At 40.9% G+C, this 72,089-nt stretch overlaps 1 protein-coding gene across 1 annotated transcript; it reads right to left on the bottom strand.

Moving 5' to 3' along the window:
• Positions 1 to 30,583: 30,583 nt before the first annotated feature.
• On the bottom strand, positions 30,584 to 50,353 carry SLC30A8 (solute carrier family 30 member 8; the record flags this gene model as incomplete). Its single annotated transcript, XM_082299212.1, has 8 exons — positions 30,584 to 30,729; positions 31,748 to 31,882; positions 34,105 to 34,210; positions 34,608 to 34,797; positions 35,313 to 35,466; positions 39,102 to 39,240; positions 43,115 to 43,319; positions 50,274 to 50,353. 8 exons carry the CDS (start codon positions 50,351 to 50,353, stop codon positions 30,584 to 30,586), a joined length of 1,155 nt encoding a protein of 384 aa, XP_082155338.1.
• Positions 50,354 to 72,089: the final 21,736 nt, after the last annotated feature.

The following is a 72,089-nucleotide window of genomic DNA, read 5'->3' as shown; positions in this document are numbered from 1 at the left end:
CTTCAGTATATGATTTTTTCTTGACTCATTTTTGAAGTCTCCAGTCCCCTCTCCAGTTTCTTACTATAATTCTGATTATATTTTTTTCTATATTTGTTTCCCTGTATAGTGCTGAATTTATTTTCTACTTTGTTGAATTGGAAATACAAGTTCTAAAATAGATAACAGAACTGAACGAAAATGGGATGTATTTTACTTCTATTTTTTCTGTAATAATAGCTTGCTCTTTAATCTCCATCTTATTTATTTTATTGGATTTTGTTGTTGCTACTGGCATTGCTAATAATAAGCTTCGCTCTTATAACTGATGGTCTTTGTCTCACTGTCATGGTTTAAGCCCAGAGGGCAATTAAATACCATGCAGCCTCTTGCCCACTCCCCTCACAGTGGGATGGGGGAGAGAAACAGAAGGGTAAAGTGAAAAATCTCATAGGTTGAGACAAAGACAATTTAATAGATAAAGCAAAAGCAAAACAAGGAATTTGTTCACCACTTCCCATGGGCAGGCAGGTATTCAGCCAACACTATCACTCTGAATGTCCCACGCAGGGGGGATGCGCTCCAGGGATGGGGCACTGACAACTTCTCTCAGCAACCTATTCCAGCGCTTCAGCACCCTCACTGTAAAGAGTTTCTTCCTAACATCTAACCTAAATCTGCCCTCTTTCAGTTTGAAACCATTGCCCCTTGTCCTGTCACTGTCTGCCCACACAAAAAGTCCCTCTTCTCCTTTTTATAAGCCCCTTTAGGTACTGTAAGGCTGCAATGAGGTCTCCCCAAAGCCTTCTCTTCTCTGGGCTGAGCACAGCTCCCTCAGCTTGTCTTTGTAGGAGAGGTCCTCACCTTGTCTCCTGGTTTGGGAGCCATGTGCTGACTTCTGCATGTGCCTTTCTGTACTTCTTTGGGCCTGATGGTCCTCTGTGTCTCCCCTTCAGCCCACTCTGTGAGTTGTCAGGATTTACTCACAGTCCTTTTCCAGCTGGGTGACCTGTGAAGTTGCTCTTTGCTGCATGCTAGGATTGGATGAGCTGCTGATCTCTGGGTGTCTTCAAAACATGATCAGACATTTCCATACATTCCCCATTCACACCAGTCACAACATTCCTATTACTCTTCTCTACACATTCTGCATGTGTTTTTTATGCACTGAACACTTCCAGTGGTGGTCACATCTAAAAATGTATCAGGATGCCTCTTCTCTTCCCAGGGGAATAAATCAAATGGCGCTAGCAAATTTCAGACAGTTTAATTTAAGAAAAGATATATTTCCAGAAGTGGAGATAAAGGGAAAATTAATAAATTTTCTTCATGTCACAAAATAAATTCAGGTCTAGACTTAGAATGGATTGTATTTGACAACAGAAAAATACCATCTTTACTGTCTGACTCAAAAGCTAACAAGAATTCTGGATGGGGGGGAAAAAAAAAGCAAATTGCTCTTTGACAGCAGTTTCTGTGTTGCTGTAAACTGGCAGTATTACAAAGAAAGCCATTTAGAAATGGGCATCCACTTTCAACAAGATATTTAGTTTGGATCCAGTACAAGTAGGTCCTTTCTGTCACTCTCATGTGCCTGTAGCTTCTGCAATGAGTGAGAGGATCCTAAACTTGCTTTATGCTATCAATTGGAGTTATCATTTGTGTTATTTCTAGAGAATGTCACGTTTCCCTGAGGAGTCTGTGACCACACAGGTAAAGTAAATATGTTCAGGATTATTCTCCAGTACTGAGGCTAACTGCTATGCTGTCACCTGCACTTGTCAGTCCCAGGACAGGTTAGCCATGTGCAGATTGCCCATGGGAAGTCTGCTTGGCCGTGCTAACTTTTGCATTTTGCCTGGGAAATATTAAGAAGGCAGCTAACTGGGTTTGGGCAAAATCATGCCAGAGATTTGTTTTAAGAGTTTACCACTATAAATGAATGAGTTATCATTCCCAGGACCTTTGGCACAGCCTCATTTGTCAGTATAGACATCAGCAGTGTGGACTCAGTTCTTTAAAAAAGTAAACATATCTTAGCATTTAGTGTCAGAGAAGGGGGAAGATGTTCACTGCACTGTGTCCAGGTGTATTGTGGGTAGAGGGTTTTTCTTTTTTTCCTTCTCCATGTCTGCTTTAGTCATATTATCTCCAGAGTGGATATGACACTATTTAATCATCCTTCTAACTTTCTTCCAGGAGATTACATTATTATTATTTAGGTAATAATTAGATTTTCTCTAACATTAGATCAAATCCAATATTAGTAGATATAACATTGATTTTAATAAGAAAGTATTTCTATTTCATATATAGAATGAGCTAATTAGTAGATAAGATCATAAAGTCAATACCCTTGAGCCCATTCCTCAGATTTGATTGAATACTAATTGTAGAACTGCCATTTGCACATGAAAATTAATAGCAGGTTTAACCTTGCATGTTTCATAAAACATAAAGCTTTTCTTAATTTTTTCCTGCTTCTTTTCCTTCCAGCCTGATTCCTAGCTGCAGGCAGTTAATCTCTATTCTACAGCCTTCATCATTTAGAAGAGAAACAAGTGGATCTGAGATTTTTCAGACCTGTACTTGACAAATAATTCTTTCTCCCAGTGATAGTATGAAAAGTGTTTTAAGAGTGATTTGGAGACAGGTGATGCTTTGCCTGGTATTGGGGGGGGGGGGGGGGAAGCTTTTCTTTCCTTTTTCCTCCTTTCATTCATTTGGTCTTTTTAAACTTCCACTCCTCCTGAATCACAAACTGGGAGCATTACTGTACTTATTCATCCTCTTCTCCCAGTGCCTCGAACAGATGGATGTGTTTCTTGACAGAGAAAATCCTTGTTTCATGGTAGTTTTCCTCCAAAACTCAGAGCACCAGCAACAAGGAATAAAGTCCTTGCAATTGCTAGGTTCAATGATGGGAGCAACAGACGCCACATGTGTGGCAATCAGAATGGTGCTAGAAAATGAGACTGGATATAGAGAGAAAATCGGTGCAATCTCCTCAAGCAGTGTGAGCTGCTAGATATGAAGTAACTAATGCAGTTGCCAAGATACCAGGATCAGGTCATGACTCATACAGCAGAGAGCCATATTAAGAAATACCTTTAAAAATAACTGCAATTTGAAGGCTGATGAAATTTTTAATTTTAATAACAAACCAACTGTTCTGCTTGTTATTTACCCCATATGATTTGCTAAAAGACTTCAGCTTTCTGTCAGAATAAAGCAGAATTAATTATAAAGTTATCTCTTAAGTCAGTTCACAACAGCCATCTGTGAATAGAAGACTGAGATCCCACAAGAAGACTCAGGTGTCTGGATACTTCCAGTGGAATCCAGCACCTTCCTATTGATTCCCAGACATCTGGTAAGATTTTTATACATGCATACAGATATATAACATGATAGACGTTTTTTCTGCAGACCAAGTTCATTTGTACAAGAGGTACAAGAGAAAAATAGCACTTTAATCATGCTGAAATTAAAGATACATCTTGCTGGTCAAGGACTTCTAAATAATATGACAATTCAGTGATCACATACTGGGGAGCAGATCTGCAGCTGCAGCAGAGCTCTGCTCAGCAACTTCTTGTGCTAGCTAGGCATTAACCAGCTCGAGCACCTGCTGTGCTGAGTTCAGGGATTAATGGCCTTTTGGGATGGTTTCTTGTTTTGGATGCAGGATGGATGGTGGGTATGGTGACCATCCTGCAGGCCACGCAGTGGAAGTTCCTGTGGCGCAGCTCTATTGCCTCAGTAGAACGAGTAGCTGCCCTGATTTTGTAAAGCAGCTCCTCAATTGTGTGGACACTGCCTGGTGAGGAGGTGCCAGGTGTGGGCAAACATCATCACAACTGCCTGCATCATTTACAAATGAGGCTTTCAGGCAGCCATGCTCATCCCATGGCCAGTGGTGAGAGAGAAGCACTGGAGGAGGCTGAGCCCTACCCTGTCTCTTGGGCTGTTGTCATCGGAGGGGAGGGATGAGATGATGCTCCTGGCCTTGGACCCCCCCCCCCAGCCCACTGGTTGTAGGGGAGTGTTGTGGGGAGCTGTTTGTGTACTTTCCACTTGGCATCTTATGCTGAGCAGTTCTGGAGACACAGTAGAGGATTAGGTGGTCTGTTTGCTTCTACTTGCTCTTAGAGTTTCATTTACTTATGAATTGCCTCTGGAATTTCTATCTGTTTCCACTGATTTTATATGGCACTGAAGAGGTTAGCTTAGACTAGATACCTTATTTTTAAAGTCAAATTATTTTAATTCTTACTTAAAATCTTAACCTTTCTATTCTGGGAATAGCAAACATACAAAAGGTTTTCACTCCTTAACCTGCAAGTAAATCTATAACATCATTGGGACTCAGCATGCATTTAAAGGTTCATTACTGCCTTAATAACTGAAATGATACTGAACCATTTTGGCAATTATAACACAACCGTGCATGAACAGAATATTTTTCACTGCACTATGGTGTACACTACAGTGCGCTTGCAAAGTAAACCTGCGAATACTTCCTACTTAGCCTTTCTCATCTCTGAAATTTGTAATTAGTTCAATCAGGGACTTTTCTGTTTACTTGAACTGGCTTTGATTTGAACAGTAGTTAAGATAGCATTATGCAAATTCATGGCAGATGTGCAGAAAATTATTTTTCTGCTGTTAATATATTTGTCCAACCCCTTTCCTACAATTCCTAAAAAAGATCTATTTTCTTTTTCAACATTACTTTCCCCTTCCCAGCCCCATAAATACATTTGAAAAGAGGGAGAAAATTCACTTGTAGCTAGGGAAATAATTTCCTCTTCCCTACCCTTCAAAACACCTGAAATACCGGCCTGCCAACTCCCTTTAAGAGTTCCCTGAGATGGAACCCTACTGCTCAAAGCTGTACACAGAAGAGTGGAAACTCCTGCAATCTGGTTGTCAGAGACCTGTACTGTTTCTGAAGTTACTGCAGGAATGTTGCATCATGAAAAGAAACGTCATGTCCTATTGAGAGGTAGAACAAAATGCCTAAATACTGAGTTAGCACTCAAAAAGAGTAGGTCGGAAACTTCTTCATATGATGAGTTTAGGGAGATGGTCTTCATGGATTTATATTCAGTTCATACTTCTACTACTTAGAAAAATTTCACATAATCACAGAATATGCTGATTTGGAAGGGACCCTCAAGAATCATCCTGGCCCTGCACAGCACCATCCCAAAGAGTCACATCACGCACCTGGGAGTGTTGTCCAAATGCTTCTTTAGCTCTGTCAGGTGTGGTCCTGTGATGCCTTCCCTGGGGAGCCTGTTCCAGTGCCCAAACACCCTCTGGATGAAGAACTTTTTTTAATACCCAACATAAACCTCCCCTGACACAACTTCAAGCCATTTCCTCGGGTCCTGTCACTGGTCACCATAGAGAAGAGATCAGTGCCTGCCCCTCCTCTTCCCCTCATGAGGAACTTGTGGTCTGCAATGAGGTCTGTTCTCAGTCTCCTCTTCTCCAGGCTGAACAGACCAAGTGACCTCAGCTGCTCCTCATACGGCTTCCCCTCAAGGCCCTTCACCATCCTCATTACCCTCCGACACTCTCTAATAGCTTTATGCCTTTCTTATGTTGTGGCACCCAAAACTGTACCCATGACTTGAGGTGAGGCCACCCCAGTGCAGAGCAGAGAGGGACAATCCCCCTCTCTTGCCTGGCTGGTGATGCTGTGCCTGATGCCCCCCAGGACAGGGTTGGCCCTCCTGGCTGCCAGGGCACTGCTGACTCATGTTCAACTCACCATTGACCAGGACCCCCAGGTCCCTTTCCATGGCACTGCTCCAGCCTCTCATTCCCCAGTCTGTCTGTACATCCAGGGTTGCCAGTCAATGGGAATTAATGCTCAACTATTGCTATTAATTGGATGGTTTAATTCTTTAGCCATTTTTTAAATCAATTCCCATATGTCTGGGTAATGAAATGCCATTCTGCCAAGCAAAGCAGTTGTTATACTGCAATGCAGTGGAGGAAAAATACAATGTGCTGGTGTAAGGAAAATTTGTCTGGCTTCACCTTCCTCTTCACTCAAAGTTCTGAAAATATTGTACGACAGCTCCAATAAAGCTCCATTATTATAATGCAGATACAATACCTCCAGAGGTGTTCTCATTCTGGTGTTATAAGTATTAATACATGTGTAATAGTTGGAAATCTTGGAAAAAGAAAAATAATTGAACTTGAATGTCAGCATAATTTCCTTCTGTTGCATTTCTCCTCTATGCAAATGCGTGTGTTTACACAAGCTGTTCCTTGTGCACTACAGAAAATGCGTCTGCAAGATAATATTTTCCCCTGGTCTATTTTTGCAAGAGTCCTGAGCAGATTCTTTCTGATGTCTCCTTTTTTTTTTAGAAAAATAGCTTTCTAGTGCAAGAGAAACATTCATGGAAAACATCTGCTTTCCCTCAAAGCCTGTTTTTTTGTCAGGAAATGAAATCCACACTCGAAACTCTTTAATCCAGAACTCCAAACTTCATCTGATTTATGCTGGCATATATTTACACAAAGTTGGTGTGCGTAGGTTTAAGACACTGCATAAGCACTCAATATTAACACGTTCCATGGAACTACCAGCCTCATTCCTGTTTATTCATGATGTATGGGAATGAGGCATCTTTGCAGCTTCTGTCATTATAACCCTCAATTGTTGCTTTCTGCCATACCTTCTTGCTATTTTCTTGCTGTCATCTGTAGTCAACAGTCCATCCATCACAGTTGCTTTGATGATTGCCAGAGCCCTTGCACCAAGACCACACTGTCAGTTTGACATCCTGTGTACGGAATAACCTTCCCACTGCAGTAGGGATTTCTAGCAGCTCAAGTGCCAATGAGACAGGCTATTCTTTGCCGATAATAAGCACGCAGATGAAAAACACCTCCTGTCTTTCCTGGGTTTACTTTTGTTTGTTTGTTTGTTTGTTTGTTTTATTACTGTCTGCTTTGATTTGTGGTTTTGGTCATTCTGAGTTCTCTCCTGTCCTCGTGTTGCTGCTGTGACACAACCTTTTATCCAGGAATATCTTTTGGAAGAAGTGAACGCGATTTTATTTGTGCTGGTAAGCAAATAAAACCACAGTTAGCAGGAATGCATTGTGCTGTCTGTATTAGGTCTGATTTCTCAGTAAATACCAGTGAAATGGTGCTTTGAATGCTAACTCTCCTCAATTTTCTTTGTTTTGCATCAAAGCAGTTTTAAATAGCATGTTTAAACAATATGTTTGCTTTCATCTTTTTGCATGTAAACCCCACACATAAACACACACCTGTATGTATAAAAGTATTAAATTATATTCATAAAGCAGGATAAAGCAAGTCAGATTCAAGGCATGACCAGACCTGACACAGAGATAACCATGCTATATCCCCTGGCATGGTTTAGCTTTGGAAGTGGCTGTGTGTCCTTCCCTTGCATTGCTGGGAATTCCTCAGTGAAGGAATGCTATGAACACCATCTCTCTACCATGTCTGTACAGCTTGGCAAACAGACTTTGAAGGTTTCCATTTTAATTACTCACAATTAGTGCACTTATGTCTTTCATTACATTCTTTTATTTAAAATTAAACAAAAAAACCCAAGCCACAAAAACAAACCACAGAGAAATTTTAAGAAGTTTTATTTTGGTATAAAATGTTTTCCTTTTTAAATTTACCTCAATGCATATTTGTGCTTTTGAAAGTCTTATCTTAAACAGCTTTTGTTTGGTACTCAGAGCCTTCTACTATTAAATTGATTAATTGGTCAGTCCCACAGCATGGGAATAAAACTTCCTAGAACACAGGATCTTGCAAAAGATCTGTTTGAAGAGCATCTTCCCATGTTGCATATTTGTTGTATTTTTCATTGATGTAATCCAAGATTTCTCAGGCAACAAAACACTCCTGTTTTGATGTTAGGGGAATGATGTTGCCAGAAAGGATTTGAATATTCCCCACTGGAGCAGAGGTTTTCCTGATGCAGTCAGCATGATGCACACACACCAACAAGGAAATTTACCATTTTTCTTTCTTCAGAGGAATCAGCTAATGCGTGTAAAAAGTGAGGAAGCTTGAACATGTGCTCAGAGATGATAAAAATAAAAGTTATACTGGGATAAGGCTTTGCTTTCTACATTCTGTTATCAAAAATTATAAGTAATCAGGAGACAGTCACTCTTCTTGTAGTTATAGTATTGGCCTGCATCATCACTAGTAGAGCAAATACCTGCTCAGCTTATAGTTTTCCAGGTATACCTGCAAATGGAAAGGCAAGCCCTCCAATAATAGAAAGTGTTAAGGAAACTAATAAGCAGCTTCCATACAATCTTGTAGACAGTATTTGACACAGCAGAAAGATGAAATAGTCTCCAGAACTGGAGAAAAAGTATTTTGGAAAGGAGATTCAATTCAAATGTTGAAAGACACTGAGTTGTACAAAGTGCTAATGAATATAATTTGATGCAACTATCAGAAAGGAAAATTACATTCAATATCTCCATGGCAGAAAGTGCACCAGAAATAGAGGGAAAACTGCAATTCATTACTGGAAAAAATGAGCAGGCTTTTATTCCTGAAGGTGTTTGATTCCTGACCTGCCAGTACATGGTCTGCCTGTGCCCATGGCAGAAATTTATCCATTCCTCTCAGTAAGTTTATGACTAATTCTGCCATTACCTGGCCAGGTAAATTCCAATTTTGGTAAATATGTGTCATTCAAATTTGTGAAACTGACCAAAAAAAAAAAAAAAAAAAAAAGGCAGCAATAAAGTTAAACATGAATATCCAGAATCATAGCTGTCAGTTTGCAGTAAACATAAATGTCAGTCTCTTCCAGTCCTCATTTTAATCTGGTGTGTCCAATATTAGCTAAATCATCAGTTGTTTTGTGAAGAAGATTTAAAGGCATGCAAAACACTCCCAAAAGGGAAGTGTTACACTGCCCTGGAGCAAAGATCTGTACAGGTGAAAAGGGTAGGAGCAGGGACAGAAGTAATGAGATGAGGACAACCTTCCCCACCACAGCAGAACGACCACTCATTCTGGTCTGGCTTTGTGTGTAAGCAGCACTGCCTGACTACCAGAAGAAGGAAACTGCAAGAAGAGAGAAGAAATCAATTCAGAAGAAGGCAAATGGGTATCTCTTATGCAATTGCTAGATTCTTTTTAATATAGCTTTTGCATTAGATGCCCCATGGGCCAAGGATACACTGCCAGCTTGGAAGAGAAATTGCCCTGAGAAGAACCAAAAGGACAGAAGGGCTACACCTTTTGTCAAAGAAGACAAGGAGACTTTATTATTGCCTATCCCCAAAGTAATGCTGAAGCTAGAAATACTGAGATTGAGCTCACATGACTGAATTAAAGGTTAGATTTACTATATTTACCATCTGATTTCTGGGCCTGTAGTAAAAAGGCATTTTTGTTACACTCTCAGATTTTCTGATGACCATTAGGGTTGGACCTTGTGGCTGCCTTTTTTTCTTTCAAAAAAATTGCCTGAGATTGGCACTGAGTCACCCATTTCCAGAGATAAATCATAAACTATTGCAAAAATCAATGAGATGCTGACAGTTGTCAGCATCAGGTATGCTAAAAAGTGGCAGTAATCTGACTTTGGCTCTGCAGAAATAATTTAAAGTGCAATTTCAAAGCAAATTGGACTGGGACCATGCAAGGATTCTGTCAGATTCATGTTCTCATTTCCCTATGGGCCTCTCCCTCTTCCCAGCTGGCTGCATTTCTTTTCTACTGGTCACAGGATTTTTAGAATAGTTTGAAGAAGAATATTTTCTTTTATCAGCGAGATTTCTTGCCAAGTGTTTTTTGCTGAGGAATTTTTGCAATCTAACGGTTTCTCTGTGTCTACAGAAGTTATCTTGCAAAGGAAGATATTTTATTTCATGCAAACACTACCATAGGCTTTGGAGTTTAGACTTAATTTGGTATCTAGTAATCCAGTAATAAAGACATTGCATGTCATCTAGAGCAGAAGGCTGCCCCAACAGAGGAATACTTTTTCCTACTCTCATTATTTGCCAGATAAGGGCCAGTGTCTATTTTCAGTGATGTTTTTCTAACCCCAAACCAGTTTCTCTGAAGTGAAATGCAGTGGTGTGCTGAAGGGAAGGAAAGCATTTCAACTCACTTCACATTCGTCTATTAATCTCTTATTTATACATTTATTTGCTTTATTCTTGTTGAATGCTGGTCAGCGTGGCTGTGGCCCTTGCAGAGCCCCGAGGATGTGCTGCAGCAGGAGTTTCAGCTGAGCCCCAAGGTCCAGCTCTGCTCTGACAGCGACACCGGCTGAGCTCCTGTCCCTGGCTGCTGCACAGGGGTCAGTCAAAGGGCATGGCAGAGACAAAAGGTTTATTAAAGTTTAAACAACATGCTTGCTGTGAAGATATCTTTAATTTGTTCTGACATCTCCATTGTCAGCTGGAGTGACAAAGTGTTCATCACTCACCTCCTTTCTGTAGAGCTGAGGGACGTGGAACTCTGAAAGGGTTTAGCTGGGGCATCCGGTCAAAAAGAGATGCTGAATTTCATGATATTACAGCAAATGTTAACAAACAGGCAGGGCAAGGGTTGCCAAGAGAAAATTTAAAGGACACCAAGACAGCTTCTCTACTGATGTCCTCAAGGTGCCCTTCTCAGGGAAACTTTGTGGCATGTGGTGAGAGACTCCAAGCAAGAATATGTTTTGGACCTACCAGGCTCTCGAAAAGGCAACCAGGTCCCTAATATTCACTGAAACCTGTGGCTCCAAGGATCACAAACTGAATTCTCAGCACTAGGAAAATAGTCGACTGACTGCAATTGTGACAACATAAAACAATTTTGGTTTTTTTCCCGTCCTTTTTATGCTTCCTCAAATTCTGAGTTACCTTTGTGTGACCTCATTCTCATACAGCTCCTTAACAAGAGGTTTCCTGAGGCATTCAAACATATTCATTAAGCTTTCTGAGGAAGAAATATAAAACTGAATGTCGTCAGTATGCCCTTTAGGCCATACCTCCTCTGAACTGAAATGAGCATTTGTAAAAGAAAAATTAATCTGCCTCCTCATTCAAGCTCAGGGGCTAAAGAGGAATTTTCCTACTTTACCCTCGAGGCTTTCTCTTTTCCAGGCTTTGCAAGCTAGTACCACACCAATCCTAGCCCCAAAGTTTTTGCTACATCAATGCAAAGACATCTAAGGACTAACAGGAGTTTCCTTGTCTCTAGCAAAAGGTGTTTCTTGCTCTCAGTCATACAAAGCAGCTGGCAAAAATGTGTATCTTCAGTAGATGGCCATCCAAATGCAGATGTCAGAGACTGGGACTTTTAAGGCAGAGATCTTCGTTATGGGCTTTTCTCCTGTTTCTTGCTAAGTGCCAGCAGTGAAACTACAGCCTTAAATTGATTGATATTTTGCCATCACCTTGAGGAGGAAAATAAAGATTTCACCTGCAGAATTTGAGACTTTTCTTCTCTGCTAATGTGTGCAGAGAGGGCAGGGGAGGCTTCCTGGGGAACCAAAGTGAAGAAAGTTTTTCTTTAAAAAAACCCCCACTTTGGTTTATAGAGCTAATTTAATCTTCTGTTTGATACCCTTGCCATGGAAAGGACAAAGCAGTGACTACTCTCTGTTTGATATTGCTAGGTTAGAGCTGAAATATTTTTTTATTAGAAGTAAGTGACTTTAGGGAAGGATTTTTATAGTGATAACAAGGCACATGCCAGTTCTTTGGGATGTCTTACAAGTAGATCAGACCAATCGGATAATCTTGGATCTTGACCCTTGTAATTTGGTATTTTAAGAGTTAAAGACTTTAATACTTATTCTGTTATAATAAATAACTAATATTTTGTATCACATCACAGTTACTGTATGAGTATTTTAAATGACCTTTTAATTCTGTTCATTAAGACTCTGGGCATATTTGACTGTAACTTATTGAGGTCAATAAATGCTTAATGTGTTAACTTCTCAGTCTAATTTTATGTGACACCTTACTGAGTCAGCAAAAGGAATGGAGGACAGATTGGGATGTGCAATGATATCTGAGAGATATTTATATACAACAGCTATGGATTTGTGGCAGGTTTGCCAGGGTTATTAAACTATTTTCACATTGCTAAGTCCTCTAAACACCTATCCATAAAATGAAGAAAGGGCCATTTTGCAATTCAAATACAGATTTCTATAGATCAGGATTTATTTTCTATCCATACTATAGATTTTAACTGTGACTGGGCAAATCACTTGTTCTCCCTGCCTCTCATTTCTCTGTATTCTGAAGTAGGGATAATAACTCCTTAAAGGTGAGAATGAGTATGTCAGTGTTCATGTGGCACTCACACTGTTATTCAGCTCAGGTTCCTACCTCTGCCTTCAGCTAAGACAGAGTTGATCAAATTGTATTTTGCCCATATTTTGTTTGAAAGTGAATTTCTTGCTCTTGTAATTTTTACACAGTCATAGATGGTGATTGGCCTGAGACTGTTCACAAAATGCTCAGTCTGTAGCCCAACAGACTTGAAGACCTTTATTCAACTTGACTGTGGTGTGGAGTCTCTTCTTTCCCAAATAATTAAGGCAGATTCTATTGCATTTCAGAAGCTGAAGACCTTCTGGGTTCTCAGCATTGCCACATAGTCACAAGTAGGACTTCATGTCATCAGTGTAAAAGGCATAGTTGTAAAGAAAACAAGACCCTGGATTTGTTGTTTTTTCTTCAATGTAAATTATACATTGGTAATGACTTACATAATTCAGCCTGGCCAACAGCATGCCAGAGCATGGGTATCTGCTTATCTGCACAGCAGTTAGCCAAGGTAGTCAGCAAACATGACACAGTTATGCTTTGTTATCAATGAAGACTGAGTCATCTTCCTGAGCATTCCAAATGCCCAAAATTTTGCCATTGAAAAGATTATCAGAAAGCCTTTTTATAATTGTGGTGTGTTATATATCAACCACTGGTGAGCACATGCTGTGGTTCTCTGCTACGGCCATTGTGGGCTCATCTGTTTCCCCTTTACACAGTCATCTTCATGATCTTATGCATCTGGCACAGGAGTTGTTTAGTGCCACTACATCACGGGCTGTGGAAGAGATCAAAGAAGGTCATACTTGTGGCCTTCTCTCCTTTTCTTTTTCCATACTTGATAAATGGCTCCTATAGGTTGCTTCTTTTTCCTTCTCCAATGGACATGTTCCAAAAGGCATTTGGGTAAGATCAGCAAAATTTCTCTATGGTGCCAAGGTCACAAACCCCCACCACATGATAACTACATGATTTTGCCCCAGCAAAACCATAGATTTTCCACATGCCATTGCATATCAGTGATTAGATGCAGTGATAAAGTAAACAATATTTTGTTAAGTGCTCTGCTTTTAAAATCACAGAAAGCATCCAAGGCAGAGGAAACATGCTACTCTGATCCTGCAAACAAAGTAATTTATGTTTTCTCTCCATCACAGATGCGAAGCCACGCTGGTTACTCATGGAGTCAGCCCTCATGCTACCTGAGGTATTAGCAGTTAAAATCTCTATACTCTGAACTGAAGGGATTTCTCTTAATGCTAGGAAAAAGAAAAGCTCCAAAATAGCAAAAGTCATACTGAATCCATCAGCCTGCCTTTGAATACAAGTCACAGAAAATTCCCAATAGATGTGGGATCAGTGCAGAGAGCAGCACTGGAATTATGGAATATAGCTGGCAAATTATTAAAAAATGAAAAATTGGAACCATTTCTGACTGCTTTATCGCAGATGAAACTATCTTTTCTATTGGAGAAACAAACTATCTTAAAATAAAAATGAAGATTAAAAAAAGAAATTTTGGGCAAGAAATGGCTACAATTCTTTTTGGTCATGTCAATAATACTTCATCCTGAAATGGGAACCATGATTGATAACTGTTTGTTACTGGTGGCTTAAATTTTTTAATTAGAATAAAAATCCCTTTTTTTTTCCATAAAGGGAAACAGAGACCTTACAGCTGTCCTGGGGCGCTTCTGTGGTATAGAGTGGCTCAGGGGAAGTCTTTAAAAGTGCCCTTGAAAAATTAAAGAAAAAATGTATTTTCGTAGACAGGGTTTTTTACATCAAAGGGGACAAAGAGCATGTTGAAACTCTCCAGATTTACAGAATGCAGCGTAAAAGAAACAGTTGTGAAAACCAAATATGAACTAACAAGCACAGTTTACCAAGGGTGAACCAGATGTTTGGTCAGTTCCAGCTTGTGCCAAGACTCTCAAAGAGGCGATCCCTGCATTCTTTTGGGTTTCAAAAGCAATAAAAGGAGGGCTAAGGATCATCTCTATCCTTTATTATGTGAGGGGAAACATGGTGACAAAGGATGAGTAAAAGGCTAAGTTATTTAATGCCTTCTTTGCTTCAGTCTTTAACATTAAGACTGGTTGTTCTCCAGGTGAGCAGACCCCTGAGCTGGAAGACAGAGAAGATGTCATAATGCAAGGTGAAATGGCCAGTGACCTGCTGCACCACTTAGACACACACAGGTTCATGGGGCTGGATGGGATTCACCTGATGGTCCTGAAGGAGGTGGCAGAAGAGCTTGCAAAGCCCTCTCCATCATTTATCATCAGTCCTGGCTAACTGGGGAAGTCACAGTTGACTGGAAATTAGCAAATGTGACACCCATCTACAAAAAGGGTTAGAAGGAGGATCCAGGGAACTACAGGCTGTCTGATCTTGACGCTGGGAAAGGTTGTGGAGCAAATTGTCTTGAGTGCCATCACACAGCACATGCAGGACAACCAGAGGATCAGGCCCAGTCAGCATGGGTTTGGAAAGGCAGGTCCTGTTTGTCCAACCTGATCTCCTTCTATAACAAGGTGACTCTCCTGGTGAATCAGGGAAAAGCTATGGATGTGTTTACCTGGACTTCAGTAAAGCCTTTGATACCATTTCCCACAACATTATCTTGGAGAAACTGTCTGCTCATGGCTTGGACAGGTGAACAGTTTGCTGGGTAAAAAACTGGCTGGATGGCTGGCCCCAGACTGTGGTGGGGAATGGAGCTAAATTCAGTTGGCAGCTGCGCCCTGAATATTCCCAGGGCTCAGTACCGGGACCAGTTCTGTTCCATACCTTTATCAGTGATATGAGCAAGGGCATGAAGTGCCACTTCAGAAAGTTTGCAGCCAACACCAAGCTTGGTGGAGTGTTGAAATCTGCCAGAGAGTGGGAAGGTCTACAAAGGGACAGGCTGGATCAACGGGACAAGGCCAATGGTATGAGGTTCAACAAGGCCTAGTGCTGGGTCCTGAACTTGTACCACAACAACCCCATGCAGTGCTACAGGCTGGGGAACAGTGGCTGCGAAGGTGCCATTGGAAAAGGACCTGGTGGTGCTGGTCAACAGTGACTGAGCATGAGCCAGTGTGTGCCCAGGTGGCCAAGAAGACTGGTAGTGTCCTGGCTTGTATCAGAAAGAGTGTGGCCAGCAGGACTAGGGCAGTGGTTTCCTCCCTGTATTCAGCACTGATGAGGCCACACCTCAAATCCTTGGTTCAGTTTTAGACCCTTTACTACAAGAAGGCCATTGAGGGGCTGGAGCGTGTCCAGAGAAGGGCAACGGAGATGGTGAAGGGTCTGGAGCACAAGTTTGATGAGGAGCAGCTGAGGGAGCTGGGGGTGTTTAGCCTGGAAAAAAGGAGGCTCAGGGGAGACCTTATCACTCTCTACAACTCCTGGAAAGGAGGCTGTAGCCAGCAGGGTCAGGCTCTTCTGCCAGGTAACAAGGGACAGGAAAGGAGGATATTACCTTAAGCTGCACCTGGGAAGGTTTAGATTGGATATTAGGAAAAATTTCTTCATGGAAAGGCTTATCAAGCATTGGAACAATTACCATCCCTGGAGGTATTTAAAAGATGTGCAGATGTAGCACTTAGGAACAAGGTTTAGTGGTGGACCAGGCAGTGACAGGCTAAGGGTTGGACCCAAGGATCTTAAAGGTCTTTTCCAACCAATTCTATGATTCTGAAGCTGTAACATATAACAGTGACCTTGCTACTTGCATGTAAGCTGCATGTTGATGAAATTGCTAACAGTAATAGTGAGAAAAGTCAAAACAGCTTCTTCTGAACAAGTACCCTTCAAAATCAGCCTTTGCCTTACAAAAACCTTCTCAACTTCACCAGGTCTCCTCTAGTCTTTTCAGTAAATTTGTGACTGGAAAAGGCTCTGCCTTCATCTGTGAAGAGTTTGCTTCAGTTAAGCTTGGAAAAATAAAGATAATGAAGCACTTTGTGTGTGTTATGTCCCCTGAGGGAGAAGGGCTGATGCACATAAGAGGATTAGAGAAACAACTTCAGTGAATTGATGTAGATTGCATTCATCTTTATATTAAACTTTATATGAAGGCCTCAATTTCAGCTTCCAATGAGAATTCATGGGTAAGGTTGGTGCTTCTTTTAAGTCTGTACTCCAGACTGACTCATCTTAACCTGTTAAGATCTTAGTGCTAAGATAGGCATGTCCTGATATAAGACTAAGGAAAGATTTGATACAGGTTCCCAAAGTTCCTACTGAGATTTCATTATTCTTTTACGGCTGATTCCTTTGATCAAAGTCTTGTTTGTGATTATGATTTCTGACTCCTCAGTACAAGAAAGGCATTTACAGACTGGAGCAAGTCAGTGAACAGGACACCAACATGGTCAGGGGCTGAAGCAAATGACTAGGAGAAAAGGCAGAGGACTGGATTTTTTTCAGCCTGGAGAAGAGATAGTTCAGGGAGATCTTATTGCTACCTAAAACTGCTAATGGGAGGGTGCAGAGAAGACACAGACTCTTCTCAGAGCTGTGTGCAGCGACAGGATCAGAGGGCAACAGACTCAATATGAAATTTGGGAAATTCCTCTTTGATAGAAGGAAAACTTTTATCGTGACAGTGACAGTGATCAAATACTGAAATAAGTGGCCATGAGAGGAGTGGAATATCTATCCTTAGAGAGATCTAAAACTCAGCTGGAGATGAGCAGCCTACTCTAATTAGGCCTGTATTGAACTGTATGTTGAACGGGGTGACCTCCACAAGTCCCCTCCAACAAGATTTATTATTCTGGGTGTTTAAGAGTCAGGAAAACAGGGTGTTTTCACTGGCTGATTCAAAGGCTTTTGATTTCCGTACTTGGAGATTCTCTCTTTCTGAAGTGCTGGCAGAGTGAAAACCCAATGGGAAGGTGGTACACCTTGCTGCCAGCTTCTCTTACACTGGGTAGTAGCATGACCTGCTTGGATCTTCACAGTCCTGAGCAATAACCAGACCACCTTCAGGCAGAAGGAAGGGACTGAATGACAGCACCATGGGTGACAGCTAAATTCACACTTGGAGCATAAAAGCTTTGTTCGTTTTGCGTGCTATGCCCCGTAAGGGTTTTTATTCCAGTGGAAGGACAAGGTCTTTGGAAATCTTGTAAAATGTTACATGTTTCAGCTGCAACTGATGGTTCAGACTCTTAGGAGGACAAGAGTAGGTGATTAAGGCCATATGGTGTAACTATAATAAAATAAAAAGATATAAAACTCTGCTATGATGAAGCCTACTTCTTCTGAAGTCTGAGGAAAGAAAGTCAAATGAGGTAAATGGAAGTAGATTAGACCTGAGAGCATTTCACCTTGATTTTCCCTAAGAACTAAGCATTACTCTGTTTTTCAGATTAATCTTGGTCCTTCATCTCACTCCACACTGGCATGCTTGCAGCTCAAGGAAATATTTATATAGTAGAATAATTCGCAGCACACTTTTCCCTCCTTTATGAACCTACTTCTTTTTTTTCCTTTTCTCCACATTCCCCATACACATTCACCAACCCAAACTGTGCTTGTTACATAAGCTGTCAAGTTATCTATATAATGTTGTGTTAGGGATTTAGCTAGAGAAACAAATTCCCTTGGTGCGTGAGTAAGATTAGAACAGCATATGTATGTGATGGATTTGTGGACTGAAAACTCATTTAATTTAGGTTGATTATGAGGGCAAGGTTAAATATGAACGATATTAGCAGAAGTATAAGCATGACTCTTCCACACCCCATGAACTTTAAAATCTCTGCAAATCTGTGTTTGGTGCAGCAACATCACATTAAAATTGGCATGTCCTTCCTCATTAGTTTCTATTTCTTCCCTTAAGCAACTAAAATTTCTAAATACTTCAGCAATCAGCTTTCTAGCCCTACTTACTTTTCTCAAAGCCAAATCTTCTGGACACCCTCACAAGAAGAGTTAATGTGCACTTTTTGAAAGACTAGTGAGAGCAAGACAAAAGCCCTCACTGATGTTGCAGCTTGGTGTCAGTGATACCATTGCCACAGAGACACATTGAAACTTTCCCCTGAGTGCCCCAAGCTCTGCTGTCTAGGCTGGAAATGGCAAAAACAAATGCCCGTGCAAGAGGCTATGAAGCAGCAGTGAGTCTGAAGCTCACTGAAAATGCTCTCAAGTCCCTGTCTACTCTTTCTGCCTTTGGAGCAGTCAGAAAATTTAAGCCAAGGACAGGCTTAATGTCATGTATCTGCCATGAAATTTATTGCCCACAGCCATCCCCAGCCCAAAGGTGTCCTGAGCATCAAGAGGCCACTTGTGTTAGCTGTGAATGGGGCATGTATGACTGGGTGAAACACACTTCCCATCCAAATGTCAGGTCTATATAGGAGAGCAGTGTAATTGAGGCTGCCACGCTGTATTTCATGGTGTTTTCAGATGCAGAAACAGGTCAGTTGGGGTGGTCTCCTAAGCCCAAATTCCCCATAAGTCTGCTGATGAACTGACTAAACTTAGAGAAAAGTCTGGATTTGATTTCACTGTAAAAAGAAGAAGGTTTGGATAGTAATTTTAAATAGATACTTCTACATAACCAGAATCAATCCACTCTGGTGGTTGTTGCTACTTCTGACTTTCTGCAGATATTTACTTCTAAATAGAAAGATACATTTCTCTGTTAGAGAGCAACATGACCACTGACATGGACTTCAAACCTCTTCCATATTCCACTACAAGAAAAGTGAGTAAATAAATCAGTGCTTATGACCTGTGGTTGTCCATTGCCTTTCTTGTGTGTGCTCTTGTTAACGATTGACAGAATGATTGAAAAACATGTAGCAAGCAAACTGAGACTTGAAGTCTTCTCTTTGCAAATCTTCTTCTCCAGGTTTCTGTGGGAGCTAGACTGCATTGTGCTGTTTAGCTGTTGGAATAAAAGCCTTTCAACCTAAAAGCCTTTGCACTTTCAACCCCACCAGTCAGAGGAGTCAACAAAGTTGACAAGACTACAGTTTTACATCTGTTATAACTCTTTTTATCTTCTGCTTTTGTGGTACAAGGATGTCCTGGGTTGCACTGTATTCTATTACCATCCCCATGAGCTGTTGAAACCAGGTGGGGCAGTGCCTCATCCCCCCAGACTATCTTTCTGTTAATGACCCATCAATGCCCTGCCACATGACTCATTACCCCATTGTGAGACGCTCCACCCAGAGGCAGGAACCAAGCATCCCATCCTGGATATAATCTGAGATTCCAAACACCAGAAACAACCTTTCCACTGGTGTCCTAGAGGACAGGAGCTACATAGCCACCACTGGACCTTCTGAGGAAGAGCAAACCTCTCTACAGGATCACTGCTTCAACAGAACCACATCCACCACTTCAGGAGGACTGCAGCCACCATTTTATCAGACTGCTACCACCACCCTGACTAACAGGGTGTCAGGTTGTATCCTGACTCTGTCAGTTTGAACCAGTGTTTTCTGCCTTTATATTTTTTCAATTTCCCTATTAAATTGTTATTCTGACTTGGTGCCTCCCACTGGTTTGTTTTCAAAGTACTACAAAGGAATTGTTTGCAAACTGGAGTTGAACACTGGCAGCCCCCAAAATTTCTAGCCCCAATATGCTAACGGCTTTATTTCATTATCTGAGTTCTGTGATGGCAGAGATTTCAATCTCTGTTACTTGTCAGAAAGTTTGGTCACCTGCAAAGGGGGGAAATACATGGTGCCTACTTCAGTGTGGATTTACTGTTATTTCATGTCACAAAGTGCTGTGTTTTGAAATATAACCTGTTGGTCCTGGCTTAAAGGCCAGATTCACATGTATTTATGCTACAGATTATGTCTAGGTAAAGCAGCTTTTTTAAAGTAGAGAACAAATAATTGGTGACTACTTGTCTCGGTTTTGAAAGGCAGGTGTCTGCTAAGGAAGGCAGAAGCCCCCCTTGAAATGGCAGATATAACCTCTTTTCCCTCCAAGTTATTATATTTGAAATCAAGGGCCTTTAGGCAAAGATGTGGGAAATAGGAATAACAGTTCTTTACTATATATATATATATGTATATGTATATAACCAGTCAAACAAAACAACAACAACTCTGGCAGTACCAGCAAACAATCCCAAACCCAGTCCCAGCCTTCTCGGCTGTCGGGCCCTTTCCCCTCGGGTGCAGTTCCGCTCGCAGCCGGCAGGGGCGCTGGCGGCTCCCGGTGAGCAGGGCAGGTGCGATGGTTCCCCCGCGGCTGCAGGGGGCGCTCCGGAGCGAGCTCGGGGAGCACGCGGCACTGGCGGCCTGGGATCCCGGGAAGGGATGGGACAAAGGCTTCACAAACCCCTGGGCAGCCGATCCCGGACTCTCAGGAACAGCAGGCTGGAACGGCAGGATAGAACGGCAGGCTGGCTGGAACGGCAGGCTGGAACGGCAGGCTAGAACGGCAGGCTGGAGCGGCAGGGACGAACGCAAATCCCGGGTGGCAGGCGAGATGTATCCAGATGGGAGAACCCCACGGGTGCCCAGGCAGGCAGGGCGAGCAGGGCTACAGCGTAGCGAAAGCTCGAAGCAGCAGCGGGGCAGGGCAGCCACAGCTCGGTCTCCAGCAGGGCAGGGAAAGCGGCTTTTGGGGTCCCGGCGTTGTTTCCAGCAGGAAGAGAAGAACGGCCAAAAAGAAAGAACCAGCAGCTCCTTTCTCTGCAGCTTCTCTCTCCGGACGCTCAGAGCGAACTGACCCCACACCCAGGTGCAGACAAAGGAGTAGCCAGGCCCGCCCCACTCCCCTTTTTGTCTTTCTTAAGTACAGCTATTTGTCCCCTAGCAACATGCATATGGGAGAAAATTCCTTTAACAGGAAAAAAACTAAGACTAAACTAAAACCCCAACACTACTATAGCTAGTAAGTGGGGCAAGTGTTAAGCGTCAACGGAGCAAAGACTGCACTGAAACAACAGCCTGTCTTCTGGCATCAGTAGGTGCAAGTGATGGAAGTTCCTTCAAGTTCTGTTGCACACCTGGGAGACGCTAAAGGCAAGAGAAAGCTCTGCCTGACATCTCAGGTAATGGCAATTGCAAGACAAGATTTTCCAGGCTGCTTCTGCCTGAACACTAACAGGTAGCTTGAGACATAACTTGAAGCTTCAGCATCATCAAAAATGAAGCTACAAAAACACGACTGAGCAACCAAAGACCTAGAATCCAATGCTCCTCGTCAGTATGTTTTCTCCGTGTTACTAGCAGTGCTAGTTCCTGCTGTGAACTGGTCAAAGCCTTAAAAAATATTGAAATCTCAACAGCTACGCAAGATATTAGCATATAAATCATAGCACATGGGCCATGACATTTTGAGGTTTTTCTGGTCAGCCTTATAATCCAGTAGGAATATGAGAAATCAAGTACTTATGAGCAGAGCCTTTTGACAGCAACCATTGTTGAATATCCATGATTTTGAGTATTACAACAAAATTTAGAGACACAGCCTTTTTTGGGGGTGGGGGTGCAGGGTGGTGTTTGTTTGGGGGGGGGGGGGGTTGTTTGTTTGTTGTTTTTGTTTAAGAAATAAGAGAAATATTAGGTTGGGATTTCTCAGTTTGTCAAAGGGTTTCTAAACCCCAGAGAATTAAAGGCAGAGGTGTTGCTGAAATGCAAATTTTTTTCCTTATAATTTGTTTTCATATAACAAAACAAAGCTACAATTTGAGCTAAAATTGCAGGTAAAAATTATCCCTACTTTATTTAACCAAAGATGTCTCCTCTGGTACCAGCAACATTATAATCCTGTTTATTCTCCAGTGACTTTGGTTTGCGAATATAACACAGAGGGAAAATTCCACATTTTTATTCCTTAAACAAAGAAGATAAAACCCCAGACTTCTTCACTTTTGCAAATCTTCTTTGAAATAGCTCAATGTATTCAAATCGTTTAATGGTTCAAACTGAGAACAAACACATACCCAGTTACTCTGTTGAACAAACATGAAAAACACAGAGCTACAGTGATAAGGTAAGGTTTCTGAGGCACTTTGTACTTACCAGAGCTAAAGCCTCTCTTACCTGATGGACTCCTAACCAGCTTTGACTTTTCATTGACTTTCCTCACCTTTAATTTAAGACTGCATTGACTTTTCCTGTCACCTTAATCCATTTCTCACATTAAATTGCTGCACAGCTAGCTATAATGCTCCTCTGTATTGATTATATTCTTTCCTCTCAATAATGTTTTGTTACATACATTGAAAAATAATCCAAGAAGGTTCCTAGTGCTTTGCTGGTTTTTAGTAGTTAATAATCCACCTTTTTTTCAATTTTTTTTTTTTTTTTTTTAGTGTTTCATTGCTCACTTAACCCAGGTCAGTGTTTCAGAGAAGGGAAAGCTGTAAACAAGGTGTGGTGCAGTGTCTATACAGAATGTATTTGATCCCTGGGGTTGGCCATAAATGACAGCTGCTTAAGAATAAATCTTTACCAGGTCCCGGCAGTGGCTTTCCAAGACACCAAAATCTTCTTCCCATGGCTGATGCACAAATGATGTCCAAGCTGGGTCACCACAGAAGGAGTGGGTGACCAGGAAGAATGAAAGCTGTCTCAGCCTTGGGACTTCCCAAATATATAACCTACCAACAGGGAAACACAACACTCCTGGGGATTTGAAGTTCATGCTTAAGACACTCAGAGGACCCTCCACTACTGAGCAGCTACAGATGAGCTCCTCAGGGATGCAGTAATGCTAGAGAAGTGAGACCTGCCCTTGTGTCAGGTTTGCACAGACCGTGCCTGCAAAGCCAGGACTAATTTCTTCCATGTCCTTGCCCTAAAATGGTGGCAATATTTCCTTTATGCATGGGTTTTTTCATATAGGTTTTTAAACCAAAGTAGGACATTACCTTCATTACAATAACCCAAGCCTGATTAATAGGCATTTATTTCTTATGAAAGAACTGGAATTACAGAAGTGAAAAGGTGAAACAAAATATAGTATTCTGCAGGCAACTACCAAATGGAATAACACTGTGTTAGCTGAGGCTTAAAATACTCTCTGGAAACTTAAATTTGCCTGAAGAATTACACAAGGAAAGATAAAATCTTTTTTTCCAGCCCCAGGATTTAAGCCTGAATTTATTGTTCCGTGACAGGGTGTCTCCTCTCACCATTCAGTGGATCATAAAAATAAAACTTAATTTTTCTAGTAAAGAAAGTGACTCATGCTTTCAACCCAGGCTCAGTGATGTGCCTGGCTGGGTAGGTCTTCAATGCTTTTTTTGGTAGAGAAAGGATGGGACATATCCATGATAAATATAAAATGGTTTTTATATTTTTTGCAGGAAGAAAAGTACTGTGTTCATTGCTGTCTGTATCCTTGACTGTATTGTCACTATCCAGGCTCATTCCCTTTCTTGGACATTATGGAGGGGATGTAACATAGGGCTCATGGAGAACAAATCTCTCCTCCTGTAAATCTGCAGACTCTCCCAGGGCAAAAAGGCACACCCTTGGTTGTCCTCAAAGTCAGCCTGCTTAGGTGGACACATTGCTAAAAAATAAAATACAAAGTAATATGATGTGATGTGTTCCAATACACCTTCCTTGGCACCTTTAAAAGAAGCTTTTGGTTTGTTGGTTTTTTTCCTCCTTGTGTCTTGTGTTTGGTATCCCTTTTTTTGTTAATGATGTTAAGTCCTCTCTGACTTTCCTTTCTTCTTTCCCATAATATTAAAGTATGTAGCTGTCTAATGCAACCCAGTCCATACAGGTAAGTGCTGACTTATGTGTCTGTTCCTGGGCAGCATGCTCAGAGAAAGCTGGTTTATATAACAGCTTCCACCACAGACCCTGGATATGACCTCACAAAAATCACTCAGATTTCCCTCAGCGTGTTCCCTGTCCTGTCCCTGGTCTCTCCAGCCCTGGTAGAGCAGAGCCCATCTCTGACCACAAAAACCTGAGCTGTGCCTGCTACACACTCTACACGCTAGGAGAATACAAATTAATGGCATTAAACTACTATTGAAAAGCCTTATTGACTCACGTCTTTTGTACAATATTGAAGTCTATATGGCTCTTAAGCCTCTCTGTCACAGTTAATACCAGCTTTCAGTCATATCTTTGCAATTGAAACTCAGCAGGGGACTAATGGATGACCAGCTATTTTCTGCTAATACACCATAGAAATGAGTGTGCCTGATCAATTCTTGAAAACACTCACACTGCAGAAAGTACTCAGAGAAACTCGAAACTATTCTTCTTAAGAGAACATTTTTTGTGCTCCCTGGTTCTGCATTTAATTCTCTAAGTGTAGTTGAAAGGGCAGAGGCAGTTGTTAAATTTCATTTCACATTCACACTCTTCTCCTGTCGGTACTCCTGTGGAATTGTTGCTGCTGCTCATGCATATTGAGGGACAATGGGCCCCTTTGCAGGCAGAGTGCATCTCTGCAGCTCATTCCCAGCCATTTCCCAGGTGCTTGGTACCGTGATAGCATTGCAGCCCATGGGGTTTCCCATTTATACACTTATAACTATTTTTTTCCATCCTACAAAGGATCTGCTTTTGCAAAAACCATCTGTATGGTAGAGAGGGGCTGGATGCAATGTCCTTATAAGCTCATCAGCTGTTTATGCTGCTCCTTCAAAGTGCACCACATCCTTCAAAGCACAGCATGTCTTTCAAAGCACTGCTAATGCTTGCCTGTCAGCAAATGAGAAAGCAGGGCAAGAGCCAAAAGTTAAAGACCCAGGTTGCAGGTTGCTGCTGGGAAGCACACTGTTTCCAAGCATTTTAATTTCAGAACTACTGCCTAGACCAGGAGCTAGCCCAGAGTGCCTTGTGCCTCTTTGTGGATTAGCAGGTTGTGCCATGATTAATGAATTCCTGCTCTTTCTTATTTAGACAGAAGGTACATGAACTGTTCCAGTCAGCTTCAGTTTCCAAGAAAAAAATTAGTACAGAATATAATGACACAGTAGGAAAAAAGAAGTCAGTGCTTCACCAAAGCCTGCATGATGGTTCTGCCCTCGTAGCCATAGCATGCGAGGAGTCACATGGCATGTGTCCCAGCAGGACACCTTTCATTGTATGCCATGGCAGCTTCTGTGCTGTGCGTTAGGAGAGACAGCACAGCTGGCAGAGCATGCGGTGGTGCAGTTTGGGAGGCAAAGCTACAGAGCCCTGCTGTTAGACTGCAAGCTGTAGGGTAAAATGTCTCTGCTGCCACCAGGAACATTTCACAATACAACCCTTCTAGCTTCCGTTCATTCATTTCTTTCCATCCTTTTTTTTCAAAAATCGAAAGTCAAACCCTGAGACTGTAGCGAAAAGCAGACATGTCTCTCATCGACATAACACCTGGGATGGAAAATTCTGAATGTGCACCAGTAACCATGTTAAAAACCCTCTGTTGTGCTTCCGTTCCAGACACTGTTCTCACCGGGCTGCTATCCAAAACTTCCTTTGCTGTAGTGCACTCTTGCTAGACACTGACTGTCTGACACAAAGTCCAAACAGAGAGAAGTCAAAGGAGGCAGTTAAACAACTGGAAGTCTGTAATTTCTTTCTTGCTTAAACTGTGTGTAAAGTGAGAAAGGATTTTATTTTTCTTAGCTGAAAGAGATTATCAGAAAGCTCAAGAACATGAAAGAGTACCTTAAGCTGGAGACAGTTCTGATAATTTTCTGGCTATGAAAGTTCTAAATAACTGTAGTACAAAGTAAATATATAGCAGTGCTGGACACGAGTTAATATGTGATTTCTGGAATGGCTGTTGGTCTTTGTTTTTATTAAGTTCCTGTTATGAAAAAAGATGGGTCATTATGCCACATTTTCAACAAACACGGAGCAAAAGGCAGTTTCTTTCTGAGTAGCTTTTATCTAACCACAGGTTGAAGAGGAATGGGAAGAGCTGCAAGCAGAAAGGATATGTTGGCATTGAAATTTGAATAGGTGGGCAATAGAGGCATCGATGAAAAAAGACAAATGGGGAAAAATAGAAGAGCAAAGAAGAAGGGAACAATAGCCAAAAGGAATGAAAAAGGAAGGAGAACACATCTGCTGTGGCTGGGGTGAAGGTACTGGGGAATGTGTGTTGGGGCATGCTAGCTTTTAAAGCAGAGGAGAAAACGCTCCGAGACAAAATTGATAAAACCTCTTAACAATGGAAAGAGACATATTGCAGACCTGCACAGTTCTTGTTCCTTAGCCCACCACTGGCTGCCATGGGCAGGAATATCTGTTTGCCTTCCTCTGGAGATGATGAATTACTTTTGTGATTTCTCACACTAAGTGGGAAATATAATCCTTGATTTCATATGCAGTTCTCATAATAACATCTCAGGAGATCACAGAACTATGTCTATGACTTTAGTTACAGTAAGAAACTATTCTATTGGTGTTAATAACAGATTTGTGTCTTAACTGTTCCCAGCTGGAATAATTATAAATACTTCTGTCGGTGCTTGGTGGTCATCTCAGCACACTATTGGCACTTAAGCTCTTTGTCAATTAATTTGCTGAATGAGGAAAGTTTAGCTTTGCATTTGCCTATTTCATGATTTCTACTCAAAAAAGTCTTGAGTTTCTACCAACTCCTTATCCTTGTGGAAAGTGAAAAAGAGACACTGCTTTTAGGGGACTAGAGAAATACATAATTTACAAGCTGCATAATATCTACTTCAAAATTTAGAGGAAAATGAGTACATACATGTTCACAGAATTTCAGTATGGGTTATCCAGTAAAGTCTGTACTTGCCCACATGAACTGAACTCCATCAAAAAACAATCAAGCATGGAAAACAGACCACTTACATGAGAAATACTTTTCCTTTTCACAGTGGTTCCAAGACTAATTTAGAGATAGCAATTTTTGGTCAGTTTTATTGTAGTTATTCTTCTGACAATCAAAAGGATGTAAAGTTAATAAAAGCAGACAAGCCTAGAAATTGTCTCTGACCTCTGCATATCGCAGTAGCATTTCTGCAGAAATCCTCCCCAGTCAGTCAGACAGTACTCTGAAGACAACCTTGTACCAAGATAATATCCCTGAGGATCAGACTTAGACAGGAATGAAGAACAAACATATATTTTACATTCATATGCGTAGCTCCTTATAGCAATATTTATAACTACAAGTAAATATTTTCTCTAAATTCATCTTCAATCTATCATATTTAGGTTAAATTGCCTTAGGTCTCTAGCTTTCGCTAAAGATATGTGGTTAAATTCTTTTTGTTTGAAATACATTTGCTGCTGCTAACAAACCCAGACTTCTCCTCTGCCTCCCTGATCCTGCCCTGACCTTTACTACTCACATACCCAGGTTACATTACTGTGGATGGAAGCTGCTGCCTCAACTCCTTCTTAAAACATTTTTACAACTTGCCCTTCTCTCCTTTTCATTGCCGATCATTATTTTGGATTAACTCCTTCTTTCCTCACATTTTTATATTTCACTGCTCCTCTTTTCAAATAATAATGACAACTAATGATAACTAGTTATCAAATAATGATAATTTCCAAACATAATGAAACACTTTCCCACTTTCAATTAATTTGCATGATAGCCTTAGCAGTCCTGGTACTGAGTTCTGAATTTTTTTTTCCAGTCCCTCTTCTGCTGCTTCCATCCAGCTTTTTCACAGCTCTACTATTGAACATAACTTTCTTAGTAGACAATATCGCCTGTTTAAATTCTTTCCAAAATCTACTCTTGCTCTTAAAATTCTGGTCTTTTTCCCTACCTCAACCTTAATCTCAGAACTGAATTTGTGTCCTATATGGATGTTTCTGTCACCCATGCACTATCTTTTACATTGCCCTTGACCATAAAACTCTTCGGAATTCCCTATTATATTCAGGTCTGTGTCCTCATTTTGTTCCAAACACTTGGAAAGACATTTTCTTTCATATAATGGCCACACTATTAACTTGTCCTCTCTAAGTAATGAAAAGAATACTCAGGTTGCCTGACAAGCACAGCTGAGTTGCCTTTGGTAGGAGGCAACTAGGCTAAATTATACCAGCAGAGAAACTGGCTGAAATACAAGTTAACTTCTTCATTTAGAATTTCTTACTGTGCTTTGATTTATTTGTGTCTTATCTTCTGGAGTTTCAGCTGTGAAGGGCAAGAATTGTCTTTATTGCTGTACTGAATATCACTGCTATGGCCTCAGCTCTTTCAAGCTGGTAAGTAATGAGATACTCATGAAATTCCTAGCGGGTGTTTTGTTTTAATACCTCATCTGATTTCAGTGGGAGGTTTACCTGACTAAGATCTTCCACTAAGCAGAATAATTTCTTGTTCCCCCTACCAGGTAACAAATGCCAGCTTAATACATCAATCCATCATCACATAATTATGTATTATCTGTAGTCAAAAGCCCAAATAAAAAATTCTAATCTCCTTAGAATGATAAAGGAGAAAACTAATGTGAACCTATTGCTAATAAAACTGAATTCCCTAAAAAGCAAGGCCTATTTATACCTTAATAACACAATGGTCCTTCCATTACTGTTTCTGGAAACTCAGTACCACTTGGTATCATATAATTTATTTTGTTCTAACAAACTTGTTAGTAAAGTGAGCCCCAAAGCTGTTGGAGAGAGAATTGTGGAGTGGGAAAACATTACGCCTAGTTCTGCATGGTAAGCACTGTTACAGCCAGGGGCGGAATTGAAGTTCTTTGGAGCAATGGAGCATGCATTTTGAAGTGCAACCCCTGCTTTTGCTATCAGGCGAGAGTTTAATTCAGTTGGTTGGACAAAAATAGAGGGATTGCAGCAAGACCTGACTCTTTGTTGTCAGTTCTGCTGTAAGCATTGCCAAGTTTGTAAAAGAGGAAGATTTAACACATTGTCCTAGTTCTGGCCAGGACAGAGTTAATTTTTGTAGTAGCCAGGATGGGGCATGGCCAAGACCTGGAGGTTATTCTATACCACCTCCGGTCATTTCCCAGGGATGGGGAAAGGGTCCCTTTGGGGTCATGTAGTGTGGCAGCACAGTGGGGTACTGCCACAGGTGAGCACTCATGTGAATTGTTCATCTCTTGTACACTCTGTCATTGGTACTGCTGCTGTTCCTGTTCATTCTCTTATTTCATTGCTGTTTCCAGTAAATTGTTCTTATCCCAACCTATTATCTTTACCTTTTGTGCCTCAGCGGAGGTGGAGGGGGAATGTGGGAGTGAGCAAGCAGCATGTGGTTTGGAGTGATTTTGTGGGAACACTCGGGGAAACCATGACTCAGATCTTGTTAGGAAACATGGGAATTAGTTACCTGAAGGAGAAGCATGTCACTTCCCTTTAAAGTGAATGGCTGTGTGATATGCCAAAGGCTTTTTCCAATTACCTGATGTAACTTCAGGGAAGTAGTGTCACTAGGTAACACCCCACAGGCGTGAACTCTGAGCTATGACATCAGACAGGATGTTCACAATGGGTCCCAGTCTTTCCTTGCCCTGATTATTTTTTCATTTTCTAAGAGCACCTGGACTATTTTATTGCCATGACTTAGTGGTACCTTGTGATATGGACACACAGAAATCCACCTCAAATCTTCTCTCGTAACTTATCATGGTGCAGCACTATTCGAGTTATGGGTTGTCTTAATAGTACAGAATACTGCCCATGCCTGGCAAGAAAGAGTTTGCCTGAAGGCTGGCTGAAAAATAAATAGGGTTAGCTAAAACAAAGAGCTATTTGCCAAATATGAACGGAATGAATTCTCTTGTGATCCATGCAGAAGAGTATGGTACATATCTGATACTTCCCTTACTAGGCAGGAAGAAGAGTGTCTGCCAAAAGGCAGGGAAAGCACATGCTACCATCACTTTCCTTCCCAGATTTCTTCAACTCTTTGGTAATTTAAATTTTCTCTTTCATCCTGAGTGAGTGTTGAGCTTTAATAACACCAAACTCACATTTCATTATACCTGTGATAATTTGTCTGTTGGTAATTTGAAGGTTGATTGGTTTTTGTTACCTGTAATTACAGACAGGCACTCTAAATGTTGCTTTACTGCCGATCTTCTGGTCTAGTCAAGAATAATTTAGATATTCCTCTTGTAATTGAAAGAAACTGCTGATGGACAGGCAATCCGGCCGATGGACAGGCAATCTGGCTGATGGCTGGATCTACTACATGTTCTCTCATGGTAGATGATACCAACAAAGAAAGGCCCGTGCTCTGCCTGCAATGGCAGTGCTTGTTATTTCAGTTAATTACCATTTGTTGTTAATCAATTACATTCAACCAGCACATATAGTCTCCATTGACCTGTAAGAGGGGATAAATTTATTTGGCATAGCACACAGCTCCCTTTAATCCCTGGGCTCTTGGCAGAAGACACAGTCTGTTTTCTGATCCTGTCCTGATTCAATCTGAATGGTGATGGAGTGGAAGCTGTGGTGCTCAAACAAGACTTGGGTAATATCTCTCAAAATCTTCTGGCTGTCTGTTGTGTCTGCTACAGATAGTAAGCAGAAAATAATCAAAACACATACATTTTGACAATACTTTAAAGAAGTATTGTATACATCTAATATAGACATTGATATCTAATATAGACATTGATATTGAATATAGATGTTGTATACTTCTAGGATAGACAGAAACTTGGAACAGGAAGTTTGTTTGAAAAGTGTTTCTTGTCCTTTTTATCCTCCTTTCAGGAACCTCCATGTCAGCAAAATTTGTTCATTCAAATGTGGTTGGAATATGCAATTTTGGCAAGAGTTAAGTTAAAAGTAATCACCATAGAAATTCAGTTTGGCTGAAGACCGGAGGAAAGCAGAAATACTTAATAAAGATTAGTTCATCCAGTCAGGGAGTAGCAGCAGTGCCAAGTGATTTGGGTGGCTGATAGACCCTCTGTTTTTGGAGGACTTCACCTCTAGCACTGTCCTTGGTCAAACACAGGTGGCTTTTTTTTTTTTTCTTAATACATAAAAAGCAGACGGACAAGTAAGAAAATTGACCTGGGTAGTGGACAGTTTGTCAACTGGGATAAGAACAACAATTTAAAATAATATTTTAAAAGATGAACTGGAGCTACTTCTAAACTCCATCTATTTTAAAAGATTGTTTTACTGCGGGAGATACATCAGGAATGCAGATTTGCCCTGTAAGTTTTTCTTGTAGAGACCAACAGTTTTCAAGTTTGACAAAATTGTGAGAAAAATCCAGTTTGAGTCTAATTCTTTTAATTTATTAAAAATAGCTTGCCATTTATTTCTTTGCCCCACAGCCTCTGCAGCTTTCAAGTTTTGGGCTAAGGAGAGGTCCCTGTTGTTTAGTCAAGGTTTCTGGGAGGAGGATCTGAGAGCTTTATTTGTTATTATTGTTGGTTTTATTTTCCCAACAAAATGATGACAATTTTTTTGACAAGTAACAGATACATAGTCAGTTTAATCTGAATCAAGAAAGACTGACCTTTACTAGACAACAGCTGGATAGTTACTCCCTGCTTATAGAAATTTACTGACCTGTGGCAATGTGAGCAGAGAGAGCAGTTTGATTCATTGTCAGAGACCAAAGATGAAGGTTGTGAACGGACTCCACTTTTTCAACTGCTAAAATTCTTGCTTTTATGGCATCATAATCAAATCCTTTTGATGTTCCTGAAAAGGAGAAATTGATGGGTGTCCTGGGGTGCAGGGTATTCCATTACCATCCTCATGAGCTGTTGAAATCAAGTGGGGCAGGTGTTTCCTTGCCTCCTCCACCCAGACTATCTTTCTGTTAATGGCCCATCATTGTCCTGCCACCTGACTCAGAGATAACTCCCTCCAGACCATCTTCTGTTAATGAGCCTAATCAACACTTGGCCTCATGACTCATTACCCCATTGTGAGATGCTCCACCCAGAGGGAGGAACCAAGCATCCCATCGTGGATATAATCTGAGATTCTGAACACCAGAGATAACCCTTTCCACTGGATTTCCAGAGGACAGGAGCTACACAGCCACCACTGGATTTTCTGAGGAAGAGCAGACCCTTTTTTCTACAGGATCACTGCTTCAGAGGACTGTAGCCACCATTCTACCAGACTGCTACCACCACCCACAACAGGGACTCAGGTTGTATCTTGACTCTGTCAGTTTGAACCAGTGTTTTCTTTTACTTTTTTTCCTTTTCTTTAATTTCCCTATTAAATTGTTATTCTGACTTGGTGCCTCCCACTGGTTTGTTTTCAAACTAGTACAATGGGAAAACGATACTTTTAAGGGATAAGAATGATGATCCATAGAGGAAAATGAATCATGAACTTTTACTCACTTAGATGTATCATTTTTATAAAAGTATTCGATGCTTTGGAAAGCCCATCTATTTCAGAGTTCATTGTGCTATTGAATCCTATCCCTTGTTTTAAACTTCTCCATGGAAGGTTGAGACTCAAGCATGTTTTAGGGAACAATATGGTGTCCAGTTTACATATGGTAGTGAGCTATTTAGCCAGATCATGTCCTGGCCTTGAACCAACATCTTTCATAAGTGCATCTCTATGCCTATGTGAACAGCTATACTCATAATCCACTTGGATGAGTAAACTGAAACAGCAGCTCCAGCTTCCAATCCCTTTTCAGAAAATTCTGGGCAGAATATGCTACTTAGGAGATAGGAAAATCCCCAGAGAGCTGCTCAGGAGGACAGTGGGCTTGTTGCAGAGGGGAGTAGAGCACTGATGACTTTGGCATGTCAGCACTGTTTACAGAAGCTGGGAGTCACTGCTTTGACAAAGAAACTCCTGAGTGTCAAGGGTTGCTCCCCCTTCCTGGTAGTTTGATTTTTTTTTTTCCAGTAATCAAGAGATCTGATATTTTGGCAACCAAAATACAGTTAGTTGCCACACTCTTGTCTAGGTATACTTCTACATGGAAGTATCTCTATCTCAATCACTGAAGGCAAAAAAACCCTAGAATGAGACTATTGTAACAATATTGGATATTTTATTTCTTGAAACAGCAGTAGGTGCAAATGAAAGAGAGAAGAAGTAGCCACTCAGGCAGTCACACTGAGTAGCCATTCAAAACCTGCACTGTTAGAGCTACTTTCCCCTTTAATCCTCATGCCTCCATAGCTGAGAAAGAGTTTGCATTACATTATTCAATGTGAGGAAGGCAAAAACATGCATCTGTGACTGTTCAAGTCATTTGGCCTTGCAAAACAAATATTCAGGCCCACATCTGACAGGATTAAATATTGCTAAGCCTGGCTCTTCTTGCTGCTGCTGTGCTGAGAATTCTCTATTCCCATGCACTTGAACACAACTGGAAAGCTCCAATAGCTTGTTTTTCTGGACTGGTGCAACTGAAAATCCTGTAAACTTCTGTTTCTTGCACTCAGCCTATTTCACAGACACAGTTCAAAGCACAGTCAAAGCACTTTTTCTTGGCAAAGACATGTATTTCACACGGGTAAAGGAAATACACAATGAACAATGTGAGTAGGCATCTCATATGCCAAAGGGGTGATAGAAAGAAATGCTACACATATGATAAACAAAAGAAACTCAGAGCTCATTAGCAAAACACTAGTACACTTATTTTTACAAAAACTGGCATATGTGTAAACCTAATTTAATGGTAGAAAACTGTTTTGATTAAAATTGAAAGTAGGTTTAAAGTACAATCAGAGTCGTGAGAATATCAGAAACTGATTCAGAAATGTGCTATTATACTTTTTTTTTAGCATATATAATCATTATGGAGAAAGAAACAGAAAAAATCATAATGTAAGTGTATTGATTCTGGACTTTTTTTTTAGCATATATAATCATTATGGAGAAAGAAACAGAAAAAATCATAATGTAAGTGTATTGATTCTGGAATCAGGTCTTACCTTCCATTAAGACAGTCAAGATATCCCTTAAAATCGGGACGGTAGTTGCCAAAACACAGATGGAAAACACAAATGTGCAGATTGGGTCGGCTATTCTGTACTGTGGCTAGAAAAATATGAAAACACCACTTTGTTAATTTCATTATTTGTGGTTATTGTAATTTTTAATTAGTTAACATTAAAGAGTAATATATCCCATTCAACTAGTACAGAATGAATGCTGGCCTCCTTTGCCAGTTAGAGAGCCTCAGTACAGGGAATGAAGGTGCTACAGATGAAGAAAGGGAGAGACACCAAAGCATCCAGTTGAAACACCAAGAAGCAAGGGTTACACTCTCAACAGTTATTTCAGTTCACAAGAAAAAGAATAATTCTCTTTGACACAATTACAATGTGTACGATTAAGACAGAGGAAATATTTACATAGTACCTAGTGTCACAATGCTGTGAAAATAGCACTTATCCTTGATTGCAGGGAAGGCACACGAACTAATAAAACCAACCTTAAAGAAGATTATAAGTGCACTAATTAGCACACTAATACTCTGGAATAGATCTCCAATGGCATGCACAAAGGCTGCCTGCAGGCTGGCATTGCTCAGAGCTGGCTTTTCCAGAGGGGCTGACACACATTCCCTGGCTTGTGCCCCATGGCTGTGCCTGTGGCCAGTCTGGTGCAGAATCAGGCTTAGTCTGCAAGACAGGTAAAGTTGCAAATATCAGTGGATATATTGCATCCTTGAAAGCAGTGAGATCATACACATCATCACCCCTCTCACTTCTGAATGCTGAACAGTAAAATCTGACACACTAGTAGAGATGCAGAGCGGCTGAGCAGATAATTCCTAGGTTTTCAGTGGTTTGCATAATCAAGAAAGACTGTGAATGGGGTAATTAATGAGGCCACATTTTTTATAGAGTTCTTGAATATTCTGACATCTAATAAAAAGTGAGATGGAGAATAATCTTTTCCTGGGGTTTGTACATTCATAATTTGCCTTCCCAGTGTGGCAGCTAACAGAAAGGAGGAGAGCAGCTGCAGCTTTCAATGAGAAGCAGGACCTCTCGTTTTGACCCTTTTCCATATCCTCATGGAACTTATAAACACTTAATATTTTTGAGGCCATTAACTCTTTGTAGTTTTTTTATTGAATTACAGCAGCAGGTTCAAGGTTCAAATGTCATGAGAGGAGAACAAAATAACTTACAGGATGTTGGCGAGTACGGCACAAGCAGAGGTAATGAGCATCACTGTAGCATCAATATCGTAATCCAGGTGTAGCAGCCTCATGCAAGCCAAATATATCAGCACACCCGTCACCATCCAAACAATTATCATAGACATCAAAGCTCCCAGAATTTCTAGGAATTAAAACAATCTGATTTTGAGTCAGAATAGGAATGCAAGAAATTTTAAGAGGTTGATGATAATGGTTTCAGGTTTGTGAGCTTTATAGCGAGGAGAGCTGCTTCTTGTATGCTGGCAGACTTGATGCTCACAAAGAATGGGTCAACCTCCTTTCTGATCATAGCAAATCCAGTGGCTATCCAGGGTAGCCTTATGCATGGGGTGGCCTAACCCTGTTCTACCTGCTCCTACTGTTGTGCCCTTTCCATTGCTGAGTTCATGCAACATTCTAAGAAACTGGAGAGATGTAAAAGATCATTTGGGGAGTTCTGGGAGGAGCAAAAGGAGTTTGCCTGGCCCTGACAGTGTGGTGTGAAACCCACAAAGACCAGCCCTCCTCCCCCAACAAGGTTATCTTCATCACAGTGATGCCTTAGGTTTCAGGCATCAACAGGAGCAGAGGTCTGAAGGAAGGAGAAAGGCACAGCTCACCCAAAGCCGTTGTCAGCCATAATCCCCCTCCATTAGCCTCCCCCGTTTCTGCACACCTCTCACCACCTCACACTTCAGAAAGACAGTAGCAGCCTCCAGCGAGGTCCTGTCAGCAAAACTTATCCTGGAACTCATCCTGCCACTGCCACAAAATCATTTTGTGCCACTAGCTGTGATGAGAACAAAAGAAGTTATTTTTTCCCTGGGGTAGCAAAATTTAATTTTGTCTCTATTGGCTTTGAGTTGGGCTCAAATAAATCCAGTCCCCAAGGCCACCTTTTATTGCACTGTTATAGGAGAGGTCCAGGGAAGTGCATATGAACGTGCAGCATGCTTTTAATAGGATGTGGGACTAGTAATTGCCATGTGACCTGAATGGGTAAATGAGCACAACTGAGACAATACCAAAGAAAATGCAAGCTCACAGCAAAGTGAAAGGCAGTAGACAACCAGAAAGCATTTGCACAGACCTCCACTGACAATCCGTTAAAACAGCTTATGATTTTTAACATAATTTTATGAGGATCACCCCTTCTGCAGGCTGGAAATGCTTATCAAATAATTGTTTTGCCTAAAACTGGCAAGTAATAAATGAAAGTGCGCCAACAGGGCAATCTACTTTTGCTTAAAAGTAGATAGAAATAAACATAAATAATACAATTTTTTTCTGCAAGTTATAGGCTGAACCTGCAAACTTGGCCCAGCTGAAGGTGTTGATGGCTGTGCTATCATTGACATGAAAGCAGCCAAGAGCTCTTGTGAACACAGGTACTCACCTGTGTGGATTTATGTATATCTTCCACAACAGAACATTAGCAGTCATCTTTACATATTACTTTTCAATGGAGTATCTTAGCAGAAGTTTAGTTAAGCTGACAGAGCAGTTCAGCAGCACTAAATACTTCACTTGAGATGTTCTCAGTTACTTTTTTTCAGAACTACTAGCACTAACAGAGCACAGCAAACAATAGTGTAGGATTGTGTGGGAATCTCTGAGTCACAGCTGAGGGAAATTAAGGTGCAAGAGAGTTTTTGTACTTGGAAATAGTTTGGCTCACACTATCAGTCATTCAATATTGTGTTTCTGTGTTGCTGAAAGTAGCTGCACTGCTTTGGCATGGAGGGCAGGAGGCATTCAGATGGCTTCTGCTAAACCTCAGCACTGCCATACAGAGTCTTTTCATGACAATATCTATCAGTCTGAGGGAAGCAGTGAAGAAACAGCTTCCAGTGATATGGAGGGCTGCACCTGCAAGACCTTGGTAGTCAGTGAATAGTGACTTTGCCACCTGACTGCCCTCGGCTACTCTATTAAGGTACACACCTGCATATTAAACTGAAAATTTAGCCAGGAAACTAAGCAAGAAACAGGATACCAATCATGGAATGCAATTAAAAACTTCTAACATTTGATGCAAGGCTCTCTTTGCTACCAGGATAAAAAGGCAATAAAGGATTGGTTTTGAAGTTCTGCATTGCAATGACAAAATAAAAATAATCTAGTTCCAGCAGAGGATGAAGTTACATGAAGTGGCTGAACCTGCCTACATTAGCAAGAGAGGTGTCTCACTTTTTTCCCCCCAGGCTAAGAGGTCATAAACATAAAAAGTAATGGTGGCTCAACTGATGTTAAGTAGTAGTTTACTAAGTCTGCAAAATTCAGCTGTGTGTTGTCTACACAATGCCAGCCATGCTTGAGCCATACTAAACCTCCCACTCACCCAGCAGCCTGTTTCCAGCAGAGCTGGTAGATTACACTCAGGAAGCTACAGAAAGACAGGATGACTATGGCATATGTCTTCCCTGGTACTTTCTGCAGCTCCAACAAACCTTGGCCTACAGACATCTGAGTCAGAAGCTCTTTCTGGACCCTCCTACTGAACATCCTTGAAGCATTTATCTTCTGAGTCCTTGGTTCAGGTGCACAGGCGTCCAGAGTCATTTGAGATACACTAACACCTCCATGTATGGCTTGACACAAGGTGTATAATTGACCCATAGAGTTCCAGAGTGGCAACTGGATTTCAAACATCACAAATCATTTACATATAAGCGACAAAACTGAGCCCTGAGACATCCAGCATGAGATTCAGACAGAGACAACTAAATTGTCTTCCCGTAGGCATTAGCTAAGTGTCTAAGCTTGCCCTGTGGACAATGGACATCAAATTAATGGTGATTGACACAGTTCCCTGCTCCATTGACTGACTGGGAAAAAATACTGGTTTCTTAACTGTGAGTGTCTGGTCACATTTGACATGCCCTGGTCTTGTGCTTGGCACCCTGTGCAGTCTGCTATGGGTCTTGTGCAACAGCTGCCATTACCATGCATAAACCTCAAACATTCTAGAGATGTGACACTGGACTTCCATGTTTAGGAGGCTGAATGGAGTCAAGATTTCTGCTGAATGCATCAGAGACCTGGACCCCATGCTTAAAGGTGCTCATGTACATGGAGGCATTGATATTTACGTGTCTAAATCTTGAACAGACTCATACTCCCAGAAAACGATTCTCATGGTTAATATTTTGCTAGTGTCTTGCTTTTATAAAAACACTTGTGTTTGATTGTCAGGCTTTTGGTATTAGGTATCATCTGTAAAATCATTGTTTTAGGTTGAGGACAGAGTGCTTAAAAAAACCTGCCTGTGTTTGCATCTGATAAAAACCAACAGTGATAAAGAGATATGAAGGAAGAGAATCTAGAAAAGGGTAAATGTTAAAGGATCTCACTTTTCTATGAATGTAACATTGCTGACTTTAAAAAATAATTTAATCATTTGCTTTAGAAATGGAGCAAACCCTCATTTTTATAGTTATTGTTGCTTTTATAGAAACCTGTGTTTCATAACAGATTGAGAGGTCAGTCCTCCACACATTCAAGTCACTGAAAGAAGTTACTGTTATTTCAACCAAAGTTAGCACCAGCCCAAAACTATGGTAAATAATGAACTGAAAGACATGCTTTTAACTAAGAGATGACTTCTTTGAAAATCACTGTCTTTCTTGGTTTTGTGTCTTGAGACCTGTGGGAGCATTAGTGCACTGTCTCTCAATGCCTGCAGACCTGTGTTGGACATCAGCATGTTCTCCAGCCCCTGGCTGTGATAACTTCCCTTTCCCATTCCACATGTTCATACTGTGACATGTTTCCTACCTGCTCGATGCCACCCAAAAGTTAACTGTTTGGTAGGAGGTTTGGAGGTGAGCCACAGCGAGAAGAGGCTGATCATGAAGCTTGTCAGGTCCACCAGGATGTGTGCCGCATCGGTGACCACCGCCAGGCTCCCGGCGATCTGCCCACCTGTGTGAAACACGCGTCCACATCATGGCTCTGGTCAGAAGGTTGAGCCAACCACATCAAACTCAAGACCTGTTTTGCTGAGAATCAAAGGGAACACTCAATTTTCAGTCATCATACACAAGACCCAAACATCTTCAAAGATAATTTCATTTTGTACCTCATTCAAGCAATGAAAGGTATGAACTAATGGAAATACATAAGCCAGATTTCTTTGTTAGAGAGAGACCTAAGAACAATAAGAGTTGTGATACATTAGTTCTGTAGTTATATTACTATTCGACTGTTGACTATTTTAATATCTGATTTTTTGTGAAAAGCCATATTAGGAATCACATTTCCAGTATCCTCCCACTATCTTTTCACAGAACACCAATATTTTTATGTATGTACAGCAGTTCAGAGACCTAGCTTATGGGACTCATTTCCTATTTGTTATAGGAAAATATGAATGTTCTTCCTGCTGCCTGACTCTATTTGTCACAGGCAACACTAAAACAGGAATACATGGAAAGGTCCCCGTAGGAGAACTGTGATAAGCAATCAGTCATTTTAGTGAGGGCATAGAGAAAAATGTTCTGTTCTCAGCACAAATCTACCATTTTGAATCCGTAATGCACAACTTAATTTTCCTGCCAGAGCTCAAAAAATGTGGCTGAATATAATTTTACTCTGTGGGGGTTTAGATTTATGTGGATTCTGAAGGAAAAACCCCACCAAATTCAAAACATTTTGGGTTATTTTAATTCTTTATTTCTTTTACTCAATAAGCTAAATATCATTATTTTGCCAAATTCTTCTAACCATGTCTCAGGGCTAAAGGCAAATCCAATAAACTAAAAGTTTGCTTTAAACTGCCCCAGCTGCTGGTGGCTGCAGAAGACAAGGATCCCAGGCAGGACACTGTCCTTCCAACTCATTACAACAGGGGAGTCTTTTCATCAGAAATGTGAAATAATAGAGCCAAAACACCTAGTTTCTGCATTTGGCAATCATTTTCATTCTTCAGTCATTTAATTAATTTCAGCTCACTAATTTCTCCTGACCACAACCCATATGAGAATCAATGAAGCCTGTAAAACATCATAAAATGTTACAGTGCAGATACTGCAACACGATGTATATTTGTTACAGTGCGGATACTGAAACAATAAAATGCCTCGTTCAAATCTTTGGCAACATACCACTGCCAAAAGGACATGTAGATATATCTCTTGTTTCCTTATAGTTGGAGCATTTTCGTGCCAGCAGGATGGACTGTCTATTTAATTTCCTCCTCTATGCATATTTTAGATTAGAATACCTAACAACCTAAGTTTTTTCAGCACGGAATTTTGCCCAAAGTTACTTCCCAAAAGAGAAAAAGCATGCCTGTGGAATTTGGGGGCATCTCATTCCTTACAGTAAAATGAAAAATTCATCAGAATAAGTATTTCCCAGCACATGCTCAAGTATAAATGCACAGATACTTTTTGGTCATGGCACATCTCTTAGACTTTCACTGTTTGCAGAGTAGCTGTATCTCAACAGGGAGGCAGTTGTGCATAGCAGAGGGAAGAAGGCTTGTCTGGCAGTGCCCAGATGTTAACAAGACAGGCATCGGGTATCTTTCAGCAAACAGATATGTTGATCACAAGCTGTGGGCAAAACCCTTTTATATACTCTATTGCCATGTTCTGTGGGACAGCATCTCAAAAGTTTGCTTCTAGCCTGCTGTCTTTGAAAAATGTTTGCAAAATTTTATTTTATGTATTGATGGCATAACTAATGCCTCAGGTGAGTTTCAGAGATCTCAGTCTGCTTAACTTAGCAACTTGTCTCACTGATCAAGTTTTTATGTTCTGCTCTGACATGAGGCCACATGCAGGGTTTGTCTTTCTTTCTACTGCCCAAGTGGAAGTGAAGTACTTTGAAATCCACATTTGGTCCTTAACCACCAAAAACCATTGGAAAGCACTTTCATATCTGGGCTCCACACAGGATGGTATTGGTCTGACTGATATCTCCAAGTCTATGCAAATTGTGATGGATCTGCCTTAGAAGAACAGAAGATAATTGTCTTTCAAAGGGAGTTGGTGGTGTATCAGGCTCAACCAGCAGTGCCCTGTTTGGGAAACCAGTAATGGCCAGCACAGACGGTTTGTGAAAAAGTATCAGGAAAGATCTAGGCATTCAAAGAAGCACAACTTCTCAGCCTCCCTGAGAGTGATGCAGCTTTGTTTCTTCTGTTTAGCATAATAATGCCCATGGAAGCTGTTTGCCCTTAGAGGGCAAGGAGGGGATGGGAAGACATTCTTTATCTTCAGGAGCAAAACGTTTGTAATAGTTACAGGCTTTTACAGCTTTTTATCAATACTCCCAACAAGTGGCCTTTAAGACTTACCAGTTCCCTACAATGGGTGCTTATAGCTTTATAGACCACAAGCAGTAGAAATTGTCAGTCACTCAGTGGTCAATCATCAGGCACAGCAGTCTTGCCTAATGATTAAAAAAATTAAATGTATGGTTCATAATTACAAAAATCTCCACAGAGAGCTGTCTGTAACTGCAGTTATTAACTGGTTTGTCAAAGTTTAATGGTCTGAAGCAAAACGATCTTCAAGCCTGTTACTTAAGCTGTCACTGCAAAAAAGCTGCATGATTCATTAAGCAAAACGAAACATTTAGTTAACATATCATCTGTCCTTCCAATTATCCTCCAGCATAGCTGCATTCACCAAACTTAAGCCTACAGATTATATGGTTTTGTTAATAATGCATTACTTCTGGCACGGGAAATTGCTGCATGGGGATTAGCAGCATGCACCGGTTTTCATTGGGGAAATGCACGTCACCTACGAACAATGGGGCTTCGTGCAGAGGGAGTACGTGGGAGGGAAGAGTTGGAGAAGTCCCTGCTGGGTTTGGCAGCCAGGGGAGAATGCAGAAATGTAGCAACTCTGTCAGTGCCTCCACTTCTCACCTGTGGGGAAGACAAAGCCTTTCTGTTTCGTTTTCATGGGGCTCCAGAGATGTCTGAGCTGGGAAAATATGGGTTTCAGAGGCCTTCCTGGCTAATTTTTGTTACATCAACTGGAACACATATGGCAAAAGACTGTGGGATTCCTCATGCCTTCCCTTACCTCAGCTCACTGCAGAGAAGGGCAAATTAAAGAGCCAGGAACTATCAGGTGGATATAAATATCACAGAATCCATGGAGAGAGCCTATCAGTGAGACAAAATGAAAGCTGATGCTCTATGAGCAAGCCAAATACCTATACTGGATATTGTAGGGTGGGTTCAGAAGTGAAAGCTAATTAGGTAGGGGAATAATCTTCCATTGATCCAGAGACACACCAGCAGGCCAATTTAAAAGATAAACGTGCCCTGATATAAATACACTGACTTAACTGTAGAAAAACAGATGGCTAATCTGGCCCTGGATTTCCCTGGATTTTGAAAAGACTCTTGCATTTATTTTCAGATCCTGCTGCTAGCAGTCTCCATCAGTGCTGAGGTCTCATTCGCCTGGATAAATATGTAAAATCTTTTAATCTTTTAAAAAGAAGGTAACCCAATTTATTAGAAACCTTTTGTGACATGATGCTAAGACATGCTAGTCACTTCTAGTCAAGCTTAAGACCTGGAAGAACAGTTCAGACCATGAACTGATCTTTGTATTCCTACCCAGATGCAATCCTTGAATGAATATATGAAAATATTTTGATAATTTCACTTAAACCCTTTCCCCCTCCCAATTCTTTTAAAGGACAAAGGAGAGTTATTTAATGCCAGGTGGGTTCACTCCTGTCACCATGGTCCCTGTAGTCTGAGTGAAGGGAAGAATGTGGCTGTGCTAGGCACTTGACTGGACTCTTTTTGAACACACATACTCCCCTGTTATCTCAGCAATCATGAAGAAGGTGCAAATTACTGATGCTACACAGAGCTTCCTCCTGGCTTGATGCTGCTCCCTCTTTCTGTTCTCATAGGCCTGTGAGTAGCTGTGACAGTGATATGCTGGATTAGCTACTGTGACTTCTGCTTCCTGCTGCTGCCTCTCTTCATTTGAATTCTTCTGAAGCCAGCTCATCCTTTGGGATAGAAAGAAACAGAAGGTTAGAAAAGAAAAACCGTGGTTATTCAGGCGTCTAGCCCTACAGCACCAGAAACTATGTAATTAATGCTTTCAAAGGATAAAAGCAGCAGTGGGAACAGCAGAGCAGGACATAGAAGAGGCTTGTTCGCACAAGCAAGGCTCTGGGATGGAGCTGCACATGAAATGAGTGCTCTGGCCGTGTTTCTCAGCTCTTTGGGCGCTCCTACATCATTTAGCAGTTTATGAAGCGCAGGGTCGCTTTCTTAACCTGTGTGTCTCATGCACACCACATGACTTTGAAAAAGTTGTACCTCATGCAAATAGCTACCAAATTCAGCATAAAATGGAGAAAATTCTACTAAAAAAAGTCAAGATTTTATTCCAAACAGCTTTGTCAGGAAGACTAGTCAAAAAACCACCCCAAACTTCTTTTTCTTAAATAAAATCAGCTAAAGATATTTCTCTCATCTCTTTGCACACAGAACTATTTTATCTCAAATTTCCACATATGTACAAAATCTACCAATATTCCAGCAGAGCCTGAGCATAGAAAATATTAGCCAAAAAATCCCAAAGGTATTTAAAAAATCAAAGAAATCAATTCTCCATAGTATGTTGAATCCTTTGCACCACTGATTTTGTGGAACGGTGAGAAGTCCAGCAGAAGTGGCTCTTTGAGCATTGCTCCATCACAAGGGGATTTCTCAGCCAAGTCTGCTCTGCCACAAAACCTCAGTGTTGTCCCTCTCAGGATTCCTGCACAGGAAATACAGGGTGGGGGTAGAGAGCTCCTGGGCCAAGCACATTGCACTGCAACTGTGGAAGCTCCTGGATGACCATGACATCTGGTGCTCTCAGTAGAGCAACTCAGAGAATCTCCCAAGGTGGTTTGGTGGGCCAGGATGTTCCCTTCTCATTATCTCTCAATAGAAAAGGAGCCCAAATGGCAAAAAGCCCCCTCTAAACCTTGTCCCAGGAGGCTCGACTTAAAACCATTCTGTGTCTCCCAATACAACCCTTGTTGCCAGAGCTACTCCTGATGTGATCACAGTGTACTGAGACTGTGGCACCAGAAGATGAATTCTGCCAAGATGCACATACACAACGTCTATATAAACACATGCTGCAGCTATTTGAGGTCTGTGTGTGCAGGGGCTACCCAGAAACACAGCAAACTCCACCGCTTTTTTTTTCAAGTCTGAAATCAGCCTGGGTGGGGCTGAGCTTAGCTGCCCCAGTGGCTTTTCCCCCTTTTGACTTCAGACTTTTCTCTGGGACCAGGAAGAATTGTTTCTTCAGCTGAGTGAAGGAAACCTGGGCTCCAGGAAGTAACAAGAGTCCTGGTGACTTTCTGTAGTGTTTCTGCACTGTTTATAGAAGTGTCAAGATGCCTAAAATCTCACTGGAAAGAAATCAGCTGGTGGCTGCCAACCTGCAGTAGTCAATGTCAAGAAAAAAACTGTACTGAAATCACAAGCTTTTTCCAGCTGCTTTTTTTGGGCAGCCTGAGGGGGCTGCAGCTGCTCAGCATGTCTGAAGTCCTGCCAGATGCCCCACAATGATGGGCAAGAGGTAAAGGCACCTGCAGAGCTGTGAATGCCTTGGCCTTTTATGTTCATCAACACCACAGAGGTATTGGAGAAAGAAGACCCACCTTGGCAGCCAAGCCCTGCAACTGTAGATAATCAATGTGGATTTGGTTCTGTAAATATTATTGAGATGTTCCAAGGGTGCGATGTTCCCCTGAGTCAGCCTCTTTCCCAGCCAGGTTAGCATGTGGTCTCTGTTTGCTCAGCAGATACGACTGATTCCCCTTGTACGTATGTGTGAAAGAGCAACTGGTCAGATTTAATGCATGATGTTTGGAGACAGTGAGTCTTCTTAGTCATTTTGTCAGCATTTTCCTTTATTTCCCTCACAACAACAAATAAATGGGAGCTGGACTGTCTGGGGAATGGGCTGCCCATCTGGCAGCTGGGGTCCCCACCAGCCAGTCCTTCTCCAGTCCTTTAGTTTTATATTTATCAGGTTCTTAATGTGCACTGTGTCATTTTTGTACAATATTTTCCTGATGAATTAGACACAGAAGGTACCACAAATTAATTCCTTCCAGATGGCTGAATAAAATGCTGTAGTTCTCTCACTCTCCCCTGGAGATCCAGGCAGGCAAGATTTTCTTTCTCATGATCTCTCTCTGGAGTTAACTTCCAATGCTTTTATATAGTTTGCATGTAAAATTAATTTCCCCTTACCTCAATTTTCATCAGCTGGCATTGAACATTAAAATCATCTTAATGACATGAGTCATGATCAGCTCACCAGCCTCTCAGGCAGGAGTGCCAAAATTACTGCTGCAGATTCTAAGCCACCAAGTCCTTTCCTTGCTGTTAGCAAAATAGGTCACTCTGTGATCTCACCCTCTTTTGTTTTTTGTCTTCCAGTCTCTCTGTCAACTAACAAAGCCTCGGGGCATCACTGAGGGGCAGGAAAGCACTGCCCCTCAGATCTTGCTGGACAGATGCAAAAGCAAACAGAGACAGCATAAACCCACAAATGTCACATTTTTCTGTCTAAAGGGTACCTAAATAAAAGTGCCCCAGTTGCCAGAGGTGGGAAACATTCACTGCTCCCTTTGAACTTGCAGAACAGCATCTGGCCTGATGAGTTGGGAAAACTCCTGCCAGCTCCTGTACGTAACCATTATTTTTCTCTTTCAAAAGCTGCCTGCCACTAATTAAAAGAATCTAAGAATCTAAGAGGCAGTTTTATAAAAGTGTGAATCAAAAGCTTAAAGTGCAAAGATCAGCTGTGTTAGACCAGAAACCCCTTCATAGTGTTTTAGAGCAAGATACAGCCTTTGAGCATCAGATCTCTGTGCAAAGTCACAGATTAAAACATAATCTTTTCTCCAGTTTGAATTCTCTTTCCTTTGTAAAAAAGATAGTCAGGGGAATGTCACTGAAGGGCTCCAACTGAGTCATGCCCGGAAGGGGGAAGCAGAAAATATTAATACATATTGCAGATTCCACACAAATCATTAGCAATAGCTTTTTATTACAACTTCCTTTCTGTTTATTTTCACTTGATCTGCTGGGTGCCTTGATCTGCAGGCTTATGGGAATAATTGCTATCCTCCTAGACCATTATGAGTTCCCCAGTCAAAAGAGGAAAATGTGGAATCACTGCACTTTCCACAGGAGATCATCTCCTTCATGAGGGAAAATAGTAATTTTCTGGTGCCTGAAAGGATAATGAAACTGCCTTCAGAGAAAAATTCATCAAAGCCATAGTCACATCCCTTATGCTGGCACCATTCCGATTTCAATTGATGTACCAATCTTGAATATTTCCAAGGTATTTAAGACCCTGTTAATAGCCTGTCTGTCCAGTTTCTCATTTTCCTTACTGAGGGCACAAAATAAAGAAAAATATTTATATATTTGCATACATTTAGTTTTCCAGTAGATAGGAATTCATGCCTTAGTTATTTTATTTGGCCTCATTTTGAGGGCCTGGCCCTATATGGGTAAAAGCATTGTCAATAATTTTCCTTCTCCGTAACACTATAACAATAGCTGCCTGGAGACAGACCAGAGGTGCATGGAGCCAAGTATCCAAATTCTGTCATAAGCATGAAGGAATACATAATGTCAAAGTACTAAAGAGGAACATTCCCAGAGAGTTACTGCTCCCCAGTTCTGAACCAGAGCTCCTGTCCAACCCCTTTTTACACATCTTTATTCCACAAACCCAGCTGACTTGAAAGTATTGAGTTCCACAATTTAATTATGATGTGTGTAAAAACAATGTGTCTTTTGTCACTCTGAAGATGTCTGCCTGCTATTTTAATTAGTTCTTATACTGTTAGAAATAATGAATGACTATTCCCTGTTTACCTGCCTCACATCATTCATGTTTTTGTGTATCATTGTTATACCTCTGAACCATCAATTTTCTGAGCTGATGCCCTAGTTATTTAATTTCTACTTCATATCAGTTACTACCTTGGTTCTAATTTTCTTTCTCAGAGGAAGTGGCCAAAGCTGAAGTGGGCGTACTGGAGACGGCATATGGCCAGTACTGGGCAGACACAGTCCTTTCTGCAGGGTCCTTATGTCCCCTGCAGGAGGGCAAAGGCGATGGGATTGAGTTTGCCGAGTCTGCTAAAGTACTGTGTGCTACTAGGACCAGCTGGCAAGCCAGTACAAAGGAGACATAACCACAGGGCCCTCAGCGAAAACAGTCCAGGAATCACAAGAAACACCTATAACCCTCCTGAGCATTGATTCTGTAAAGGATAAGGAGTGGTGGAAAGCCTTTATTTGATGACGAGTCTTTGATCTCATAAGAGTTTTCATATTGCCTGCAGGAAAGGAGAAAAAGAAAATATTCCTTATGTTCTTGCTATAGAAAATCACTCTTCACCTGAAGAAATAATCTCCCAGGTTCACTTCAAGCTTTTTACCTGCTGGTATGAGCCTGGCACACAGGAACCAATTATGAGTCTAAGGCCTATAGATAGGAATATCTACAGGTCATGTTAATGCCCTCTGTTAAAAACTTTTGCATGAAGACAAACCCCAACATTTCCACATGACTTTCCTGCTTTCAGCATTGCCCACCGCTGGGTTTTTCCCCTACTTTGTCTCTTGTCTCAGAGACAAAATAGAATATAAATGTTTAATCATTAGAAGAACTTAATTCTCTCTTAATACCACCACTGACTATAAAAAGACCAAACAAAACTATCTCAGACACCTAGGTTAGATCTAATTTAAAGACAGATGGTGTATGACTTACAGACAACACTTTTGCATGAAGCAGGAGAATCTGAGTGCTCAGCTTCAGACCCTGCAGCCATAATGGTTCATAACCTTCCTCAAGTCTGGTGGGAAGTCGTGTCCTGTCCTGAGACCCATCCTGTGTAACGCCTTCCTCTGGAGGGGGAGGTGCAGTGCACCCTGATTACATTGGCAGATGATGCCAACCTTGGAGGTGCAGCTGATGGATTGGAGGGCAAGACTGCAATAAGGAGTCTGGAGGAAGAGCTCAACAGGAGCCATCTGTAATTTCACAAGAACAAATGTAAAGTCCTGCACCTGGGACAGACAGATTTGTGAGACCACATCTACAACAGGTAAGCCTATTACTACTCTTAGCTTAGTACACCTGTAGCTGTGCAGGCAGCTGCTCTGTGACCCCAGGCCCAGAAGGCTGCATCCCCTGATGGGCTGGCTGTGGCTCACGGGCTGGCACCCTGGGTCACCGGGCTGGCACCCCAAGCTGCTGGGTGCAACAGGGAGCAGGGCAAGGGCTTCCCCTGTGCTACCAGCTCTTTCCAACAGGAGGGAGACTCTGGCTCTCAGCCCTCATTTTTGGTTATTTCTGGAATAGAGTAATTAGATTGTGCAGTTAATCAAATTTCATCTGGCAGAAAAAGCAAAATGGAGATGCAACACAAAAGTCACATGGCTAGATGACAAGTTGTCTTCATTTTGGAGAGCTGTGTTACCACCTCCATCACTCAGCCACCTTGGGACCACCACTGCAGAGCCCTCCATCTCAGGGGCTATTGCATGTAGCTGCAGCATCAGCCCAACAATCACAATTGCTTCAGCAATTCACCCCAACTAATTTCAATCCTAAATTAAGAAATAATTATTAGAAAAAATTTGACTGCTTCAGAACATGAGTCAGCTCTCAGATGGGAGGATCAACTGCCAGGGATACTTGCCCCTGGTGTGCATCTTACCTCTCATCTTACCAGGGATATTCCCCATTACTGGTGATCCACGGAAAAAATTGCTTCCTCACAAGGCAGCCTAACAACGGTCCCTGTCTCAGGGGACCATAAAATGGGTTTGCCCTGAGCTGTCCTTTGTGTCCAGAGGTTGCAAGGGGCCAAAGGACCTCAAGTACTGAAGCTGTGCCCACAAAACAGCAAATTTTCAAAAAGCACTGAGTGTCTTCAAAAACTAAAATGAACTGCAGAATCATATGGGATCTTTTTGAAATATAAATATTACCACAGAAGTCATTTTGGACAGTGCCATCTATATTTATGGAGCCATGTAATAATACTTAAATAATAACCCAGATGTTCAATTGACTAAAATACGATGGCACTGACCCCAGTATAAGAACATGAAGAGACAGAGACAGATTTCTATTTGAACTGACAGTGTTTACACCAAGTTTCTGTCCCACGTTTTAAGAGAGCCAAGCAATAAATAACCTGAAAACCAATGAGATAATGGAAATGTCAAGAGGTGCTAAGCTGTAACTGAGCAGCTATTTTCTTTTAAAAATACTTGCTAGTCTGAGTCAAGACGAAGAATGAAAATAAGTTAAACTGCAAAACTATTTCATGATAGACATTTATAGTCATTTTTTTAACCCAATATACAGTATATCATATGTTTTCAGAGGATCTTTCCCCACTCTAGCAAGCTTTTACTCATAGGACCTCTGGCACACAAGAGGTACATTAACTCTAAGTCCAATAGATTATCCACAAGAATATAGCATCATCTTTCTTTCAAACCAAGTGGATAATTTAGACATTCAAGCATGAAGGAGCCTTGAGTCAAACATGGTGTCAATCGCACAATTATAATTCAGCCTAAAATTGCAGCATAATCGATGAGGTTTTGCATCCTACAATAAATCTACTAAGCTTATAAAATACATAGCAGGAGACACTTGCTTCAACAGTAGATTGGTTCAATCCATCACAGACACAGACACATCAGACTGCTGTCTAGTAAAGGTTTCAAATATCTAATAAGAAAGTTTGGGAAGGAAAAAACTGAACAAAACATTTTGAAAGTAGTAAAATGTATGCATGGTGAAACTTCAGACTTCAACTCCTGCAGCTGGTTGGCAGATCAGTGATCTCATTTTGCTCTGATGCAGAAATGGCAGTGAAGGAAACAAAGAGTTGTGTTACCTGTCTAAGGCCAAGGAGTACTTCTTGGTGTCCCTCTCGCTCACAAGACAAGCTCTTTCAAGACTCTTTTTAGCAGCCATGAGGAAAGTCGATGGGGTTTTGCTTGTTTTTTCCCTTTAAACTCTCTTTTCTCTGTCTGAAGCGATATGGGCAGAAATGTCCTCTTGATTTATACAGAAGTCTCTGCCAAATATTTTTAAATTAAAATGTTTTAATAATCTTCCCAATAAACCTGAGAGAAACTGTGAGAGAAAGCTGCTTTCCTAGTGCCAGTGGCATCACTCCATGCCAACCAGTAACTCCCTGAGCGTGTCAGATTGGAGGTTTCGGGCCTCCCTCCCTGTTTTTCTTTTTTTCCCACCCATGTTTGGTGCTGAATCTGCTCTTTGGTCACGCGGGGAGTGCGTGCTGTCCCAGTCACGGGCCCAGGGTCCAGCACAGGAGAGCACACACCGATGTGCACAAAGGAGCTCGAGTGAATGCACTGAAAAAGAGAAGGAGGGTGATTAAAACAGGCTGATTTGCCTGGAAACAGTCAGCCCCCTGTTTGCCTTTCTGCTTGCTTGGATTGGGAGGAAAGTCAACCTCCCTCACTCCAGCTTTGCACAATCCTTTTAATCTAAGCAATCACTCTAAGTAAGGACTGATTTCTACCCCTGGCATGTTCTATCCTAATAGTTTGAAACAGAAGAGGCTGCTTATTATTGCCATTTGCAGCACAGGTTATTGAAATCTTCATTTCAGCAGGAAGGACTTCAGGTTGTTATTTCTGCTTTATTCAGATTGTAAGTTCTATTGACAGCTGTGGTCCCTGGAGGGGAGGAGAAGTCCTCCAGCCTCACTCCTCTCACAGCCTGACCTCAGACATTTGCTTCAGCACTAATGGGAAGCGTTGCACCAGTGCTGTCTGTTTTACCATATTATTGGCAGAAGTAAACTGTGATTGAGAACCCTACCTGTGCACTGCTTTCATGGGACAGATTAGAACAAGGCAGTGAGCAAATGTTGTGGGCTGCTCTTAGTTCTGCAGTCTTTTTTACCATGGGTGCTCTAATATGAATACGATGAAATGGGATCACCCCTTCCTTCCCTCAGCTCACAGAACACACACTCTGTCTGAAATTCATGGGGAAAGGTAGCACATTTGTACATATAAATGCAAATAATTGAGCTTATGCCATCAGAGATCCACATGTTGCCTCCCACATGTCAGCTGTGCAAACATTTCTCTGGAACCTGTGAGCCAAGGAGCTGACTGTGTCTCAGGCACTTTTCTGAACAGCCACAGCAGAAATGCATGTTTTTTCTCAGATGTGCTGTCACCTTTGCCTCTCTAATGCCCTTTTCTTGAGAGCCTTTTCCCAGGTTCTTATAGCCACCTATACACCCTTATTAGGTGGAAGCAATCAACTTTATGACTCATTCCGGGCGCTTCCTGTCTTCTTCTGAACTATAAAAGGTTGCTCTTTAATGTTTTTTAAAGTTGATGACACTTACTGGACCTGACAATGTGGTTGTCTGGCAAGGCTGGTTTGCAAATAGACTCAGGTCCAAGGATGCATAGTATGGACCCAGGGCATTTGCAGAAATCTTACAAAACAGAAGTACCACATTTCTTGTCACCCCAGAAACGCCATTGAGAAGCAGCTTTATTCTGCTGCCAGGAGGGAGTAAGGGAGGAAAATGAAGGTGGCTTTTCCAGCAGAGCACCCTGGAACCTGACACAGGCTTATAATTCATTCCCAGTGAGAGATTCTGCTGGCTCCCCATCTCATGAATGTCACCATTATTGCAGCGTATCTGTGAGCATCTCGACAAATCTTTCCTTTAGAAATCACCAAATAGCAACATCCTGTTGCAGACTCGTGATGTCAGAAAAATAAACCTGACCTGGAACCTGATTTACAGTGGATCTCAGCTTTTCTAGGGTGCTAAGCCAAAGTATCAGGTCTAAGCACCTTCAATTCAGGGAAGGTTTAAAATCCACTTTAGAAGATTACAGATAAAGCCAGTTTCTCTTTGAAATCACTGTAGGCACATAACTTGTGTTAGTGAGATAGATGAGTTTCCATCGTTTTGCAAAAGGGTCTTGAGCCTCAGGTGCATACCAGCAAAACGAAGCCATAGATCATTCACAGCATTTCATCTAGCCTTCTGTTTTGTGTTTATTATTGTCAGTGCTGATGGTTGTGCTTCTCAGGAGACAGGCCGTGAGGCAGGATAGAAAGAAATCTCTTCTGAGCTTTCCACAAAGATGTGGGTTTCCTCTTTATACAGACTCTGAAACTCATTAAGAGAGAGACAGCAGCTGTCTGTGGAATTTCTGTTTCAGAAAAATTATTCATACCATCTCAATAAATTCATCTCAGGCTTTCAATAATAATGCAGTTTGTTTCTGAGCCTACATTAAAAATGCCACAAATCCAATCATACCAGTTTTAATGACCCTAGTCAAGGACACTTCTCAAGATTTGCCTCCAATCCAGACGTGAGGCATCACACTGGCTTTTGCAACTGAAAGCTTCTTGTCATTATTATCCAAAATCTCCATTAGTAAAAAAGCATATCCTTTATCCCATTTCAACTTTAATCAGCTACACTTTAAATATGAAAAAAAATCCAAACCCTCTCATCCTGTCATTATGGGAGTAGATACTGATAGCTTAAATGTACAGAGGAAAAATCAGTGCATCTATTAATTGAAAACGCCACTGAAGTCGATCATTTTCATGAGCCATGAGACATCTTAAAGATCATCTGCAAAGTTCTTCTGTCTACCTTTCTCTGGCATCAGCTTTAGTAGCTCTGCACTGCATCACCCGCAACCTAAGGATCCAGGCATTTGTGTTTTCTGGGACTTGGTTATTACAGTTTTTACATTTGTAGTGAGAATATGCTCTTTCACCCAGTGAAGCTCCAGTGCCTTCCAGCCATCTGCAATTTTGGGATCCAAGGCTGGAGGCAAGACAAAGTGAAAGAAAACTCACTTGCCTCTTCTTGTGAACCTATCAATGCAAACACCCTTTATAAGTGAGTGTCAAAAGGAAAGTATCTACCCTGATCCAATTTAAAAATCATTAAAAGGATGTTAATGTTCAATATTTTAAAATACTAAATTTTTAAACATCAATATTTTTATCTTGGGTTTGCTGCCAATTTTTCAAAAGAATGGAGACTTTTGACGGTAACTGACTAGGGGTAGAAGTCACCTGCAATGTTTTAGATGGGTATTTTAAATTGCACAATGTCATTGGGGAGAAAAAGACTTTTGAGGCCCTTGTCAAAGAAATTCAAGCTTTCATTGGGAGTGAGGATCTAGAAGGAACATGGTACTAGTTTGGGGTGTACACCTTTACTTCCAACAGTAAAAGTATATGCTGCTACCAAATCAAGTAGAAATCCTTCTACAAAGCCTGGAGCCTCAGGTCAGGACATCTACTCCTCAAGTAAGCAGACTTTCCACAGTGTCCAAAGTTTTGCCTGGTGAAGCCAAGGGTATGAGACAGCCCCTCCCAAGACAGGTATCTCTGGAGGACCTCAAGGCCTTGCCGTGGATGGGGAGAGAGCCCAGGGTGCTCAGGCTGGGCAGGGAGCACACTGGCAAATCGATGAGGAGATAGGGATGAATCTAGACCCTAGCATGGGAATCTTCCATGGACCATGCAAGGCTTCTTGAAGGTTTTCTTTCTCCAAGCTGCGATATGAATATGGGTCTAATCGGTATGGTGGGGGGGGAAAAAAGAGCAAGGTTTAGCATTTTTTTGTGCTTTTTATTTTATTTATTCAAACTTTTATCTTGATCTCATTTTTTTAGTGCCAACATTTCAGAGGTGCTCTCAATTAGCTTCCCAGTGTCTCAGGTCTCATGGTTGAACCCACAATGTACAAATAACCCAGTTGTCATTAAGTTCCTTGGAGGGACCAGACCTTCACAAGTAAACAGTGCCAAGAAATGTTATTTTGATACAAAGCTACTTTGCTTTTCTGAGAGTCTGGCAAGCTACTTTGGTGTCTGAGTGTCCCAAAAGTCCTGCCCAGGAGTAGCAGTCTAACCTTAGAAGAAGTTTTTCATTCTAGGCTGTAGCTTAAAAGAAAAAGACAATGCATTTGAAAAACTAATGCTAATGTAATCTCAAATGTTATTGTCAAAGACTGTGTCAGCTTTTGTTATAAAAAGATATCATCCTTCTCTGAGCACTTAGTGGTTTTCTGTCTCTTTTCCATTGCAATTGCAAAGGGCTTCTGCTTGGTTTTGTTTTTATGATGTCTGAAGTTGGTTGGGGAATTAAGCCTGTAATTGCATTGCTAACAAGTATTTCTTAGATACATTTATTTTTCCTTGGGGAAGAGAGTACACATATTTTGGCAGCAAAAGAGACAGCTATGACATTTGGCTTCTAAGTTACTACCTGGATATAATTTTAATTGTTTTCTTCTACTAATAAAATATAGTAACTTTACTGAATTAGTTCCTTTATTACACTTCCTACACACATTTCATTGTCATGTTCTTCCTAAGTATATTTGGGTCATGAAGATACATTGCAATATATATTGAGAGCCAGTTTGTTAAAAACACAAGCAGTTCTGCATTATTTCGCAGCTGGTGCAAAACTAATTGGTTTTTCTCAGCTACTGTATATATATTTATTTTCCATTTTATCATCTCTATAATTGAAGTTTGAATTAGGAAAAGGACAGAGCGACCTGGTAAAAGCATTTGCAGGGACAATTTGTGTTTTGTTTCCCAGCAACGAGGATTTCTCAAGCCTGTCGAATTGCAGTGGGTGTTGAAACAGTGCTCACATCCTTCCTGCCTGGGCCATACTGGTCATTGCTCAAGCACTTCTTCTTTCTTCCATGACTTCTAAAATTTTCTTTGTAATAATGTGTATTACTGTGAGGGAGGAAACCAGGGCTCACAATTCAAATGTTCAAGAACACTGAAACTTTGAAGAAACGAGATGGTTTTTTGCTTACTCCCTTCCTAGTTTCTGAATATGTACAATGCACTCAGGCACCAGGGCCAGGGCAGCCCAGCTGCAGTGTGAGGGCTCCCAGCCACACCTCTTCCATAGCACAGGGATGGAATGCCTGAAAATTCCTGGTGGGAGGTAGCCCTCATTGCTCTGTCTCCTGGAAATTGCCACTGGGTAAGATTTTCTTTGCAGTCACATATTTTCTCTCTCTTTTCTGCTAAAGAAAAACTGAGAAGTCCAGTATAGGAAAACTGAAAAGTCCAGGGCTGGGACTTCAAAGACTGCCACTCTTGCACTGCATTATAGCCTGCAGCAATGTACCATGATGTAAGGGAACCAAATGGGACACACTGGCTGTGTTGCAAGGCAAAAAACACATGGGCATCTCAGAGGATCCGGCATCTCAGAGGTGCAGCACATATGTGACCCCCAGGTAGTGCCCACCTGGACTCCCAGACAAGTTGAAGGGACATCAACCTTACAGCCTGAAGCTAAACCTGAGGAAGTAGTTGAAACTCTTCTAGTTTTGGGAAGCAAAGCACACTAGATAAGCTATAATTTTAATGGCATTTTCCACACATGCATACCTTTGAGCTGCCTACCGTAAGTCTGTTTCCTGCCTGGATTCTCTGGATGCCTTTTATATGGTGCATGTGAAGCATCTGGAAATTAAATGAAGAGTTAAATAATGGCTCTCTTGTGTACGGAGCACGGTAAAAATTACGCAGAGAGTTTTTTTAACTTTTTTAATATAATAAAGTTAAAGAGACTGAATGCTGGTTTTATGATATGAGATTTCCAGATTGCTCCCAAGTCAGCAACAAGCTATTCATAATCTTTTATTATAGCATTGTCATGATGACTGTAATCAAGTCCCTGAGCTACCTGATGATACTAGGGGTAGCATCAAGCTGGTGAATACGGATAAGTTTGCATTTAATATGACATTTAAAGACTCTGGCTCTTGCTTTTTTCTAACATTAAAACTCTGTGGATAAATTTGGATCTAGTTTTCTCTTTAAAAGTATTTGGCTTTTGTAGATATCTGTAGGATACCAACATATGAGCTGATTCAGTAAAATAGAAGTTTGTGTTCCTACCAGAAGCAAACTTCTTCACCAGCCTCTCTTCACTGTCCCCCACTGTCTGGGGTTTTCAGACACCAATAAAAATTTGATCTAAGCAAAATCTGTTAGGAAGGCATCTAAGTAAGAGCATGCTGATTATTGCAAAGGTTGGTAGCACTCACCTGCTAGGCTTTGTCTGGCATATCAATACTAGAACACTGCAGCATCAGCTGGACCCCAATTCCTGCAGAGTATCTGGGCTGACCTCATACCAAGAACTGAATCAGAGGAATTTTTTTTATGCCCTGTTCCATGTATTTTAACATTTTGAGGTGCCATCTGTAAAAACAGGCCTTCTGTTGGGGTTTGTGCACATCAATAAATTAAGTAATTGTTCCAGGTCATCCTGTGCTAGCGCTATACAGACAGCAGTGTGTTACAGCCATGAGATTTGCATTTGGAAAATCTCCTCATGCTAGCACCCAAATCAGAACAGCTCTTCCCCCTTTTCAGCCCCATGGCAGGGCTGCCTATTCCTATACAGCTTACACAGCCTCCTCTTTAAGCCTCCAATGATGGATATTCCTCATGCAGTCTATTTCTGTGCTTAATTACTTTTGTTATTAGAAAGCTTTTCCAAATGCCTAACTTAAACCTCACTGTAATTTAAGCCATTATTTCATAATGGAGAATTAATTCCTTCCCTCTCTACAGCTACCCTTTATGTGTTACGAGCCGCAGTCGTGCCTCTCTCTTTTCCTTTAGCAAACAGTTCCAGTTCCTTCAGGCTGTTCTTTTGGACCATTCTCCCCTGGACACTCACCAGAGGCTGCATTGCTTCTGAGCATCAACAGCTGGGCACATGTTCCAGCTGGGGCCATGCCAGTGCTGAAAGAAGAAAGATTTCCACCACGTGTCACGTAGACAAAATCTTACTTATATATCTCATGGCTGTGGATACTTCTCTGAAAACAGTATAATATTACTTACCTTGTTTCATCTTGTAATTTAATAAGTGCCCTCTCCCCCCAGCCAGATCTTCTCCTCTTACCGGTGCTTACCCCACTTTTGCTATTGCATATTTGAGGAGGCAATTCCCACTACCTGTGTGTAAGTACTTTTCACTGGATCTATTTGCATCTTCTTTCTTTTTTTTTTTTTTTTGTTTTCACAATTTATTCAATTTGTCAAAAGTATTTTGAATTCCAATCCTATTTTTCAGTCCTTCAGGTAACCCTTTCCAGACTGGGGTCATCTGAAAAATTAATAAACACATCCTCTATGCCTCTGTTCATAGCAATAATGAAAATACTGAATAATGGCAGTGAAGGACAGACCACAATGAACTTAATGAATTAAAGTGCATGTGTACACAATTTGCAATTGATTTAGCACGGAACTCACATGTGGAAGCCTACCTGTGGTCGCTATGGTGGTGCTGTAATGTACGGCTGCAAGTCCAACAGAAGCAATGATAGCACAGTGAAAAACTTTGGACTTTATCCTTATTTTCTAACAGGAGTATAAATGCTTTCTTGGAACCATATTTTGACCAGGGTAATAGATGATGTCCTGGAAAAACACCTCAGGACTGAATTTTTAACACCTGTGCGCAAGATCATGGGGGAATATTGGTTTGTATCTGTTATTTTTCTGAGACTTTGCCCTTCAATTTGCCACATGGAAAGACTCAGGTCAAGGCCTTGAGAATGGATTAATTGTGGAGATTTGGTGGCTGAAGTTCCACACCAGTAACGTGCTGGGTGGTGAGCACGTTCCTGCTTGTGTGGCTCTGCAGGATCCCTCTTTATATCAGGCTTCCTTCTGCCCTGACAGGGCTCTTCACCTTATCTACAGGGTCTGCAAAGAAGTTGATTTGTTTCAAAAGAATTATACTTTAGACTGAGATTAAGAATCCTTTATTTATTTTTATATATCATGAATTAGGCAAAATGAGGGAAAAAAATATCTCCTATGCATTCAAGAACTTTTTCTGTTGAAAGAAGTAAAAGAAAACAAATGAAAAATTGCTATGAAAAGGATTGTTTTGCTTTAGAAAAAAAAGTGTTTCAGAAAAAAAGTTCAAGTGTTTCTATGCAATGTCATGTCATCTGCCTCCAAAAGCCCTATAATGACTTTTGCTGTGGCAGTTCTTGATCGGCAGACAACATATAATGGCTTAATACATAAAGGGCAGCAATATCAAAATCAAAGAACGATCATCTTTGGAAGGCAAAGTGTCACAAGAAAGGCGCCAATGAACAGAAGGGAGTTCAGCTGAGGCCCACTGAGATGCTCAGGGTAGCAGCACTCACCCTGTGAGGATGTGACAACAGGCTGAGGGAAGAGCACTGGTTCATCCTGGGGAAGAGACAACTTGGGGTGTTCCCAAAAGTAGCTCCCGGTGCCCACAAGTTGGTCATCAAGGAGATGGAGCCAGACTTTTCACAGCTGACTGCCTAGTGGGAGGATGAGAAATAATAAGCATAAAATGAAAGAAAAAGAAAGATAAATTCTGTCTGGATATGAGCAGGAGGATAGGGTAGAGAGCTCCTGAGGTCCCTTCCAGCATGAATTTTCCATCGTCCTGTGATTTGTACACTGCCCAGGACACAGCTGTGGTTACAACTTCCACTTTCCTTTAGGTGTGGATCTCATGGAGTCAAATACATTACTTAGTGTTTTTCATGGTGTAAATAATCTGAGCAGCACCCAGTGAGGAAATATTGGTTGTAATGTAAAAGTAAACAACCTGCTTTAAGAGAGAGAAATATATCATGCATTTTGAGGTAACATTTGCAATTAAAATAATCACTGTGCTGGAACATGGTACTTATTCAGGAAGAGCCATAGGTAGGGAGAAACAATTGTAATATATCATTTTCCTAGCACCCAACCTACAGCAGTTCTACACCACAGATCTGCAGCTTAAAACTTTCAAGTGCAGTGAAAGATGATTTATCTGATCTATATGGTACAGTTCAAATGTCCTGTGATAAAAATGAGCTATTGATCTGAGGAGATTCTAATTTAGATCTGCTCACTTAAAGAGAGTAATAAACTGAAACAGTCTGGAAAGCTTATGTTTCAAATGACTTATCAAGGAGTTAAAAAATTTAGTAACCTGAGCCAGCAATAACTTTAACAGTAGCCAGAGTCCCAGATTTTACTGAGCCAAGTTTTCCTGAATTATTCACAGAAGTATATGGATAACAGTTCCTTCTGTTACATTGATGGGTAGAAAGATGCTCATTTGTAGTAGATCTTATGAAAATAGATGAAAAGTAAAAAATATTCTGGAGAGTTCAAAATATAACTGTAGCAGTGATAGCAAGTAAGAGCTTTTCAGGCATAAAGTGTTGTTAGTAAAGTGTGAAGAGGTCAGCCCTATTTTCTGATAGATTTTGCATTGCTGAAATTTGAGGTTTTGCCAAGGATTTGGTGAGATTTCTAGAAAAAGTTTGATTAATGTTTTATTGCTGAAAAATCTGACTAAATGGGTACTTTGGCTATCCGGCTCCTCACAACCACACTTTGTTTTTTACTGTCTAGGCTGTATAGCTGTGGTTTTTTAATGAAGTTCTTGAAATGAGTATGAATTTAGTGGAATCAAACACTATAAATATGAATGCAGTAATTGATGTAAGATTGTACTCAATTTTCAGTAACTCACACAGGCTGTCTCCTACACAATCAGGTATACTGTGCCCTACCCCCATCAATGACCTGGATAACAGAAAAGCATGGATGTCCTCAAATGTGAAAATAATGAACAAAGGGGAACTGAAAGCATTTGAGATGGTTAGAATTTAAAACACTATATTGGAGAAGTGATGTGAAGTCGGGAAGATGGAGCGTGGCATAGACAAGAGCATAAAAGTGCTACACTTGGGAAGAAGAAAAAAAAGAAAAAGGAAAAATAACTGGGCAGAAACACAGCAGAAAGGATGGCTACAGGGAGTCATATCTAAATGACTGATATCATGCTGTTGCCAGAAAGGCACCTTCAAACCTGGAAAATGGACAGCAGTTCTCCTCTCATCAGCACTTCTGAAGCTTGACAAGGAGTGCCATGTCCTGGTTTAGATGTTACATATCTACAGAGATAAAGACTTTCTGCTTGATGTTAAGAAAAGTGGCACTTTGAAAATCTTTTCTGTAGAGCATGACTGACATATAATAGGCTTGACTTAGCTTAGCAGACTGGTACAAATGCAGAAGAAAGGTGATATTGCAGAGGGTGTGCAGAGAACAAGAAGGACAAGCAGCAGATTAGGACAATTTGCAGCAAAAGAGAAAGCTGAGCAAGAAACTCTCTTGTTAGAGGAATAGTTAATCAATGGAACAAGTAACCAAGGGCACAAACCTTCCATCACCAAAAGTTTTGAGAAATGTTTAAGACAGATAGGAATTTCTCCTTCAAAATGCACCCTATAAGTGGAGCCATGAGCTCCTAGCTCTTAAGCAGACTCTCATTAGTAAGTAAGAGGAGTCTCATGCAAGATGGCAGAGGAGATTGCAAGACATCTTACTCAAAGTTACAAAGATAGACTCCTGAGATATGAAGGATCCATGTTTAATTATCCATGATAAGATTTGATTCAATTCTCCCTGTCAGAAGACTGCTTAATCACCACATAATATCTCTAAGATGGCAGAAAATATTTGCTACAGATCCCACTTCCAGTAAAACAATTAAATATGCACTAGCACAAGAGCTGAAGTCCAGAACAGGAGTATCAGGAGTAAGATGGAGGCTATCTTTGCTTTCTATGAGAAAGGACAGGTGCTCAAATAGAGGTGAAATCATGTTTCTCTTTCTTTGCGTTGAGTGTGTTGGGGTCTGCTGTATGCAAGTTGTCTCAGTGCCCCAGGAGCATTGTGCCACTGTTGCATGGACACTCACAGAGTATTTGTTGAAACGAAATAGATTTGAGAGGTTGTTCCCATGGGATAGTGCTCCAGTCCCTCAAACAGCATGGTTGGTTTACTGTCCAGGTGGTGATGGGAGTCTCTGTTGTGAGGGTCCTTTCAGCAGCATCTTCAGCTGGACCTGGTGAGGCTCCTCAAACTTCTGCTCATGGTTTATGATCCATTTGGGCAGTGGTCCTGCATGACCACTCCAGCACATGTATGGTCTGTTTCTACTGAGAGTATTAAATAATGCACAAAATTGGTATCTTGAATGTGTACCAAGTGCTGAGCTATGTGCCTGTTTCTTCATCTGCACAACTTCCACTATTTACAAGTGTCTTCCCTGTGCAGTCTGGTCAGTTCTGTAGCAGAAACTGCCTGGGTGAGTCATTTGGATGGCTGGGTTTCCGGCCAGGTTAATCAACACATCTAACACATAAACATTGCCTGTCAGTCCATCCAGGCACAGCAGAAGCTGCCATGGGGGAATCTCCAGGCCACTCTGACACTTCTGGATGGCTCCTGCAGCTCTTGCCCAACATCTCTGCTGTGCAGGGGCTGGGAATTCAGGCAGTCCCTTCCTTACAAGGCAGGGTCTTCTCTTGGGACAATCCCCTGTTTCATGCATGCAGCAGCTGGCTGAGAGAGCTCTGGAACCAGGAATTAAGGGTGAAGTGTTGCATACCCAGGCCAATCCCTGATCCCCAGCTACACCACACTTACAACTGTAGGACAACTTGAATTTCAAACGTTTGACTAAAGTTCTGTGCTTCTGCCCCACACATAGTCACACAGCAAAGGGTACACGCTGAATTCGAGTGGAGCCCTGTGTCTGCCAAGCATCCCCTGCACCAATTATCACCTCATTAATTCCCATGGCAGTGCTTTTACTTTTTCCCTAAAGAACACATTCTCTATGCTTTCACTACTTGTCATTGTAAAACTGAAGCTCTTTGTTAAAATCTTCACTTGATGGACAAATTTAGAAGCACATAAGCCTGATGAGATATCAAATTAATAATGGCTTGCCTGCATCAGGAAGTAATAGAGATGTTTAGTTTAAATTACTGTTTTGGGGTTGGTAGATAAGAGCTTTCATCTCCTGTATGCAAACCATACTTCCTGGCCCAACAATGATGTCTGTCAGCAACAAGCACAAAGCCCTACTTGTATTTAATGCTTGTACACATTTCTCAAACTGGGGAGCTGTTCATTTTACTACGTCCTTGAAGGTTCTTTCCCCATGACTTCTACATATGTAGTGTAGGTAGGACAATGATGGTACAAAATTCAGTTCAAAACATTGCAACTCCTGCTCTGCAACTCTACCAGCCCTGTGAGAGCTTTGATACTTCTCTTAGCATTATCTGTGCAACTAAGTTAAATGAATGTAATTACCTGCATATGAAATGGCTTCACATCATGATTAGTAGTTTCAAAATAAAAGGCCACTCTCTAGTTTGGAGATCTGGATGGGGAAAAAATAGGAGGAAAGATATTTCAAGATGAGGGGGAGAAGAAATTTGGTATTATGTAACAAAAACCAAAGAAATATCTACTCTGAGGAGGTAATTATAGGTTTCTGGATCTGTGATCAACGTATTCTCCAGTTCTTAGCTAGACACAGAGTGGAAGCTTTGAAAAAAGGAAAGAGATCCACACTTAGAAAAATTCAGAGAATCAAAGGTCAAGTGCTCTGCTTTGTACATAAAATAAGTCAGCTAATTTCTTCATTCTTTTTTTCCTAGTTAGACAGCAAGCTAAATAGTGGGTATAATTCTCCTGGAATTTACTTTTCATTTACAAACCAGAATACAAGTCCCCTCTACTACAGTGTGAGTATATTAATAGTTTGAGGCCAGATATCACATAAATTATAGAATTGGGGTTGGACGGAGACTTGAAGATCATTTCGTTCCAACCCCCCTTCCACCAGACCAGGTTGCTCAGAGCCACATCTCAACCTGGCCTTGAACACTGCCAGGGATGGAGCATCCACAACATCTCTGGACAACCTGTGCCAGTGTCTCACCACCCTCACAGTACAGAATTTCTTCCTTGATACCTAATCTAAACCTGCCTCTTTCTGTTTGAAGCCATTTCCCCTTGTCCTGTCACTACATGTCTCCTGTTGGCACCCTTTAGGTACTGGGAGATGCTATAAGGCCTTCCCAGAGCCTTCTCTTCTCCAGGCTGAACAATCCCAGTTCTCTCAGCCTGTCCTCATAGGAGAGGTGGTCCATTCCCCTGATCATCTTCATGGCCCTCACCTGCACTCACTTCAACAGGTCAATGTCCTTCCTATGTTAGGGACCACAGAGCTGGATGCAGCACTCCAGGCCGGGTCTCACGAGAACAGAGCAGAGAGGAGAATCCCCTCCGTTGACCTGCTGGTGACATCATGTTTCCAGAAACATCAGTGACAGCTCTTCAGAAGAGCTAATTCCTAAAGGAGTTCATTTCATATTCATCCACTAGGAAGTGCAGTGACACAAGGGTGCATGACTAAGAATTTTTGAACTGAAATATGGTAGGGCCAGGGATAGCTCATGGGGATGAAATTCTGAGGATTTGAGTTTCTCTAGCTGTAAAAGCCAAAAAATGTCACTGGTCTTTTCAGGAAAATACTTTAAGATAAAAACAACCTGATAGCATTGTAGGAGAAAAACCAATTTGGAATCAGGAAATTGCCATACTTCAGTGGATACTCCATCAGCATCCATTGGCTGCTGGAAAGCTGCTTTTAAATAAATGGAAATAACACATTTTTGCAAAAGAATCTCCTTTTTACCAAACAGCCTTACTCTTTATATGAGACTAGGGGATTTCTACAGCTTTCAGCATCACAGCATCTGAATGAAGGATTGTATTTATAATCATAAACACAAAGAACCCCACAAATACCACTCTGCTTCACACTCAGGATTTCACAGAAACAACCAAAAGAGAGCTCCAAAGCCCGTAGGAAATGACTATCTCATTCCAGCTATTTCAGTGGCCTTCAAATTAGACCATAGGGGCATAGGCTGCTTGAGCTGAAGCACATTCCTCTTTTGTCACACCATTGTTTGATCCGTACACTGAATTGACAGTGCTTTATGCCTCACATGATGTTATAAATAAAAATCTCTGTGTGTAGCGCTATCGTTGCCATATGTGACTTATAGATGCTGGTAGTTCCAATAAGGGTGGGCAGAAAAAGGGTTAATGACCTGCAGGAAAGCACCTGAAGGTGCCTCCAGCTGCACAGGCATCTGCCTTCCAACCCATCAGGGGTAGTCACAGCAGAAAGACTAGGTACTAAACAGACACAGAGACTGAAATGTTAGACTTCTTAAAGCCATATTCATTAGCAGTCACTTCTGTGGATTTTCAGAGTATTTTGAATGCCAGATATAAAAATATAGCAAATTTTCTGCACATGTAAAGCGGCTAGATTTTTTTAAGTGCAAAAATACCCACGTTGATATTTATACAGCAGGAAAAAGCCATGTTGTTTTCCACAAATATTCCATGAAGAGCAACCAAATTTCCAGATTTAAGGAGGATTTTGGCCGCCTTATGCACGAGGGATACATGCAGGAAATCTACACACTCGTGGCTGGGTGTCTAAATCAGCCTGAATTACTGCAAATGATTCCTCGTAGGAATCATAAATACACGCCCAAATGCAGTGTAGCAAATGGCATTATTTATTTGAACTGAAGTATGCTGGGTACCTGTCCCATCTCCTGAAGCTCCCACCTGCTTGCACTTGTGAGCTGTATCAACACCACTCTGTCACTTGCTTTGCTGCACTTAGTCAAGTGGCGTTTCATCTGTGCCTTATTTTCTCATTGTACACCAAATTTTACTCTTACTAACAAAATGCTGCTCACAAGAGTGTAGTAACTCCAGTGCAAGAGGAAACAGGCTGTGTTTGCACTCACTTTGCTGCTGATTATTTAGACCTCATAAGGGAACTTGGGAAATGACCAGGCAGTCCATCAACTCTTAACTTACAGACTGTTTCACACTTCATATGCCTTTTTTCTGCTTTCAGAACAGTGTTGCTCAAAAAGGCTTGTCAAATTCTAGTGACTTGCAGCCTGTGCTCAGGCTGCCTGCGTTAGTTCACTGAGTATGGATTTCCAATACCTCTTTTACATTTTCATGGTTTTTACAATTATACATCTCTTCAATCATCATCTGGAATAGCCAGATGCCAATTTTGTTCTGTCCTAATTGCTGCTAATGACTTATTGATGTAAGCAGTTGCTTTCCATCTCTTACTGCCCTAGAGGTATTTATATATGGCTCTTTAATACAGTATCAGGAGAAATATTTCTTGGTGAGAGCTAAGGTCTGGCATAGTTTTCTTGATTCTACTTCAGTACAGATTTACTGAATATTTATGGAGATGGTGGAGGTCAAAATACTTAGAATTACAGGTCCATTCCCTAAGCGTGTTGTTGTTCATAATGAGTAAGCATGTCACTACTGAATGTGCTACAAAAATGTTACACAAAAAATATACCCTACCCTATGCCTGTGATATTCAGTGCTGGGATTCAATATTACTGGCAGCATTATAAATGGGACAAGCACTTCCATGGCCACACATGGCTCCAGCTGTACTGCAAAACTCCATCAACAAACATTACAGAATTTTCCATCAGATCAGATAAGGCAAGGACCGGGTCTGTGGTACCTAAAGCCAATCCTATTCAGGTCCCTAACTTGGGATTTCTAGAAGGCTGTTACCTTTCACAAAAGCAAGTTCCTCAGTGGCAGCTCTACAGAAACTTCCAGAGCTTCTCACTATTTGCCCACAGTCTTGCTGCTGGTGCAACAATCTGTGTGAGAGCTCCTGACTGCAGGATAGTGCCTTGGAAAGCTTCAATCAGACTTCTGGAGGGTCCAGCACATCATCACAGAAAATCTCACTTAGGCTATCTTAGGAAGAGTGAATACAGAAAGTAAAGCAAGAATCTGAGGCACTCAGACTAATTAATGCTTGGCTGGACACATGTACCAGGGAACTTCTGGATTTTTGTTCCAAACTACAGAATAACCTCTAATAATTATCTCAATAAATGCGAAGATGAAAAATCAGATAGAACACAATTTTCTGCTCTTAAAAGGAAGAATATATTTTCTCTTTGCATCATTTTAATACTTAGGAAGGAGCTATTAAGCAATATTTCATGTTACTGGTATGGCACTGTCTTGTAAAACTTTCTAAATAGTTATCTCTGCTTCTAAAGAACAGTGTTAAAAGTAGATATTAAAAAAGTTAAACTCACTGAGTAGTTAAGACAGAAAGTGGGGTTTTGGCATGCACAATTAGCACTTTTGTCAATTTTGTAAACTATTCCATTCTACACGTATTTGTATTAATTTCTGCAATTCAGCATCCCACACAACATGCGTTTAATGCAGAATTTTTATTTTAGCAAATTTGAGTTTCATTTTTAATTTCTAGGTAATTATTTTTTACTTTTGTATTTCATTAAATGCAAACACTTATAACAGGCTTTTTCTTCAAGTTATATTTAACGTTTTAATGCTGATTTAAACAAGGACAGTAGTGGCATCTGTCAGATGATGACAATAAAATTCAGTGCATTTTTTTCAGCAGAGACTATAAAGAACATCTCTGACTATAATGTTATTCAGAAACATGGTTGTAAAAGAGGCTTATATCTTCCTGTTTACTCTCACCTTGAGATTTATCATGATTGAAGTTAGTGTCATAAGAAAATTCAAGGTTGTTTTCTTCCAAGCACCTCCTGTAAATTGCATTGAATAGCAGGAGAGAATTGTTTTTAATAGTGTAAGAAACAGGAAGGTTAATTTTGGAAGCATTTCAAAAATTCTACCACTGAATATTGTCCCTTTCTGTCAAGCATATGGCAGATACTCCTGACTAAAACAGAAGGGCACAATCAAGTTCATATTATTTTTAATGCAGTGGTTGGTGCTTAAGCCAATTGTGTTAATAAAAGAACAGGATAATTATTAAAAAACTGTCCTTGTATTTGACCTACAGCTGATCGCTGATGTAAGTCTTCCATAGAAGAGGCACTGTTTAACCTCAAACAGCAGAAGGTAAAAAGAGAAGGTTGCCCTTTTGTAGTCCCCTTTGTTCTAGACATGGCACCCACTGAAACATTCGGAGGGGGACTGAGGAGGAGTGCCCACTGATATTTGTATCAGTTGTTGAACCCTCACAAAGGCATAAACACTGCAGTTTCCTCCTTTCAACGTGTTCTGCCTTCCATTTCTGAATTCATGCTTTGTTATAACAGATACGTCATGGGCTGGTCTTGCTTGGGATGAAGACACCTAAAATCAGGTGTTTCCAAGTAAATGTCTATATGTGAGCTCGGTGCCTAAACCACTGCAGTAGTCAGTACCCTCAGGGGAGATTAGGCAGATCCAGCTGCCAGCCTGGTGAGAGCTGAATCTCTCTACTGACTCTCTCTATGTTCCTCAATCTAATAGTATTTAGGGTTCTATCCATCCAATTAGCAAACATAGGTGCTGGGTGCCATTTCAGATGACCTAGGACATCCACACAGCTGGCAGATACAGCCATGACCTGCAGGAGACCCATCTGCTTCTAGAATTGCAGCTGAAGGCCAAATGAGCATCTCAACAAATTCACAAGGGCATCTTGAAAAGCACTAGGCACCTAAATCAAGATCTTACATTTAGACAATTTAGATGTCTCAGTCTTGAGCTAAATGCCTGCACTGCAAAGGACTTTTGAATCTGAGTTACCTTTAATCACTGAAGAAGTCTTTAATAATCACATTTTCCTCAGAGGGAGGTAGGGACTCCTCCTGTAGCACCACATTATGGGGAGGACCTTTATGGATACTAAATCTTTCCACATGGAAAGCACTGCTGTTAAGGTTAAGAGGTAAAGAAATCCAGTCACAGAACTAGAGAATTAGAGTGGCAATATACAGTTTCACCTGCTGACGCAAAGAGACGATACTGACTGCTTCTGTTAAACTGGGCATTAGATAAAATATCAATGTCACAGTTATTTTAAACAGTCTTAATACTTTATTTTTTTCAAATTAGATGAATCAGTAACTGGGAAAACTGGTTTTCAGACCACATTTAGCAGAATACTGTTAGCATAATAATTAACAGCTAGCAACCCACATATTCTTAGTGAATAAAGGTTTACTGGAGCAAAATGAATAAAAATAGAAAATGTCTATTCAAATTACAAACAACCATGGGCCTCTTTTTTTTTTTCCATAGGAACTGAGAGATGATTAGCATCTCTAAAAATTAGTTCATTGATTTTGATGGCTACTTATGATTCAGGTACTTCAGCCTAAATTATTCTATCCTTACTGGTTTCCATAAAATACTACCATGGAAATAGAAGAAAGACATGTCTTGGATTCCTAGAAGTGGCAAGACAGACAATTACTCTGATTAATTTTGGCAGTACAATTCAGTACTTAGCATCTGCTGGGTCATGGCTCAGACAGACAAGGAAATGCAATGAATCTGTTGAATTGTCAAACCATTCTTACTGCTTTAAGTATCTTTTCATCTTTACACTGATTTCTTCTCCTGAGCTCTGTTTTAAACCTTGGTACATCCCCAAAGACAGTGGAACCTAAGTTTCAGCCTGGCTGTGGTTACAGACTTCACCCAGGATCTTTTCTCCACCAGAACTGTGCAGTTGCAGTTGACCAGCTCTCCAGGCATGGGTTGTTGAGGTTGTCTTGCCTCAAGTCAGAAATCATACTGGTGGCTTCAGCTTTCTTCAGCAGTAAAAGAAAGGAGAAAACAGAAACTACTTCCTTTACTTAACTTGCTGCTTCATTTGTTTCCCAAGAGTAACCACGGCCTGAATGAGGAGGTCAAGGTAACCAGCTCTCCCACAACAAGGGCACAAAGAACAGCTGAAGGAAAGGTACCTCTTCTTCCCAGGAGGTTTTGTGGTAGGAGCATTGAAACCAGAATCTCAGCAGTCATCTGTCTCCATGTATGAACGAATTCCCAGAAGGAGTGACCTCTCTACCGAGAGTCTCCCACACAAGCATGTTTCTTCTTAATGTATGGTGAGCCAATACGTGCATTTACACAATTTGTGCTGAAAGCACTCCGGGTTTGGTAAGTAGCAAATCTCCAGTAGGAGTCATGATTGCTCCATGAAACACGAAAAGCAAGGTCACACAAAGCTCACTGCCTTCTCTTCAGTCTCAAGAAGATGGAAAGTAGCCAAAGAGATGAGAAACATGTTTTGTGGGAGTATGCAGCACATTTTCAGGCAATCTTCACAGGTCTCTTGGCCATGGCATGACTGACGTGAGCTTCATGCACCCACACTGTGGAGCTCTTTTGTTGTCTAACGAGCACTGTCCACCTTCCATTGTACTTACTGATGGGGACCTGGTGAACCTGCTTCATGGTCCTGCTTAGATCTCCTTTCAATAGCAAGGATTTGAAACTTCAGATATTTTCAGAGGTCCAAGGGACAGACAGGCTTGGTGTGGTTTTGATATCAGACCTTAGGAGAAGAGTTACTTCTGGTACATGAGGGGGTGGTGAGACATTTTAAGTAAGTAGTCAGATGTATTCCTGTCTTCTTGAACCTCCACAATGACATTAGAAGAAAGACTGTTAGGGGTGTGCTTGAAAGGGAAAGACAAGTTTTTAGAAACTTTCATAGAAAACAGTCCGTAAGGAATTCTGAAGGTTAAAAAGAATTCAGAAGGAATCTGAAGGAAGGATTTGTGACCTGAAGAGAGAAAACCAAAGGAGGTGAACTTACTTAGCTTTTGAAAGCCAAAGAATATTGCAGAGTGGTTAAAAGCATCTATAAGAGAAAGATACCAGATAACAGCATGATTTTAACAGAAATAGCAGGTCATTCCTTAACAATATCAAATGGCTGGGGGCTGAAGTTTGAAAATAAATTGAAGAATTAATTAAACTGCCAGCTAAAATAATTGAAAATAGAGCAATTCCATTTGTTTTCCAGATAAATGACTTTCCAAACAAAAACTTTTCTCTGTGGAAATGTGGATGTTTTCTACCTCTTTTCAGTACAAATATGCTGTTTGATGCCTTTGCGGTTCAGCTTTTACTCGCATGTTGCCTTGTTGGCATGACGATTGCATTTCTCATGGTGGTCTGTTACAAAAGGTCTCATGATGTATATGGCTTCTCAACAAAAAGGGAGAGACAAATATAATGAAGTATGGAGATTAATCAGATTTGATTATGATGAGTTTGAGCAAATCACATCTCCTGTGTTTGGAGTTGTTTTTTGAAGCATTCTGAGAATCAATTACACTGATTTCAGGATTCAAAATAATTAAAGGGGAGGGAAACATTTTCTAAACAGTTCTAGTTAGTACATGCTAGCTGATTAACTATGTGATTAAGTACTTGTTGCTCAGACCCCTCAATCAAGTCTTTTTATCTCTTTAAAATATATATTCAGTTAAGAAAAAACCCCTGTGTTTCTTTCATGTACATGAAATTCTGGTTGAATAAATATCCATACTCTTGAAAACTAGGCAAGTAGTCCATCTGACTTTCCTTGAATTAAACTGTCGATAATGGAAAAATGTAGAGTCTAAGAAGCAGAAAACTAGTGCAAAACTTACTGGATTTTTTTAATATCTACTTATCAATGCCAACTTTTCTGTCAAATATATTTCACTGAATATAATAAAAAAAGCCTGTATGTCTCGTGATATTTCAAAATTTCATACAAAGAGAGCATGAGGAGAGGTCAGTTGAACTTCATGGAGCATAGGTCAATTTGCAAAATGAAAAAGAAAAAAGAGAAAGAAAGACAATAAAGAAAAGAAAAAGCAAAATTCCAGAGAGAGAAGGGACCAGCAACATGGAAAGCTGGTTAGGTCTTACTTTGCTGAAGTTCCTTGCTTTGCTCTATTTAAATGCCTTCTTCGACTTGGTTCCTAGTAGTGCTCTAAGTAAAAGTTACACAGATGGCAGAAATTTTCTAAAAAGAATTTACTGTCATTCCTCCCATTAATAGATGGGAATGTAATATTCATTAAAAAGATTCCAGAATTCAGTCATCCCCTAATGATCATGCAAATTCCCTCATCAATGCATAATAGAACAAAAGAGATCTGTGCATTAGGAATTACTTCTACCACTTTCTATGGCTTTTCATTAAAATGTCATATTTCAAACAACATTTTGCAGAAGTTACTTATCAGATTTGCTTATGGGACACATCAGGAAAAGGAGGAAATGGCAGATGCTTCCCTGCAGTTCTGCTTTGTTTTTCTTGGCTTGGCTGGACTTTGATGCGCCACAGGTAAAATGCAGCATAAAATATTTATGCTTGGTGTTGAATTTTATTTCTGCAACACAAATGAAACATCAAGATTTCCTTTAGGATGTGGGAAGATTTAATAAAAATCCTTTCAGACTCATCAGCTAGAAACCAGAAATAAGAAAATCTGTGCTACTTGTGCCCATACTCTCTCTTGAGCAATGACAGGAGGGTATCCTTAGCTGGAGCGTGATTTATCTGTCTTAGGTTGCTTTTCATAATGTTTTCACTCACAATAACACAAATCTCTCAAAAAATTTTTTTCTCTTACATCATATGCCTTGTCATCTGCCCGTAGTTATGGACAGTGGTGAGAAAAAGCTTCAGTTAGTGACACTTAAGAAGTAAATGTTGACAGAGAGAATCTCAAGTCAAAATTAGTCTGGGAAACTGAGCCGCCAGTAGGAGAGAAGGATAAGAAGGATGGACACCCAAAATTTAGTCCAATTTAGGCTCCTGCTCTGAACTGCTCTCAGGATGCACTTTCCCTTGATTACCTGGGGAGTCCACAGACTAACCCTGT

The sequence above is a fragment of the Coloeus monedula genome (genome assembly GCF_965178545.1).
Source record: "Coloeus monedula genome assembly, chromosome: 1".
Lineage (NCBI taxonomy): Eukaryota > Metazoa > Chordata > Aves > Passeriformes > Corvidae > Coloeus > Coloeus monedula.
This window is presented reverse-complemented; position numbering and strand designations above follow the sequence as displayed.